The sequence below is a fragment of the Triticum urartu genome, chromosome 3 (genome assembly GCF_003073215.2).
Source record: "Triticum urartu cultivar G1812 chromosome 3, Tu2.1, whole genome shotgun sequence".
Taxonomy (NCBI): Eukaryota; Viridiplantae; Streptophyta; class Magnoliopsida; order Poales; family Poaceae; genus Triticum; species Triticum urartu.
The window spans coordinates 147953810-148025898 of NC_053024.1; the positions used below are offsets into that span (position 1 = coordinate 147953810).

The following is a 72089-nucleotide window of genomic DNA, read 5'->3' on the forward strand; positions in this document are numbered from 1 at the left end:
GTTCCTGTTTGTTGCATGTTTTTTGTTTCGCAGAAAATCCATATCAAACGGAGTCCAAACGGGATAAAAACGGACAGAGGATAATTTTGGAATATTTGTGAAATATGGGAATAAGAATCAACACGAGATGGTGCCCGAGGGGGCCACGAGGCAGGGGGCGCGCCTACCCCCCTGGGCGCGCCCACGAGGCAGGGTTGCTGCTCTTCTTTGGCCGCAAGAAAGCTAATTTTCGGAGAAAAATCAGGGCGAAGGTTTCAATCCAATCAGAGTTACGGATCTCCGGATATATAAGAAATGGTGAAAGGGCAGAATCCCAAGAACGCAGAAATAGAGAGAGACAGAAAGACATATCCAATCTCGGAGGGGCTCTCGCCACTCCCATGCCATGGAGATCAAGGACCAGAGGGGGAACCCTTCTCCCATCTAGGGAGAAGGTCAAGGAAGAAGAAGAAGGAGGGGGCTTTCTCCACCTCTCTCCCAGTGGCGCCAGAACGCCGCCAGGGCCATAATCGTATGACGGCGATCTACACCAACACCTCTGTCATCTTCACCAACATCTTCATCACCTTCCCCCATATATCTACAGCGGTCCACTCTCCCGCAACCCAATGTACCCTCTACTTGAACATGGTGCTTTATGCTTCATATTATTACCCAATGATGTGTTGCCATCCTATGATGTCTGAGTAGATTTTCGTTGTCCTATCCGTAATTGATGAATTACTATGATTGGTTTAATTTGCTTGTGGTTGTGTTGTTGTCCTCTGGTGCCCATCATATGAGCGCGCGCATGGATCACACCATAGGGTTAGTTGTATGTTGATAGGACTATGTATTGGAGGACAAGAGTGACAGAAGCTTCAACCTAGCATAGAAATTGATGCATACGAGATTGAAGGGGGACCAATATATCTTAATGCTATGGTTGGGTTTTACCTTAATGAATGTTATTAGTTGCGGACGCTTGCTAATAGTTCCAATAATAAGTGCATAGAATTCCAAGTCAGGGATGACATGCTAGCAGTGGCCTCTCCCACATAAAACTTGCTATCGGTCTAGTAAAGTAGTCAATTGCATAGGGACAATTTCGCAACTCCTACCACCACTATTCCACACTCGCTATACTAACTTTATTGCTTCTTTACCTAAAACAGCCCCTAGTTTTTATGTACGTACACTTTATATTCTTGCAAACCTATCCAAAAATACCTACAAAGTACTTCTAGTTTCATACTTGTTCTAGGTAAAGCGAATGTTAAGCATGTGTAGGGTTGTATCGGTGGTCGATAGAACTTGAGGGAATATTTGTTCTACCTTTAGCTCCTCGTTGGGTTCGACACTCTTAATTATCGAAAGAGGCTACAATTGATCCCCTATACTTGTGGGTTATCAGTGACCGTGAAGGGATTGACAACCCCTTTATCGTGTTGGTTGCGAGATTCTTGTTTGTGCAGGTACTATGTGACTTGCGTGTAGTCTCTTACTGGATTGATACCTTGGTTCTCAAAAACTGAGGGAAATACTTACACTACTTTGCTGCAGCACCCTTTCCTCTTCAAGGGAAAACCAACGCATGCTCAAGAGGTAGCAAGAAGGATTTCTGGCGCCGTTGCCAGGGAGATTTGCACGAAGTCAAGTCAAGATTTGATCTCCCGTCAACTAGCCATTTCTGGCGCCGTTGCCGGGGAGATCTATGCCAAGTCAAGACATACCAAGTACCCATCACAAACTCTTATCCCTCGCATTACATTATTTCCCAATTTGTCTCTCATTTTCCTCTCCCCCACTTCACCCTTGACATTTTATTTGCCTCTTTCCTGTTTGCCCTTCTTCCGTCCGTCTTCTTTTGCTTGCCTCTTGTGTGTCCGTGTGTTAGATCGTTTATTTTTCCCTCATGGCTAGTCCTCCTTCTCTTACTTTGTCTCCTGATTTTGAAGTTCTTCACTTCAAACAAAGACAAGGAGAAAACTTAAAAGATGCTTGGTACAGGATGATAGAATCCTATCGTAATTGCACTATAGGGGGGATTTCAAGATTTTGCTTCGCAATTTTTATGTTGGGCTAACCATGTCCCATTGAAAACTCTTGGACTTTTCCGCCAAAGGGAGTTTTATTGACGTTGATCCCAATATTGCATATGAGATTATAGAGTAAATAGTAGGAATACTACCCCCACAAAAGGGACTCCATCATACTCAAGAGGGAACCCAAGTTTTTGAGAAAATATGTGAAGTAACTAAAATTTTGCAAAAATCTCTCGAACCCCTTTAAAATGTTAGTGGGAACCTTCATCGCATGAATATGTTGATCACTCTTTGTAATAAGTGGGTGGATGCTCTAGATCTAAAGATCTACGAGTATGGAGGGAAACGTAAAGAACCTCCCGGATTCGAGAAAAACCCTATTAAAAAGACCAAAGTTGATAATGCTTAGATCTATTCTTGTTTTTATGCCTAGCTAGGGGCGTTAAACGATAGCGCTTGTTGGGAGGCAACCCAATTTTATTTTTGTTCCTGTTTAGTAATAAACAAATCATCTATACTCTGCTATGATTGTGTTTTTTATGTTTTAATTAGTGTTTGTGCCAAGTAAAGCCTTTAGGATCTTCTTGGATGATTGTTATTTGATCTTGCTGAAAAAAACAGAAAGTATGCGCTCACGAGAATAATTTCCATTTTTAACCAGAGAGCGATAAAATACTGATTCCAACAGAAGTTGGTCAATATAAAAATTATTTAGGATGTCCTAATTTCTCAGGATTTTTGGAGTTACAGAAGTATTCGAAACCTACAGATTACTACAGATTGTTCTGTTTTTGATAGATTCTGTTTTTCGTGTATTGTTTGCTTATTTTGATGAATCTATGGCTAGTATCGGGGGGTATGAACCATATAGAAGTTGGAATACAGTAGGTTTAACACCATTATAAATAAATAATGAGTTTATTACAGTACCTTAAAGTGGTGGTTTGTTTTCTTATACTAACGGAGCTCATGAGATTTTCTGTTGAGTTTTGTGTTGTGAAGTTTTCAAGTTTTTGAGTAAAGATTTGATGGATTTCGGAACAAGGAGTGGCAAGAGCCTAAGCTTGGGGATGCCCATGGCACCCCAAGGTAAAATTCAAGGACAACCAAAATCCTAAGCTTGGGGATGCCCCGGAAGGCATCCCCTCTTTCGTCTTCATCTATCGGTAACTTACTTGAGGCTATATTTTTATTCACCACATGATATGTGTTTTGCTTGGAGCGTCTTGTCTGATTCGAGTCTTTGCTTTTTAGTTTACCAAAATCATCCTTGCTGTACACACCCTTTGGGAGAGACACACATGAATCGGAATTTATTAGAATACTCTATGTGCTTCACTTATATCTTTTGAGCTAGATAATTTTGTTCTAGTGCTTCGCTTATATCTTTTTAGAGAACTGTGGTGGTTTTATTTTATAAAAATTATTGATCTCTCATGCTTCACTTATATTATTTTGAGAGTCTTTTAGAATAGCATGGCAATTTTCTTTGGTTATGAAATTAGTCCTAATATGATAGACATCCGGGATGGGTATAATAAAAACTTACATATAGAGTGCATTAAATGTTATGAGAAGTTCGATTCTTGATAGTTGTTTTGAGATATAAGGGTGGTAATATTAAAGTTGAGCTAGTTGAGAAATTATGGAATTGAGAAATACTTGTGTTTAAGTTGGCAAGTCCCATAGCATGCACACACGGTAAAGTTGTGTGACAAATTTGAAGCATGGGGTGTTCTTTGATTGCTTTCCTTATGAGTGGCGGTCGGGGACGAGCGATGGTCTTTTCCTACCAATCTATCCCCCTAGGAGCATGCGCGTAGTGCTTGGTTTTGATGACTTGTAGATTTTTGCAATAAGTATATGAGTTCTTTATGACTAATGTTGAGTCCATGGATTATACGCACTCTCACACTTCCATCATTGCTAGCCTCTTCGCTACCGTGCATTGCCCTTTCTCACCTCGAGAGTTGGTGCAAACTTCGCCGGTTCATCCAAACCACGTGATATGATATGCTCTATCACACATAAGCCTCCTTATATATTCCTCAAAACAGCCACCATACCTACCTATTATGGCATTCCCATAGCCATTCCGAGATATATTGCCATGCAACTTTCCACCGTTCCGTTTATTATGACACGCTCCATCATTGTTATATTGCCTTGCATGATCATGTAGTTGACATCGTATTTGTGGCAAAGACACCTTCATAATTCTTTCATACATGTCACTCTTGATTCATTGCATATCCCAGTACACCGCCGGAGGCATTCACATAGAGTCATATTTTGTTCTAAGTATCGAGTTGTAATTCTTGAGTTGTAAAGTAAATAAAAGTGTGATGATTTTCATTATTAGAGCATTGTCCCATGTGAGGAAAGTTCTTCGGAAAAAAAGAAAAAAAAATAGAAAGTCCATAAAAAAAGTGGCCCGAAAAAAATGAGAGAAAAAGAGAGAAGGGGCAATGTTACTATCCTTTTTCCACATATGTGGTTCAAAGTAGCACCATGATCTTCATGATAAAGAGTCTCTTATGTTGTCACTTTCATATACTAGTGGGAATTTTTCATTATAGAACTTGGCTTGTATATTCCAACAATGGGCTTCTTCAAATGCCCTAGGTCTTCATGAGCAAGCAAGTTGGATGCACACCCACTTAGTTACTTTTGTTGAGCTTTCATATATTCATAGCTCTAGTGCATCCATTGCATGGCAATCCCTACTCCTTGCATTGACATCAATTGATGGGCATCTCCATAACCCGTTGATTAGCCACGTCAACGTGAGACTTTCTCCCTTTTTGTCTTCTCACACAACCTCCATCATCATATTCTATTCCACCCATGGTGCTATATCCATGGCTCGCGCTCATATATTGCGTGAGAGTTGAAAGAGTTTGAAAAGACTAAGTATGACACAACTGCTTGGCTTGTCATCGGGGTTGTGCATGATGGGAGCATTTTGTGTGACGAAAATGAAGCATGGCCAAACTATATGACTTTGTAGGGATAAGCTTTCTTTGGCTATGTTATTTTGATAAGACATGATTGCTTGGTTAGAATTGCTTGAAGTATTATTATTTTTATGTCAATATTAAACTTATGTCTGGAATCTTTCGGATCTAAACATTCATGCCGCAATAAAGAGAAATACATTGAAAATTATGTTAGGTAGCATTCCACATCAAAAATTCTGTTTTTATCATTTACCTACTTGAGGACGAGCAGGAATTAAGCTTGGGGATGCTTGATACATCTCCAACGTATCTATAATTTTGATTGTTTCATGCTATTATATTATCTGTTTTGGATGTTTATGGGCTTTATTATGCACTTTTATATTATTTTTGGGACTAACCTAACCGAAAGACCAGTGCAAATTGCTGTTTTTTTGCCTATTTCAGTGTTTCGCAGAAAAGGAATATCAAACGGAATCCAAACGGAATGAAACCTTCGCGAGGATCTTTTTTGGAACAAATGTGATCCAGGGGACTTGGAGTGGACGTCAAGGAAGCAGCGAGGCGGCCACGAGGTAGGGCGGCGCGCCCAGGGGGGCAAGCGCGCCCCCACCCTCGTGGTCCCCTCGTAGCTCCACCGACCTACTTCTTTCGCCTATATATACTCTTATACCCTGAAAACATCTAGGGGAGCCACGAAACCACTTTTCCACCCCCGCAACCTTCTGTACCCGTGAGATCCCATCTGGGGACCTTTTTCGGTGATCTGCCGGAGGGGGATTCGATTACGGAGGGCTTCTACATCAACACCATAGCCTCTCTGATGATGTGTGAGTAGTTTACCACAAACCTTTTGGTCCATAGTTATTAGCTAGATGGTTTCTTCTCTCTCTTTGGATCTCAATACAAAGTTCTCCTTGATGTTGTTGGAGATCTATTCGATGTAATTCTTTTTGCGGTGTGTTTGCTGAGATCCAATGAATTGTGGGTTTATGATTAAGATTATCTATGAACAATATTTGATTCTTCTCTGAATTCTTATATGCATGATTTGATATCTTTGCAAATCTCTTCTAATTATCAGTTTGGTTTTGCCTACTAGATTGATCTTTCTTGCAATGGGAGAAGTGCTTAGCTTTGGGTTCAATCTTGCGGTGCTCGATCCCAGTGATAGAAAGGGAACCGACATGTATTGTATTGTTGCCATCGAGGATAAAAAGATGGGTATCATATTGCTTGAGTTTATCCCTCTACATCATGTCATCTTGCCTAATGCGTTACTCTGTTCTTATGAACTTAATACTCTAGATGCATGCTGGATAGCGATCGATGTGTGGAGTAATAGTAGTAGATGCAGAATCGTTTCGGTCTAATTGACACAGACGTGATGCCTATGTTCATGATCATGCCTAGATATCATCATAACCATGCGCTTTTCTATCAATTGCTCGGCAGTAATTTGTTCACCCACCGTAATATATGCTATCTTGAGAGAAGCCACTAGTGAAACCTATGGCCCCCGGGTCTACTTTACATCATATAAGTTTCCGATCTACAATTCTAGTTTATTATTTATTTTGCAATCTTTACTTTTCAATCTATACAACAAAAATACCAAAAATATTTATCTTATTATCTCTATCAGATCTCACTTTCGTAAGTGACCGTGAAGGGATTGACAACCCCTTTATCGTGTTGGTTGCGAGGTTCTTGTTTGTGCAGGTACTAGGTGACTTGCGTGTAGTCTCCTACTGGATTGATACCTTGGTTCTCAAAAACCGAGGGAAATACTTACGCTACATTGCTGCATCACCCTTTCCTCTTCAAGGGAAAACCAACGCATGCTCAAGAGGTAGCAGTATTCTCCGGCTTTATTGATGATGTGGTCAAGAAAGAATCCCACCAATTCCTCTTGAATTGCTTTGATGTGATCTTGTGGTAGGAGTTCATCCCGCATCTGCGACATCTAATTTGAAGAAGGGGGTCAATACATATATATGAATGAAACTTAACACAAATGATGGTAATAAAATGAAATTGTGAATATTATTGCTTACGCACATCAAATTGTCTTTTAGAGTAGCCCCGGTTTTTTTTTGCAAGTCGCATTGTAGATGAACTCGCAAACGTAGTATCCACAGTAATCATTCCCGGGTTCCTGCCACAAGCATTTTACGAGAAATAGAGGTCAATCAAACTGATAATGAAGCATTATAAATGGTATTGATGAAAGTAGCTAGAATCAACGGGATCGAGATGCGCGGAACTAGCTAGCTAGTACTACTTACTTTCGGGTATGTCTATCGTAGCTCCCCCGGCAGTCCCGGAGCTTATGCGGTGAATACTTTCTAAACCCTGCAAGACAAAGAAAACAATTACTTGATATCAGGAAATGAACAAAGTTTCCGATATGGTGCGATAATGATCGATTGAACTTACTTCTCGAGAATTTTAGTCATGTACGCATAGTCCTCGGGAGATTTTCGTCTCGAGTCTAAGACGGTTACTAGTCCCTGCTCAAGCTTAATCTCTAGGAGAATATAGTGGAACCTGCGCATGCATGCATAACTCATCAATTACATTACTATAACCTCGAGTAATAAGGGAAACCGAATATGCACAAGACAGTAACACTCACTTGAAGTTGTAAGGAAAGAGTATTTTATCTTTGTTTTGATTTTGAAGCAACGATTGTAGCAAGTTGGCCTCGGTTTATTTGGCATCAAATTTAACCGTATATTCATCTATGAGATTTGTGTTAATGAACCCAATATCATAGATTTCTTCTTTTCTGCATTCGACGATCTTCAATCTGCATAATATAGTGAGGATAATTATATATACATGCAATGAAAGAGTTGAGCTATATATATAGACACTTAATGACAGAAGTAGTACTTACAGGCAGTAGCAAGTGACCGTTAATTTATCGAGGCAAGGGCCTTTTGATTGAACAACCGAAAGAACTCCTCAAATGGAACAGACAATAGTTCAATTCCAACGAGGTCATGCTCCTCTTTAACTCTTAGCGTCAAAGTATCCTTCCCCCCAGACTCTCCGCATGTTTTCATGTACCAATCTTGGAATCTTCGCATCATCGTTGTCATAGGACTTCCATCTTTGATGAGAGGCTTCCCGTACTGGTATTTGTGTTTGTCCACCTCCATTGTATCATAATGTGCATCTTCGGGCAGGTAATCTCCAAGATTGGTACCGGGCAAAATCACTGGATGATTAGCGACGATATCGCTAGATACCTTGACCGGGGGGGACGATTGGTTCGCTTGTTCGCCGAGCTGGGCAATTTTTTTCCCAGATCATCATTCTGCTAACCTTTCATCACTGATAGTACTTCCCGACCGCTCCGCTTCGATATATGACCTTTCAATAATGCGCCCATAGTTGGTTTTCGGCGGAGACGGTGGTGGTTTCTTGAGGGCTTCGATAGTGCCCTTTGCTTTCACCGGATCTATCTTCTCCTCCGGAGGTGGATGTTGTTGGGGAATGTAGTAATTTCAAAAAAAATCCTACGTACATGCAAGATCATGGTGATGCACATCAACGAGAGGGGAGAGTGTCGTCCACATACCCTCGTAGAGCGTTAAGCGGAAGCGTCATAACAATGCGGTTGATGTAGTCGTACGTCTTCACGATCGACCTATCCTCAGCACCGAACGTATGGCACCTCCGCGTTCAGCACACGTTCAGCTCGGTGACGTCCCGCGAACTCACGATCCAGTAGAGCTCGGGGAAGAGTTTCATCAGCACGACAGCGTGGTGACGATGTTGATGAAGCTACCGATGCAGGGCTTCGCCTAAGCACCGCTACGATATAACCGAGGTGGATTATGGTGAAGGGGGGCACCACACATGACTAAGAGATCAACAGATCAATTCTTGTGTCCATGGGGTGCCCCCTGCCCCCGTATATAAAGGAGCTAGGGGGAGGCGGCCGGCCAAGGAGGAGGGCGCGCCAAGGGGGGAGTCTTACTCCCACTGGGAGTAGGACTCCCTCTTTTCCTAGTTGGAGTAGGAGAGGAGAAGGAAGGGAGAGAGGAAGAGAAGGAAAGGGGGCGCCGCCCCCCTCCTTATCCAATTCGGACTAGAGGGGGAGGGGGCGCGCGGCTGCCCTTGGCCGCCCCTCCTCTTCTCTCACTAAGGCCCATTAGGCCCAATATACTCCCCGGGGGGTTCCGGTAATCCCCCGATACTCCGGTTAATGTCCGAAACCTCCCGAAACACTTCTGGTGTCTGAACATAGTCATCCAATATATCGATCTTTACGTCTCGGCCATTTAGAGACTCCTCGTCATGTCCGTGATCATATCCGGGACTCCGAACTACATTCGGTACATCAAAACACAAAACTCATAATGCCGATCGTCACGGAACTTTAAGCGTGTGGACCCTACGGGTTGGAGAACTATGTAGACATGACCGATACATGTCTCCGGTCAATAACCAATAGCAGAACCTGGATGCTCGTATTGGTTCCTACATATTCTACGAAGATCTTTTATCGGTCAAACCGCATAACAACATACATTGTTCCGTTTGTCATCGGTATGTTAGTTGCCCGAGATTCGATCGTTGGTATCTTAATACCTAGTTCAATCTCGTTAAGTCTATTTATTCGTTCCGTAATGCAACATCCAGCAACTAACTCATTAGTCACATTGCTTGCAAGGCTTATAGTGATGTGCATTACCGAGAGGGCCCGGAGATACCTCCCCGACAAACGGAGTGACAAATCCTAATCTTGATCTATGCCAACTCAACAAGTACCATCGGAGACACCTGTAGAGCACCTTTATAATAACCCAGTTACGTTGTGATGTTTGGTAGCACACAAAGTGTTGCTCCGGTAATCGGGAGTTGCATAATCTCATAGTCATAGGAACATGTATAAGTCATGAAGAAAGCAATAGCAGTAAACTAAAACGATCAAGTGCTAAGCTAACGGAATGGGTCAAGTCAAAAACATCATTCTTCTAATGATGTGATCTCGTTTATCAAATGCCAACCCATGTCTATGGTTAGGAAACATAACCATCTTTGATCAACGATCTAGTCAAGTAGAGGCATACTAGTGACACTATGTTTGTCTATGTATTCACACATGTATTATGTTTCCGGTTAATACAATTCTAGCATGAATAATAAACATTTATCATGAAATAAGGAAATAAATAATAACTTTATTATTGCCTCTAGGGCATATTTCCTTCAGTCTCCCACTTGCATTAGAGTCAATAATCTAGATTACACAGTAATGATTCTAACACCGATGGAGCCTTGGTGCTGATCATGTTTTGCTCGTGAGAGAGGCTTAGTCAACGGGTCTGCAACATTCAGATCTGTATGTATCTTGCAAATCTCTATGTCTCCCACTTGGACTTGATCCCGAATGGAATTGAAGCGTCTCTTGATGTGCTTGGTTCTCTTGTGAAATCTGGATTCCTTTGCCAAGGCAATTGCACCAGTATTGTCACAAAAGATTTTCATTGGACCCGATGCACTAGGTATGACACCTAGATCGGATATGAACTCCTTCATCCAGACTCCTTCATTTGCTGCTTCTGAAGCAGCTATGTACTCCGCTTCACATGTAGATCCCGCCACGACGCTTTGTTTAGAACTGCACCAACTGACAGCTCCACCGTTCAATATAAACATGTATCCGGTTTGCGATTTAGAATCGCCCGGATGAGTGTCAAAGCTTGCATCGACGTAACCATTTACGACGAGCTCTTTGTCACCTCCATAAACGAGAAACATATCCTTAGTCCTCTTTAGGTACTTCGGGATGTTCTTGACCGCTATCCAGTGATCCACTCCTGGATTACTTTGGTACCTACCTGCTAAACTAATAGCAAGGCACACATCAGGTCTGGTACACAGCATTGCATACATGATAGAGCCTATGGCTGAAGCATAGGTAACACTTTTCATTTTCTCTCTATCTTCTGCAGTGGTCGGGCATTGAGTCTAACTCAACTTCACACCTTGTAACATAGGTAAGAACCCTTTCTTAGCTTGATCCATTTTGAACTTCTTCAAAACTTTATCAAGGTATGTTCTTTGTGAAAGTCCAATTAAGCGTCTTGATCTATCTCTATAGATCTTTATGCCCAATATATAAGCAGCTTCACCGAGGTCTTTCATTGAAAAACTCTTGTTCAAGTATCCTTTTATGCTATCCAGAAATTCTATATCATTTCCAACCAACAATATGTCATCTACATATAATATTACAAATGCTACAGAGCTCCCACTCACTTTCTTGTAAATGCAGGCTTCTCCATAAGTCTGTATAAAACCATATGCTTTGATCACACTATCAAAATGTTTATGCCAACTCCGAGAGGCTTGCACCAGTCCATAAATGGATCGCTGGAGCTTGCACACTTTGTTAGTACCCTTTGGATCGATAAAACCTTCAGGTTGCATCATATGCAACTCCTCTTCCAGAAATCCATTCAGGAATGCGGTCTTTACATCCATTTGCCAAATTTCATAATCATAAAATGCGACAATTGCTAACATGATTTGGACGGACTTAAGTATCGCTACGTGTGAGAAGGTCTCATCGTAGTCAACTCCTTGAACTTGTCGAAAACCTTTCGCGACAAGTCGAGCTTTGTAGACAGTAACGTTACCGTCAGCGTCAGTCTTCTTCTTGAAGATCCATTTATTCTCGATGGCTTGCCGATCATCGAGCAAGTCAACCAAAGTCCATACTTTGTTCTCATACATGGATCCCATCTCAGATTTCATGGCTTCAAGCCATTTTGCGAAATCTGGGCTCATCATCGCTTCCTCATAGTTCGTAGGCTCGTCATGGTCAAGTAACATGACCTCCAGAACAGGATTACCGTACCACTCTGGTGCGGATCTTACTCTGGTTGACCTTCGAGGTTCAGTAGCAACTTGATCTGAAGTTTCATGATCATCATCATTAGCTTCCTCACTAATTGGTGTAGATGTCACAGGAACCGGTTTCTGTGATGAACTACTCTCCAATAAGGGAGCAGGTACAGTTACCTCATCAAGTTCTACTTTCCTCCCACTCACTTCTTTCGAGAGAAACTCCTTCTCTAGAAAGGATCTATTCTTAGCAACAAATGTCTTGCCTTCGGATCTGTGATAGAAGGTGTACCCAACAGTCTCCTTTGGGTATCCTATGAAGACACATTTCTCCGATTTGGGTTCGAGCTTATCAGGTTGAAGCTTTTTCACATAAGCATCGCAGCCCCAAACTTTAAGAAATGACAACTTTGGTTTCTTGCCAAACCACAGTTCATAAGGCGTCGTCTCAATGGATTTCGATGGTGCCCTATTTAATGTGAATGCATCCGTCTGTAAAGCATAACCTCAAAATGATAGCGGTAAATCAGTAAGAGACATCATAGATTGCACCATATCTAGTAAAGTACGATTATGACGTTCGGACACACCATTACGCTGTGGTGTTACAGGTGGCGTGAGTTGTGAAACTATTCCACATTGTTTCAAATGTAGACCAAACTTGTAACTCAAATATTCTCCTCCACGATCAGACCGTAGAAACTTTATTTTCTTGTTACGATGATTTTCCACTTCACTCTGAAATTCTTTGAACTTTTCAAATGTTTCAGACTTATGTTTTATTAAGTAGATATACCCATATCTGCTCAAATCATCTGTGAAGGTGAGAAAATAACGATACCCGCCACGAACCTCAATATTCATTGGACCACATACATCAGTATGTATGATTTCCAAAAAATCTGTTGCTCGCTCCATTGTTCCGGAGAATGGCGTTTTAGTCATCTTGCCCATGAGGCATGGTTCGCAAGTACCAAGTGATTCATAATCAAGTGATTCCAGAAGTCCATCAGTATGGAGTTTCTTCATGCGCTTTACACCAATATGACCCAAACGGCAGTGCCACAAATAAGTTGCACTATCATTATCAACTCTACATCTTTTGGCTTCAACGTTATGAATATGTGTATCACTACTATCGAGATTCAATACAAATAGACCACTCTTCAAGGGTGCATGACTATAAAAGATGTTACTCATAGAAATAGAACAACCATTATACTCAGATTTAAATGAATAACCGACTCGCATCAAACAAGATCCAGATATAATGTTCATGCTTAACACTGGCACCAAATAACAATTATTTAGGTCTAAAACTAATCCCGAAGGTAGATGTAGAGGTAGCGTGCCGACGGCGATCACATCAACTTTGGAACCATTTCCCACGCGCATCGTCACCTCGTCCTTAGCCAGTCTTCTCTTAATCTGTAGTCCCTGTTTCGAGTTGCAAATATTAGCAACAGAACCAGTATCAAATACCCAGGTGCTACTGCGAGCTCTAGTAAGTTACACATCAATAACATGTATATCACATATACCTTTGTTCACCTTGCCATCCTTCTCATCCGCCAAATACTTGGGGCAGTTCCGCTTCCAGTGACCAGTCCCTTTGCAGTAGAAGCACTCAGTCTCAGGCTTAGGTCCAGACTTGGGTTTCTTCTCTTGAGTAGCAACTTGTTTGCCGTTCTTCTTGAAGTTCCCTTTCTTTTTCCCTTTACCCTTTTTCTTGAAACTGGTGGTCTTGTTGACCATCAACACTTGATGCTCCTTCTTGATTTCTACCTCCACAGCCTTTAGCATTGCGAAGAGCTCGGGGATCGTCTTATCCATCCCTTGCATATTATAGTTCATCATGAAGCTCTTGTAGCTTGGTGGCAGTGATTGAAGAACTCTGTCAATGAAACTATCAACCGGAAGATTAACTCCCAGAGGAGTCAAGTGATTATGGTACCCAGAGATTCTGAGTATATGTTCACTGACAGAACTATTCTCCTCCATCTTGCAGCTGTAGAACTTATTGGAGACTTCATATCTCTCAATCCGGGCATTTGCTTGAAATATTAACTTCAACTCCTGGAACATCTCATATGCTCCATGACGTTCAAAAAGTCGTTGAAGTCCCGGTTCTAAACCGTAAAGCATGGCACGCTGAACTATTGAGTAGTCATCAGCTTTGATCTGCCAGATGTTCATAACATCTGGCGTTGCACCTGCAGCGGGTTTGGCACCTAGCGGTGCTTCCAGGACGTAATTCTTCTGTGCGGCAATGAGGATAATCCTCAAGTTATGGACCCAATCCATGCAATTGCTACCATCATCTTTCAACTTTGCTTTCTCAAGTACGCATTAAAATTCAACGAAACAACAGCATGGGCCATCTATCTATAATAACATAGACACGCAAAATACTATCAGGTACTAAGTTCATGATAATTTAAGTTCAACTAATCATATTACTTGAGAACTCCTACTTAGATAGACATCCCTCTAATCATCTAAGTGATCACGTGATCCATATAAACTAAACCATAACCGATCATCACGTGAAATGGAGTAGTTTTCAATGGTGAACATCACTATGTTGATCATATCTACTATATGATTCACGCTCGACCTTTTGGTCTCAGTGTTCCGAGGCCATATCTGCATATGCTAGGCTTGTCAAGTTTAACACGAGTATTCTGCGTGTGTAAAACTGTCTTGCACCCGTTGTAGATGAACGTTGAGCTTATCACACCCGATCATCATGTGGTGTCTCGGCACGACGAACTTTGGCAACGGTGCATACTCAGGGAGAACACTTTTACCTTGAAATTTAGTGAGATATCATCTTATAATGTTATTGTCAAACAAAGCAGAATAAGATGCATAAAGGATAAACATCACATGCAATCAATATAAGTGATATGATATGGCCATCATCATCTTGTGCCTTTGATCTCCATCTCCAAAGCACCGTCATGATCACCATCGTCACCGGTGCGACACCTTGATCTCCATCGTAGCATCATTTTCGTCTCGCCATCTATTGCTTCTACGACTATCGCTACCGCTTAGTGATAAAGTAAAGCAATTACAGGGCGATTTCATTGCATACAATAAAGCGACAACCATATGGCTCCTGCCAGTTGCCGATTACTCCGTTACAAAACATGATCATCTCATATAATAAATATAGCATCATGTCTTGACCATATCACATCACAACATGCCCTGCAAAAACAAGTTAGACGTCCTCTACTTTGTTGTTGCAAGTTTTACGTGGCTGCTACGGGCTGAGCAAGAACCGTTCTTACCTACGCATCAAAACCACAACGATAGTTCGTCAAGTTAGTGTTGTTTTAACCTTCTCAAGGACCGGGCGTAGCCACACTTGGTTCAACTAAAGTTGGAGAAACTGACACCCGCCAGCCACCTGTGTGCAAAGCACGTCGGTAGAACCAGTATCGCGTAAGCATACGCGTAATGTCGGTCCGGGCCACTTCATCCAACAATACCGCCGAACCAAAGTATGACATGCTGGTAAGCAGTATGACTTGTATCGCCCACAACTGTTTGTGTTCTACTCGTGCATATAACATCTACGCATAAACCTGGCTCTGATACCACTGTTGGGGAACGTAGTAATTTCAAAAAAATTCCTACGTAGATGCAATATCATGGTGATGCATAGCAACGAGAGGGGAGAGTGTCGTCCACGTACCCTCGTAGACCGTTAAGCGGAAGCATTATAAAAACACGGTTGATGTAGTCATACGTCTTCACGATTGACCGATCCTCAGCACCGAACATACAGCACCTCCGCGTTCAGCACACGTTCAGCTCGGTGACGTCCCGTGAACTCACGATCCAGTAGAGCTCAGGGAAGAGTTTCATCAGCACGACGACGTGGTGACGATGTTGATGAAGCTACTGACGCAGGGCTTCGCCTAAGCACCGCTACGATATAACTGACGTGGATTATGGTGGAGGGGGGCACCGCACATGGCTAAGAGATCAGCAGATCAATTTTTGTGTCCATGGGGTGCCCCTGCCCCCGTATATAAAGGAGCTAGGGGGAGGCAGCCGGCCAAGGAGGAGGGCGCGCCAAGGGGGGAGTCCTACTCCCACCGGGAGTAGGACTCCCTCTTTTCCTAGTTGGAGTAGGAGAGGAGAAGGAAGGGAGAGAGGAAGATAAGTAAGGGGGCGCCGCCCCCCTCCTTGTCCAATTCGGACTAGAGGGGGAGGGGGCGTGTGGCTGCCCTTGGCCGCCCCTCCTCTTCTCTCACCAAGGCCCATTAGGCCCAATATACTCCCCGGGGGGTTCCGGTAATCCCCCGGTACTCTGGTAAATGTCCAAAACCTTCCGAAACACTTCCGGTATTTGAACATAGTCATCCAATATATCGATCTTTACGTATCGACCATTTCGAGACTCTTCATCATGTTAGTGATCATATCCAGGACTCCGAACTACCTTTGGTACATCAAAACACAAAACTCATAATACCGATCGTCACAGAACTTTAAGCGTGCAGACCCTACGGGTTCAAGAACTATGTAGACATGACCGAGACATGTCTCCGGTCAATAACCAATAGCGGAACCTGGATGCTCATATTTGTTCCTACATATTCTACGAAGATCTTTATCGGTTAAACCACATAACAACATACGTTGTTCCCTTTGTCATTGGTATGTTACTTGCCCGAGATTCGATCGTCGGTATCTTAATACCTAGTTCAATCTCGTTACCGGCAAGTCTCTTTATTCATTTCGTAATGCAACATCCAGCAACTAACTCATTAGTCACATTGCTTGCAAGGCTTATAGTGATGTGCATTACCGAGAGGGCCGAGAGATACCTCTCCGACAAACGGAGTGACAAATCCTAATCTTGATCTATGCCAACTCAACAAGTACCATCGGAGACACCTGTAGAGCACCTTTATAATCACCCAGTTACGTTGTGACGTTTGGTAGCACACAAAGTGTTCCTCCGGTAACGGGAGTTGCATAATCTCATAGTCATAGGAACGTGTATAAGTCATGAAGAAAGCAACAACAGTAAACTAAAACGATCAAGTGCTAAGCTAACGGAATGGGTCAAGTCAATCACATCATTCTTCTAATGATGTGATCCCGTTTATCAAATGACAACTCATATCTATTGTTAGGAAACATAACCATCTTTGATCAACGAGCTAGTCAAGTAGAGGCATACTAGTGACATTATGTTTGTCTATGTATTCACACATGTATTATGTTTCCGGTTAATACAATTCTAGCATGAATAATAAACATTTATCATGAAATAAGGAAATAAATAATAACTTTATTATTGCCTCTAGGGCATATTTTCTTCAGATGTTTCTTAGATCTTTGCGTTTCGAAGAACTTCCTCACTTGGGCTTGACATATCTCCGCGTTTTCCTCCACGGTCCTCTCGTATGGTAACTTCTCTAGAGGCTTTAGAGATGGGCTGAATTTGAATTGCCTCCCGCCTCTGGATGTACTACTAGACGCCGGAGTAGACGGAGGGGTTGCGGCTGTCTTCTTTCCTTGCTTACGAGGCGGAGCAGCCAGAGCGGCGGCGGCTCTCTTCCGCCCTTGCTGACGAGGCGGACAAGGAGGCGGGCTGCTCGGGCATGCCGACGCAGGCGAAGAAGGAGGCGGAGTGCCGCCATGCGCCAGAGAAGGAGGTGGAGTGCCCGCCTGATCACTCACCGAAGGAGGAGGCGGAGGAGGAGGTGGAGGCATCCAGTTCGGAAGGTTGATGAGCTCCTTCCGCCATAGACATGGAGTCTCCGGAGCAGAACCCAGCCGAGTCTTCCCTTCACCGGTAGGGTGGTCAAGCTCGAGCTCCTCAAATCCCTCCGTTATTTCATCCACCATCACCCTAGCATATCCTTCTGGAATTGGCCAGCAGTGAAAAGTTGCGCCGGGTTCAGGAGGTGCAACAGAGCCGAGAGCCGCCTTGACTTTGAAGTTCTGCCATTGTTTCATAAGGTGGCAATGTTGAGACTCCATGATAGCATCCATGGGGTAGCTAGCAGGAGCCGTGAAGACAGGCACCTGAAGCAGCTCGATGGAAGCCATGCTGCTTTTTTGCTAAGATGGTGGGGTAGCTTCGGCAAGTCGCTTGCTGTGAACTGCTTCTTGTTCCTCTAGCGCTTTTGCCCTTGCGTGCAGCGCCTGCAGTTGGGTCTGCTCCACTGCCCTCCTCCTCTCCTGGCATTTGTAACCGCCTGTGTCCGGAAACCCAGCCTTCCACGGAACGGAGCCTAGCGTGCCTCGTGTCCGTCCAGGGTGCTCAGGATTCCCGAAGGCCATTGTGAGCTCGTCGTTTTCTCTGTCGGGAACGAACGTCCCTTCCTGCGCTGTGGCGATATACTCCTGAATCTTCGTGACGGGTATTCGCAGTTGCTTGTTCATCCAAACACACTTCCCTGTTTCAGGGTCCAAGGTTCCTCCAACCCCGAAGAACCAAGTCCTTGAATGGTCTGGCCAGTTCAATGTCTATGGTTCGACCCCTTTATCGAGCAAGTCATTCTCAGCCTTTTCCCACAACGGTCGGGCTTTGAGGTAGCCACCTGACCCCGTGCGATGGTGATGCTCCTTCTTCGCAGACTTTATCTTGTTTTTCACTGACATCTTCTTACTCTTGTCTGATGTCTTGTGGGCCACAAATGCGTCCCGGTGATCTCTGATCTTCTCAAACCGCCCGGTGAATTCTGGTGTCTTTTCTTTGTCGACAAACTTTGTTTTCAGCTCATTCTTCCACCTCCTGAACAGATCTGCCATCTTCTTAAGAGCATGAGACTTGACCAATGGCTCTATAGCTGGCTTCTCCGGATCCTCCTCTGGCGGTAGGGTGAAATTTGCCTTTAGCGCGGTCTAAAGATCATCTTTCTGCCTATCGTTGACATAAGACACCTCAGGGTCTTCATTCTTAGGCTTATACCATTGATGGATGCTGATCGGGATCATGTCCCTAACAAGAACCCTGCACTGAGCAGAAAATGCTTCCTTGGTCCGGATGGGTTCAATCGGTTGGCCATCGCGCACGATTGCTATGATCGTGAACCTTTCATCCTGGCGCAACTTTTTCTTCGGGCCTCGTCTTGTTACCGGAGAGTTGCTCTATCCGGAGGGCTAAAAAAGAAGAAAGAAGAGAGTTAATATGTGTACATACCAAAACAATTAATGCATCAATTATCTATAGTCAGCACATGCTTAATTAATATATATATATATACCTGGTCAGACTCCATTCGTCACCGGAGCCGTCCTCACAGTGTCCTTCTTCCACCGGCATTCGGTCACCGGAGCCATCATAATCATGTCCTTCCTCCTCCATTCTTCGATAACCGTAGCCTGCTTCTTCACCCTGTCCTTCCAGACCATCGGTGTCATTGAGATACGACAAGACATCAGCTCCGGCTGCAATTATGTCCCCCAACACCTGTTCTGCTTCCTCGTCTCGGCCGTGCTCCATAGTTTTTGCAAATATTACAACATGGCAATTATTATACAAACATGATAGATGGATATATTAGTGGCAAATGTAGACCTAGCTAGCTAATCACAACAAGGAATCATATTAGTGGCCTCGACGCTTCTCTAGGGTTTGGGGTGGCCTCGGCAACGCTTCGAGGGTTCGGGGTGGACTCAGCGACAACACTCTTTTAACTTGGTAAATTTGGGTGGCCTCGGCGGCGCTTCTAGGGTTTGGATCAACTTGTGCACATCCATAATGGGGGCATTCTTGATAAATCTGGACCCTCGACCCTCGACCGCTTGGCGATCCACGACCCTCTACCCTATTTCCCGACCCTCTACCCCCTCATGTCATGTTTGTCTAGTGTCAAAGGATTCGACAAAACCATGTCTTCATCATTAGGCGAAAGTAACAGGCGCATGATGGTACGAAGTTCTGCAAAGTTGTTCTCGAACGGAGTCCCGGATAGGATAATTCGCTTTTTCGTACAAAGTTCAGCAAGAGCCTTCCGAATATCGCTATTTGGAAGGCCTTTGCATAACTTAGTACAAAAAGGCGAATTATCCTATCCGGGACTCCGTTCCAAAATAACTTTACACAACTTCATACCATCATGCCCTGGTTACTTCCGGCTAATGATGAAGCCAAGGATTTCTTCAATACTTTGACACTAGGCAACCTCTCGACCCCTCGGCGATCCTCGACCTTCGACCGCGGACGGTCCACGACCCTCTACCCTATTTCCCGACCCTCGAACCCTAGGCCCCTCGACGACCCTCGAACCCTCGATGATCCTCGAACCTCTACCCTAGTTCCCGACCCTCGCCCCTCGAACCCTCGGCAACCCCCCCCCCTCATGTAGAAGTTATTGGGGAGGGGGTATATCGACCCCCCCCCCTCATGTAAGAAGAGGAAAAAAGATCGAAGAAGAAAAAAGAGGAGAAGAAGAAAGGAATAGAGGAGAAGATCGAAGAAAAAAAGAAGAAGATTCTTCTTTTTTTCTCTTCTTATTTATTTCTCCTCTTCTTCCTCTCCTCTTATTCTCCTTTCTTCTCCTCCTTCTTCCTCTTCTTATTTTCCTTTTTCCTCTCCTTCTTTTTCTTTTTCTTCTTCTTCCTTCTTCCTTCTTCCTCTTTTCTTCCTTTTCCTTATTTTACTTTTTCCTCTACACTAACCTAAAATGCACTAATCTAAAATCGATATCTACTAATTAAAAACCTAAATAAAAATACATATATGAAAAAAAACATCATATGAAAAAACATCATATGCACAAAAAAACATCATGGACATCATATGACCCAAAAAATATCATATGATCATCAAATATGAACAAAAAAACATCAGAAGCCCGCCGGACCGTGGGCGGCGCGGTGACGGCATCGGGGCAGGGGTGGCGCGGGGCGGCGACGGCGTCCGGGTGACGCGGGGAAGTGACGGCGACGGCGTCAGGGTGGTGACGACGCGGGGTGGCACGCGGCGACGGCGTCGGGGTGGCGCGGGGCGCGGGCAGCGACAGGGTAGGGCACGGCGACGGGGGCGGCGACAGCGACGAGGAGCGGGCGGCGTCGGGACTGCAATGAAACTGAAAAATTTCACAAGTGTTGCTTATATAGACAGAGCATTGGTCTTGGTTCGTGGCACCAACCGGGACCAATGCCCCCCTTTAGTCCCGGTTGGTGCCACCAACCGGGACCAAAGGTCTTTTTTCAGCAGCCCAAAGGGCGGGAAGCAGAGGCATTTGGTCCCGGTTGGTGGCACCAACCGGGACTAAAGGGTGGCATTGGCTCCCGGTTGGTGCCACCAACCGGGACCTAAGGCCTTGTGATGCCCGCGTCAAAAGTTTAGTCCCACCTCGCTAGCTGAGAGAGCTCGAGAGTGGTTTATAAGCGCTGCTGCGCCCACCCTCTCAAGCTCCTCTCAATTGTAGGCTTTCGGGCCTAACCTGTCACTATGTGCCTGTGGGCCTATTGGGCCTGTTGCGGGCCTGAATCCTGGCCCATGATTGGATTTCTAGTCATATTCAGGCCGTGGTGGTCCAGTATGTGGCACTTTTTTGTTTTCTTTGTTGCTTTATTTATTTTGTTTTGTTTCTATTTACAACAAAATACTTACTGTTGCTATTTTATTTTATTTTATTTTGTTTCTACTTATTTATTAAAGTTTATTTTGTTTCTACTTATTTATTTTATTTTGTTTCTACTTATTTATTTTATTTTATTTCTACTTATTCATTAAAGTTTATTTATTTTCTACTTATTTATTTTATTTTGTTTCTACTTATTTATTTTATTTTGTTTCTATTTATTTATTTTATTTTATTTTTGCTTATAATGTTTTGAACAGAAAATACTTTGATAATTTTAGTTGCATAAATTTTATATAATTTTAGTTTCAATAATACTAGAGGTTTATAAAACTTTTTAGTTGATTCCTTTTGCTATTAGAGTTTCATTAAAGTTTTCTAGTTTATTCTTTTTTCTATTAGAGTTTCATTAAAGTTTTCTAGTTCATTCTTTTTTCTATTAGAGTTTCATTAAAGTTTTCAAGTTCATTCTTTTTTCTATTAGAGTTTCATTAAAGTTTTCTAGTTCATTCGTTTAGTTTATTATTTTTGCTATTAGAGTTTCATAAAAGTTTTCCAGATTATTCTTTTTTATATTAGTTCATACTTTGAGCTAAATGACCCTAAAATTGAAAAACACTTCAAATGAACTCTGAAGAGGTTGAAAATTGGCATGGTATCATCATTTCACCCACATAGCATGTGCTAAAAAGTTGAGAGGGTCACAGCAAAAACTAGATGCACTTCGTGTACAAAATGGACAATCTATTTCGAAGTATCAGGGTTTCGGACAAAAGCTCATCTGTTACAAAGGGATTTCATTTTTTGAACTTATTTGAACTCTAGACTTTGTGTGTGTTCAAAATGCACCATTCAAAGCCACATCATTAATTTTCAACCCTTTCTGACTTCATTTGTTATTTTTAATGCATTTACTGATTTTTGAGCTATATGACCCTGAAAATGAAAAGCACTACAAATGAACTCTGAAAAGGTTGAAAGTTGGCATGGTATCATCATTTTACCCACATAGCATGTGCTAAAAAGTTGAGAGGGTTACGGCAAAAACTGGATGCACTTCGTGTACAAAACAGACAATCTCTTTCGAAGTATCAAGGTTTCATACAGAAACTCGTCTGTTACATGGATTTTCTAGATCAAAGGCATCATCATAATAGTTGTGGAGAGAAAAGTCTTCACTTTTTTTCGCTTGTATCCTTTGCTTATTGCGCCGTAACCATGGATAATCTTCATCGTTTAACAGGGTGCTTGGGTCAGCCTTGACTTTGAAGGGAGGAATTTCATGAAACTTTTCATAATCTTCGGACATGTCTGTCTGGCCCTCCACTCCCACGATGTCTCTTTTTCCTGAAATAACTATGTGGCGCTTTGGCTCATCGTATGATGTGTTCGCTTCCTTATCTTTTTTTCTCTCGGTTTGGTAGACATGTCCTTCACATAGAAAACCTGCACCACATCATTGGCTAGGACGAATGGTTCGTCTGTGTACCCAAGATTGTTCAGATCCACTATTTTCATTCCGTACTATGGGTCTACCTGTACCCCGCCTCCTGACAGATTTAACCATTTGGACTTAAACAAAGGGATCTTAAAATCATGTACGTAGCCAAGTTCCCATATGTCCACTATGTAACCATAATATGTGTCCTTTCCCCTCTTGGTTGCTGCATCAAAGCGGACACCGCTATTTTGGTTGGTGCTCTTTTGATCTTGGGCGATCATGTAAAATGTATTCCCATTTATCTCATATCCATTGTAAGTCAATACAGTCAAAGATGGTCCCCTGGACAACGAGTACAACTCATCGAAAACAGTGTTGTCACCTCTAAGACGTGTTTCCAACCAACTGCCGAAAGTCCTGATGTGTTCACATGTAATCCAGTCGTCACACTGCTCCGGGTGTTTGGAGCGCAGACTGTTCTTGTGTTCATCGACATACGGGGTCACCAAGGTAGAGTTCTGTAGAACTGTGTAGTGTGCTTGAGACCAAGAATGCCCGTCCCAGCATATTATTGAGTCCCCTCCTAGTGTGCCTTTTCCAGTCAGTCTCCCCTCATACCGTGATTTAGGGAGACCAATCTTCTTAAGGCCAGGAATGAAGTCAACACAAAACCAAATGACATCCTCTGTTTGATGGCCCATGGAGATGCTTCCTTCTGGCCTAGCGCGGTTACGTACATATTTATTTAGGACTCCCATGAACCTCTCAAAGGGGAACATATTGTGTAGAAATACGGGACCCAGAACGACAATCTCGTCGACTAGATGAACTAGGACGTGTGTCATGATATTGAAGAAGGATGGTGGGAACACCAGCTCGAAACTGACAAAACATTGCGCCACATAACTCCTTAGCATTGGTATTATTTCTGGATCGATCACCTTCTAAGAGATTGCATTGAGGAATGCACATAGCTTCACAATGGCTAATCGGACATTTTCCGGTAGAAGCCCCCCTCAATGCAACCAGAAGCAATTGCGTCATAATCATGTGGCAGTCATGAGACTTTAGGTTCTGAAACTTTTTCTCGGCCATATTTATTATTCCCTTTATATTCGACGAGAAGCCAGACGGGACCTTCATACTGAGCAGGCATTCAAAGAAGATTTCCTTATCTTCTTTGGTAAGAGTGTAGCTGGCAGGACCTTCATACTGCTTTGGAGGCATGCCGTCTTTTTCGTGCAAATGTTGCAGGTCCTCCCGTGCCTTCGATGTATCTTTTGTCTTCCCATACACGCCCAAGAAGCCTAGCAGGTTCACAAGGTTCTTTGTCACGTGCATCACGTCGATTGAAGAGCGGACTTCTACATCTTTCCAATAGGGTAGGTCCCAATATATATATTTCTTCTTCCACATGGGTGCGTGTCCCTCGGCGTCATTCGGAACAGATAGTCCTCCAGGACCCTTTCTAAAGATTACGTGTAAATCATTGATCATAGCAAGTACGTGGTCACCGGTACGCATGGCGGGCTTCTCCTGGTGATCTGCCTCGCCTTTGAAATGCTTGCCTTTCTTTCGACATTGATGGTTGGTCGGAAGAAATCGACGATGGCCCAGGTACACATTCTTCCTACATTTGTCCAGGTATATACTTTCGGTGTCAGCTAAACAGTGTGTGCATGCGTGGTAACCCTTGTTTGTCTGTCCTGAAAGGTTACTGAGAGCGGACCAATCGTTGATGGTTACAAACAGCAATGCATGCAGGTTGAATTCCTCATGTTTGTGCTCATCCCACACACGTACACCGTTTTCATTCCACAACTGTAAAAGTTCTTCAACTAATGGCCTTAGGTACATATCAATGTCGTTGCCAGGTTGCTTAGGGCCTTGGATGAGAACTGGCATCATAATGAACTTCCGCTTCATGCACATCCAAGGAGGAAGGTTATACATACATAGAGTCACGGGCCAGGTGTTGTGATTGCTGCTCTGCTCCCCGAAAGGATTAATGCCATCCGCGCTTAAACCAAACCATACGTTCCTTGGGTCACCTACAAACTCGGTCCAGTACTTTCTCTCGATTTTCTCCACTGCGACCCGTCAGCGGGTGCTCTCAACTTCCCGTCTTTCTTATGGTCCTCTCTGTGCCATCGCATCAACTTGGCATACTCTTCATTTCTGAACAGACGTTTCAACCGTGGTATTAAAGGAGCATACCACATCACCTTCGCAGGAACCCTCTTCCTGGGGGGCTCGCCGTCAACATCACCAGGGTCATCTCGTTTGATCTTATACCGCAATGCACCGCATACCGAGCATGTGTTAAAATCCTCGTATGCACCGCGGTAGAGGATGCAGTCATTAGGGCATGCATGTATCTTCAGCACCTCCAATCCTAGAGAGCATACGACCTTCTTTGTTGCGTACATACTGTCGGGCAATTCGTTATCCTTTGGAAACTTCTTCTTCAATATTTTCAGTAGCTTATCGAATCATTTGTCAGGCACAACATTCTCTGCCTTCCATTGCTGCAATTTCAGTACGGTACCAAGTTTTGTGTTGCCATCTTCGCAATTGGGGTGCAACCCTTTTTGTGATCCTCTAACATGCGATCGAACTTCAGCTTCTCCTTTTGACTTTCGCACTGTGTCCTTGCATCAACAATGACCCGGCGGAGATCATCATCATTGGGCACATCGTCTGGTTCTTCTTGATCTTCAGCAGCTTCCCCCGTTGCAGCATCACCGTATTCAGGGGGCACATAGTTCTCATCGTCCTATTCTTCTTTGTTGTCTTCCATCATAACCCCTAATTCTCCGTGATTGATCCAAACATTATAGTGTGGCATGAAACCCTTATAAAGCAGGTGGGTGTGAAGGATTTTCCGGTCAGAGTAAGACTTCGTATTCCCACATATAGGGCATGGACAACACATAAAACCATTCTGCTTGTTTTCCTCAGGCACTTCCAGAAAATTATGCAGGCCCTTAATGTACTCGGAGGTGTGTATGTCATCGTACATCCATTGACGGTTCATCTGTGTGCATTATATATAATTATGTGTGTCAAAAACCATTACAGATTCACATGGATAGATAAGTGACCAAATTAATAGAAGTTCATCATCACATTAAAACCAAAGTACATACATAGTTCTCATTGAACAACATATAGCTCTCCAGAGCATCTAATTAAACCATACATTGAAACTATGTAAAACCTTTCAATGCAACAACAAATGTGATCATAATCACAACCAAGGTAACAATTGATCCAATGGCATAATAATACCAAGCATCGGTATGAATGGTATATTTTCTAATCTTTCTAATCTTCAACCGCACTGCATCCATCTTGATCTTGTGATCATCGACGACATCCGCAACATGCAGCTCCAATATCATCTTCTCCTTCTCAATTTTTTATATTTTTTCTTTCAAGTAATTGTTTTCGTCAACTAAATTTAACCTCTCGTCAAAAAGGGTCGGTTGGAATTTCCTGTTCAACTACCTCCTAGATAAATAAAATCTATGCCACGTTGGTCGGCATAATTGTCATAAACAATAAATGAACCAAATAGTTATAAAAGATCATATATACCACATCCGAGTCATAGCCAGGACGAGGGCCGACGGGGGCGGATACCAAAACCATCGCACTATATAATAACAAGCAATAATAAAAGTAAGAAAATTAGACAAGTATCTATCTAAAGTAAAAAAAAATCTTTCAGAAATAAGATAAGAACAAGAGGCTCACCACGATGGTGTCGGCGACGAGATCAGCGCGGGCGATCGACGACGGTGAAGACAGGGACGAGGCGTGACGGACCGCTAAACCTAGACAAATCTCGGGGAAAATGGAGTTTGGAGGTCGAGCTTCGAGAGGAGAAAACTTAACTAGTGTGGCTCGGACATTTTATCGAATACCTCATGTGCATAGGAGGTAAGCTAGAGCACCACAAAGCTCTCCCCTCGCCGGCCAGAAAAAACAAAGCACTGTGGAGTGCTTTGCCGCGGTGATGGGGTATATATAGCCACCTCATTGGTCCCGGTTCATGGCTGGAACCGGGACTAAAGGCCCCCCTTTTGTCCCGGTTCTAGACACGGACCGGGACAAGCGGATCCACACGAACCGGGACAAATGCCTCCCGAGGCCCGGCCGGGCACCTGGGCGTGTGTCCCGGTTCGTGACTGAACCGAGACTAATGGGCTGGTCAGACCCCAACCAAAGGCATGTTTTCTACTAGTGGGGTAGCCTTCAAAATATACAAGGTTCTGCTCTCTATAATCTAAAAATTCACTCAAAAATTAGCTCACAACAATTCTACGTGATGAGAGAGTCTGTTTACACAGACAACATTTTGTTTGCTCTGGAAAAGGCAACCGGCCCGAAAGTGACAGAGAACAATCCTTTGGTACTACTGGTCGGGTCCAAAATTTGAATGGTCGAAATTTAGAAAGGAAACACATGCTCCCGAAAGTAGCAATATGCCGCGGAGATGAACATAGAAACTTATCTGTAATTACCATCTCAAGGGATTAATGCTCATGAGTATAAAAAGACATAGCATTTGACAGCAAATTAAGAAATGTGTAACTAAAGGATGATATGTAGCATAGTAAAAAGTACATTATCTTCAGTTAGACATGATCGATTCATCTCTTTGGCATTGTCAAGAGAAGATAAACACTCATCTCATTTTCTCTCTTCATACATGAATAGAAGGTTGTCCTGTTGTCATGATATCTATGGCAAATAATTAGCGGAAGAAATCGTCTGTCACAAGTATTGCAAAAATAAACTATGAGGACATCTTGCTATGAAGTTATGCACAGATTACAATAGTTTCTGAACCAAGGCAAAGCCCTATCAGGAAAACACATGTGAGCAACTCCTACAGAAAAAGCAACTGAAAGCACGAGCTGTGCCAATGATGTACAGACTACAGCTAAATCTCCACGACAGGGCAAGAACCTCTCCTACTTCCCATCTTTCTCTGGTCAGTTTACCAGCATTTCCAAAGCAACCTCCTCGATGAGCAAGGACAGAACGCCCTCCCCGGCGTCCCTTACCCAGCACTCTGTTTCCTCCATGCAGATCCAGTCCTGCCACCCCATGTCCCACGCGCTGTTGATCGACGGGTCCGTGCATCCGAGATCCCTCTCCAGCTTCATGGACATGCTGTCTTTGGTGCCAGTGTCATGGCCGTCTTTGTCGTCGGTATAGCTCTTCAGCTTCTGAGTCCCATCGCTGATATCACCTAGCAATGCCTCCAGGGAGAAGTACGGTGTTGCTCCGCATTTCTGGGTCTTGAATCCAGTGTAATACAGGCTATTCTGCTGACGGTGTTTTCGTTCCAGTTGCTCCATTGCTATGTCTGTGTAGAGTTCACGGTCTCCCATTTCAGCCTTTCCGGTATCCTTGTATTGCTCGATCAAATGGTCATAATTGTATGCGTCAATGCCTATGAGCTGTGCTGCTTGGTTAACGAAAGACTTGTTGCTTAGGAGAAGCAAACTCATCTCATCTTTTATTTCAACTTCCTTTTTTGGTATTCTGTTTATTGGTGGGCTGCTTTGGCTGGAAATTAGTGAAGCTTCACTGGATCCGCTAAAATCTTCATGAGCGTCTGCCATGAAAAGGAATTGTTAGTGCCAGAACTTTTTTTTTTTTGCAAGGGAGAGCAATTAATTCCTCTCATCAGGAAATATTAATATGTAACCCACAAACAAAATCATGGTAATCCTTTTTAATAAATGGCTGTGTGCATCTGAATGATGCATAGGCCAGGGGTAATCCTCCTTTCTAAAAAAACATGGTACCCCCTTTGTCGCTAAATATAGGCCATCGTAGAAACCGTGCAGTCAAATATTCTTAAATTTGACCATAAAATTGTAAGATTGTCTACTTGAATTCAATATCACCAAATTCGCTAATTGCTATGTGAAACTTATTCTCAAAACAGTACAACAGTATAAATCAGCAGTCGATGTAGCGCTTTGTGTGAACCATTTCATTGTAAACCCGAACCAAGGCACCTGGAAGTAAACTGTAATTCCTTTCTGGCCAGTTCATTCACATATCAGCAGTAGATTGGAGTTAACTATTGGATGTCATTCCTACTTTTGGCCTTCTGATAACAGTGATATAAACAGAACCGATGAAAATGCTTTTAGAAGAACAAAAGGTTTGGTGATTATTACCATCGATGGAAGGTTCTGTGTCCCAATCAGCACTCCGGCAGCTTTCATCGCTAGGTGTCGCACTATGTTCTGTGGATGGACAATCAGTTTTGATGAACTCTCTGTGCACCTCATATGCCTGCATTGTGAGCAAAAAAGGTCTGAGGAAAAAACTGTTTGAACCAACCAGTTCATTCAAGGTACATCTGATTTAACTGAAACGCCTAAAATCTAATATTTTAATAGCTTTCAAACAATACTTATTTTATGAATCTGAAGATTTCGATTTCAAAAGGTTCTCGCTTTGTGGTCATTCTTTTACCAGCTTGAAAATAGTTTCGTGTCTCAGATAGCATGAAAGATTTTCAGGCTATGCTATATAGTGAAGGATGCTTACCACAATGTCATCAATAGTTGAGTTGTTAACATTTCTACTTGACACTATCTTCTCTCTGGAACTGCCATGTGTTCTTCGTAAGATTGGCTTCACTGTACGGCATGTTGAAGGATTGCTACTTGATGCAACCGATTTCTTATCAGTTTTTCTCACTAGTTTAGCATTACTGTGAGATGCTGATGCTGCCGTAGCCTTCACATCCTTCCTCCTTTCTCCCTTCCTATCAGGCAAATGATATTTCTGTTTATTGCTGCTTCTACTGCTGATCTCAGTTTTTTGTTCTATGCGCTGCTTTCGAGTTATATGAGATACAACCTTCACATCCTTGGGGGATTTGGTTTGAGCTTGGCCCATCCTTTGTTCTCTTTGGATTGATTTCGCTGAACCAACTTTAGTAGCCGCAGAGGTATCTTGCGAAGGAAGGGTGTCCTCATGAAAATAAGGAAAATTCATCTGAACATTGCACTGCTGGACCTTGTGCTCATCAGAATTCATGGTATTTAAAAGCCTCTTGACTTGAATTGTCTTCATCATCTCTTGCCCTGCCTTCCCCTTACGTTGCGAGTCCTTTCCTAACGATTGTCTTGGTAGCTTTTCTGCTGGTGATGGTTTTGACTTAGGCATGTCAATATCAAACTGTGCCCTTGGTGAACTTACTGTCTTGAGTGTCTCGTCTTTCTTGGTGGTATTTCCCTTGTGTGGGGGCAAACCTTCAAGGCCCATGAGCCTTGCTACCAAACTCGGGGTTTTATTTGTTGGTACCAAACTTGGGGTTTTGGACTTGTCAGGTTGCACAGGTGGACAGGATGATGATCTTGGCACCACCTTCTTCTCCTTAGTAGACTTGGATACGGCGGTACTGTTTGGTGTGCTCCGTGATGACTGACTCAAGGAGGCCAGCTGCTCACCATTGGAGGCCACTGACAAGAGTTTCGCCCTGTAAAGGCTGTCCTTGATCACTCTCTTCAGCTCGTCGGTAGAATTCCTTAGTTGCCCATCAAATCTACTGCTGACACTTCCAGGGACCAGCTTCTTGGCGATTGATGCTTCGAAGAGTGCTTCACGGATTCCAGTGACGTCCAATGATTCCTCTCCGTTCCCTGGCCTTCTCTGCTTAGTCGATTGCCGCATGCTCTGTGACACTGTTTGGAACTTCTCAAGCATGACAAGGGAGTCCTGGAGGTCCATAGCGCCTCTCAGGAGGTCCTCGGCAAAATGCCTCGAGAGTGTGGAACCCATCACATAATCTCTTTGTGACAAGATGGACCTCTCCTCCCGGTTACTTTGCGAGGGGCGCCAATCCTGGCTTTGGCAGCTTCGGCAGACTGTGGGTCGTAGTGTAACAACATAAGGGGCATCACACTGAGTCCTTTCAGGATAGCCGCCATCTTTGCTCCTGGAGCTGGAGGGGTGACTCTTTGAAAGGGACCTGCAAACCACTGATCTGAAACTGTCTTGAGGCATTCTGTTTTTCTGAAAGAAACAAACAAAGGAACGAATAAGCACCACACTAAAATGGTCAGACGATATATCATACACAAATTCAAGTGAGCAAACATAATTTCCTGGTCAAAACAAAGAAAGAAAGCTACTTACATTATCTTGACTCTTCCCTATAACATATGAAACATATACCAATTTACGAACTTATTTCCTTTAGGACTCGATGCCTGTCTTGACTGTGGACTGGAGATCCTGGATAGGAACAAAGAGGAACCTATGAATCAGTACAACTCAGAAGAAAGAAACATATAAAAATTATGAGCTTTTGGCTGTATATATATACTACGATATCTTCCAAGTTTCTCGCTTTGCGAGGAATAGCGACTGCTGACTAATTAAATATGCAAGGACAAGCAGTTGAAGAAATTGGTTACAGAAGAAAGCTATGGGTGGCTTTTCTCTATTTTGCCCACGGAAAATCTGCGGCTTGACCAGCCAGCTAGCCTTCACCGGTGCTCAAATTTCACAGGCATCATGTCAGCAACAGGTAATTCATCACAAGCAGTGCCCTGCTTTCCACCCACATGAAAGTAAATAAAAAGGAAAAAGGAGATGGAGGTGGCCAGGGGGTGGTAGTTGGAATAAAAAGGTCATTTTGATAACTGCCCTGAGGTCAAAGTGAACAGATCGAAAACCCTAGTAAATAAACAGTCAAAATAAGCCAGCCCAAAACGCACCGAATTAGCCTATAATATATTCTCAACTGCACGGAAATACTCTAGCAAACAATACAGAAAAAACGGCCTAAGAAATCGCAACCAAGCAACCACACATTCTTCTCGGCCTCGCCCCAACTGAACAACCTCAGAGCCTAGAGCCGCCAGGAGAAAGGATTTACCAGAACACTTTGAAGGGGGGGAGCGGAAATGAAGGACCGGGAACCCTAGAGTTCTTGGGGCGCCATCCTCGGCATTCTAGAGCAAAACGAGAGAGAGAGAGAGAGAGAGAGAGAGAGAGAGAGGAAACAAATGGGCACCTCGAGGTGTTTGCAAGGCGGGGGGGCTCCTTCTCGGCGTGCTGCCGCCCTCCGAGGTTTGGCGCGAGTACGAGTGGTGCGTGGAGGATCCCCAAGATCTGTACTGCCCGAAGCAATAAAGGTGCGGGACTACGACTACTGCGTCGCCACTACTGCGGCGGCATGTGAGCCCCTGCAGCGACGCAGTTTACTAGTGGCATCCCTCCCTCCCTCCTTCCCATGAGAAAAGCTCAGCCATTTGTCCTGTCTTTTGATGTGGGAACGCGGAGAAGGAGAGGAGAGGGGGGCAGGTGGCCGCAGAGTGGTGGCCTCATTTACTTTGACCGGGAAACTGCCGAGCCGACGATGACGATGCCATCGCCATCGCTCGCCGCCTCAATCAGCGTCCGTGGGACCGCCCTGTCAGACGACCACAAAATACACTGCTCCAGTATAATTAACTTTGCAATCGCATTATGATTTGGTATCCGTCCCGTGAGCGAATGAATAAAACACGGCCATCACCCAACTAAATGGAATGTCGCATCAGTTGGATACTTGTCCACATTGCAGGACCATTTCTTGTCTTCATGTGGTAATGCGAGCAAAGACGATGAATACGTATACGTACGAACTATAAACACCGCAAGGACGCAACTGCGCCGATCGCATGCACTTGTAGCGACGCAGATCCGAGACTTGTCCGAGGCCTAGCCGCTCTCTAAATTCTCTTCGGTGGCACACGATTGTGCACTCATAACTGGACTCGGCGAGCTTCAGTAGTTTCCCAATAAGATTGGGACTCCACTGCACAACAGAACGTCAGATTTTTTCTGATCATGACAAATTAAAAGTTTTTTTATGACAAATTATGTTTTTTAAAATGGGAAGTTTAACTTGCCAGTACGGCAAATTCGTATCAGTTTATTTTTCTGTCAGAAAATTGTCATGGTTAGGACATCTCCAACGCCAGCCCTTAAGCTTCCCCATCCGCCCGGACCGCCGAAGTCATCCAACGCGGTCATGTATCGTTTGGCTGCGTGGCCCGAACATATTTTCTCCCGCGGAGACAAATGTGTGGAGGTTTGCGGGTGTGCGGACCGCTGTCACCCTCGTTTCTGATCGCCCTGACCCACCAAAAACCTGCCCCCCTCCTCGTCCGCGTGTGCTTCCCGCTCGTCGCCCAGTTGCCGCATTCATGCCGCTGTAGAGCACGTCGCTTCACATTGAAGGCGGCTCGCGGCGGAGACGACCTCTCACTGTTTTTGTCACTGAAGCGGCACGCCGGCCGAGAGTGCTGCCCGTTGCACGCCCAGCTGAACACGTCTCCTCACTGCATTCAAACGCCTTCATTAAACCCGCGTGCAATCCGAGAAACAAACCTACTCCGGCCGCGCGTCCGTTCATAATTGGGTCGGCATTAAACGCAACACCGAAAAGGCTCTTTCAGTCCGCCCTTTATTTAAACAAGGTCAGACGCCGGGCAAGAGTCACACCACTCCGATGTTCCCCATCTCCTTCTTTCACCATTTGTATCCCATGAAGGCCACCGCTGGTGCGTCGCCTGCTTGCGCAGCTGGTGACATGTCCGGTCTTTATCTCAGACCATCCTGGATACACCCGTCTGGACTCCATGGAAGCACCTTCCCCTCCGGCCGAAGCACCCTCTTTGCCACTCCAATGAGCGGCGTAGCCGGACATAGAGAAGATATGGGGGGAAGAATATGCCTTCGGGATTCCTAACAGTGGTTAGCGTACTGCCGGACATGGGAAAGACAAGGGGTCCACCGCGGCCAGCCGTAGACTAGTGTAGTGTATCCGTGTCGTGGGGGTGGAGCTCCGCGAGACTATATGTGCACATAGTTTTACCCTTTTAGTTAAAATATGTTCAAAGTGTAACTGTTTTCGTCTGCTTTGTATGAAATTTGTCATGTTTGTATGAAATCTGACCGTGTTTGCGTAAATTTAACCTGGTTTGTTGAAAAAGAGTTTTCAATGTATGCAGGTAGCCTCGGATGGTAACCTCCTGCATCCATGTTTGTGGACTGGTCCCCTTTATCCTGAACGGATGCGGGAGAAAAATCGGTCATGGGCACCATTGGAGATGCCCTTACACACTAAATTTGTTATTATCATGCCAATATAAATTGTCATGAAAAACATCTGATTTGTCATGCCTAAGAATCTGACTTTAGATTTTTAGTGTTTCCATAAGATTTGTCACTTGTATCATGTCACCTGGATTATGATAGTTGGTCAGTTACTAGGTGCATGAGTGACGTGACAATGAATTAAGAACACGATATTTTCCTCCATAAAATATATGAATCCATATATCAAATGCACATGAATTATACTCTACTAGTAGCACTTCGTAAACCCACACCCCCGTAGGTCTGTTATGTGCCAGGACAAATCTCTTTTGGGAAGACCATCACAAAATAATCGGAGCATTACCTACTGTTAATAAGGGCATGCACAATAATGACATATGGATGCATATGCCTCATGACAAAAAGTAATTTGAGGCATCTACATTAATTTTTTCTCTTCAATGCAAGCTATCACTAGTGGGCCTCATTAAAAAATAGAAAATAAAGATTCTAATACACATGCATCTTTACTTTTCACTCTAACTTTTTCAGCTTTTGTCACCGGACCACACTTTTTCTCTTCAAGCACCCACCTTCTGGAAAGGATCCCGCTTCCCTATCTAAACCTACTTTATGTCATATCCGATCTTACATGGCATGCGGGACATCACTTTGAGGCTATGCATTATACATGCCCTAACACAAACTCAGCACAGTCCTGGGGTAGGAGACGACCGACGGCCAGGCCAGCACATCGCGTCGAGACGAGACAAGAACACAATCATTCGATGCGAGAGGCGCACACGTTCGTCGTGGTTTCCTTTTTTCTCCTTGCCAACAGCACGCCCAGGCGTCACTCGCCGTGGTCAAACGGAGACCCGAGGAATGCATGTGCACGCCGCTACATTTAAATAATAGAACAAGAAAGGAAAACAAATGCATGTGCGTCCCAAACATACTCCACTCCAGTAGGCAGGAGCGAGCTCGGAAGGATGGAGGCTCCGGCTACGCATATGCGCCGTCTCATTCTCGTCTGTCGTGGTTTCTTGACTTGACTTGGATGCGCGGCCGGCGCGGTGGGCAGCGCAGGTCCGCACGTGTGTCTTGCGCTGCGTTGCCGACTCGGTCGGTGCGTGCGGCGTGCCACTTGCCACGGCTCTGCTGCTGTGCTGATCGATCGCCTGCGTGTACGCCTGTACGCTCTGTATGGAGGCGCCGCTCCTTGTCTGTCCCTCATTGTGGATTCAGTTTATTTATTTGCTGTAAGCTGTGGCACTGGCTGCACCATCAACTGCGCGTAGTACTCCTGCCAAAAAAAGGTTAAATATAGGCATTAGTACTGACCAAGTGTTTAATTTGGTTGCGCTGGTGAAGTGGAGCAGTAGTGCTCATAGTTTTGTGCAGGGAAACACTCGGACGTTAAAAGAACACGTGATCCCTTTCCTTCTTCTTTTTGAACAGAAAAGTGTGTTAAGGGGCAAATCATCAAGGTAACGACACATGTTCATCGTTGCTAAGCCCCATAAATAAAGGCCAGAAAAAAAAGTTTTCACCTCGGGATTGAAGCAGTGCCCCAATCACCTCCCTAATAATCTTTGAAAGCCGCGTCAGCTAGTACGCCACGCCAGGTCAAATGGCGCTAGTGTATGGGTGGGGCGTCATCCCATCTTAGATCGCTGCCCGGGCCATCGAAGTTGGCTGCGAGTCCACACCGACACAAACCCACCTACGACCACCACAACAGCCTCGAGACTATTGCCCCGATGTCCTTGGTGTGAACTAGCTTGACATATGTCATCGTGTCGGAAAACCGACAAGGAGGCACCGCTGCGCCCATGACCCATCGGCACTTGACGCTACCACATGTAACCTCTTTGTGCACAGGCTACTGCACGCACACCAGATGGCAGACGTCCGTCCTCAGCAACCGACGACTATCATTGCGTAGCATGAAGATTTGCCACCGTTGGCATCCCAACATGTGACAATCAGATCAGGATCCGTGTGGTTGGCGGCCCATTCCATCTGTGTGATGGGATGCTGCTCATCGGTGAGGTGGCCCAACGCGTCGATCCAGCCCTCCCGAGTATCCCAAGTGATGACGAGTTGGGGCCTGGGGTGGGTGTGAAGGTGTGCGAGGAGGAAATCGACGGAGACGCCTCGCACCTTCGTACCAGACCGCGTCCTCTTGGAAGCCAACTTGGTCTCCTAAGTGCATGCCCATACCGCTGGCGAGGGAGAGGTTCATCTTGCGCATGTCACCCTCGAAACCCTTGTGGTGACGCAAGTTCTTGGAGTAGTGGTCGCGTACCATGGATGCCAACACCTCGATGCTGATGGACTCGAACTCTAGTTCCGATAATGAATGTTGTGTCCTTTGGGAGGCATCGAGGAACTATAGGGCGACCTTCTGTAGCACGACCAAGAGGTTTTCCTGGATCAGGTCACTGTCGCCATGGTCGTGTGGGTGGTGAAGAGCGCAACCGAGTGGCTCCTCTGAGAAGAAGGATGGGTTTTTTTATCATGTTTTTTTAAAAGCTAAAATATCCCACATGATTGCCAATTTTGCAATGCATAAGCTTCAATGTTGTGATTCCTATGGATATGATACACTTGTATCTAGTGCGGAGCAAGACCATAATTGGCCAAGGGAGGGGCCGAAAGACAAATCATGAGTGTTTGGCGGGGGATAATAAAAAAACCAATCTAAGCCCTCCCCCTCCCCCACAAATCTTCCGACTTGATCCAAAGGCTGGGGACACCCTCCCCTCTTGACCTCTACATAGTCCAGCTCTGCTTGTATCAATTTCGGATATGTTATTATACATAAATCTGAAAGCATGCTTTTGATTTCCCAGTGCCCTAGATCCAGCCTAGGATATCCTATTGTTGCAGCCTTTGCAAGTGTAAGATTGTCTGTTAGCACAACTGCTTCATGTATATGCAACTTCTATAGCACAATAGCTCCAAGTTTATTGCGTGGGATTTTGCTGATACCACCGAAGTGACTTGCATACCAATTACTGCAATTTTGGCTTGGAATTTCATATCAGTGTGCTTCACTCGCACAAAAACTCCTACTACTGTTTTGATCTTCCCACTCTACGAGTGAGGTCATGTTCTTGTCATGCTGCAAAATTTTGTTTTCTGTTGGCACCTAGAGATGTCAACTATACTTCCCAAAATGAGCTTGCCACTTTCCTGTAAGTATGTATGTTGAGCATGCATTTGTGACTCAATATCGTTGTTGGATTCTGATACGTCTCCAACGTATCTATAATTTATAAAGTATTCATGCTGTTATTTTATCATTCTTGGATGTTTTACAATCATTTTATAGCAATTTTATATCATTTTTTGGGACTAACTATTGACCCAGCGCCAGTTGCTGTTTTTTGCTTGTTTTTTACATCGCAGAAAATCAATATCAAACGGACTCCAAACACCGTGAAACTTTTTGTGGATTTTCTATGGGCCATAAGGAACCCAATGGGCCAGAGCTGCACCTGAGGGGTGCCCCGAGGGGGGCACAACCCACCAGGGCGTGCCAGGCCCCCTGGCGCACCCAGGTGGGTTGTGCCCACCTCGGTGGCCTCCCGTACCCCTTCTTTGCACTATAAATTCCCAAAATTTCGAAACCCCTCGGGGTTAACCTAGATCAGAAGTTCCGCCGCCGCAGGGCTCTGTAGCCACCGAAAACCAATCTAGACACGTTCCGGCACCCTGCCGGAGTGGGGAATCATCTCTGGTGGCCATCTTCATCATCTCGGCAGCCACCACGATGAGGAGGGAGTAGTCCACCCTCGGGGTTGAGGGTTTGTACCAGTAGCTATGTATTTAATCTCTCTCTCTCTCATATTCTTGAGATGTCATGATCTTGATGTATCGCGGGCTTTGTTAATATAGTCGGATCATATGGTGTTTTCCCCTCTTTTATCTTGTTGTGATGAATTGAGTTTTTCCCTTTGAGATCTCATTGTCATCGGATTGAATACTTTTATGGATTTGAGAACACTTGATATATATCTTGCAATTGAATACTCGTGGTGACAATGGGGTATCGTATTGATTCACTTGATATATGTTTTGGCACTCAACTTGCGGATTCCCGCAGTGACATTGGGGTAATCTATGCATAGGGGTTGATGCACGTTCTTGTCCTTGTTTCTCCGATAGAAATATTGGGGCACTCTTGTAGTTCTTTGTGTGGATTGAGTATTATGAATATGAATATGCTTTGGTGTTATTCTAGTATGAACTCTAGGATAGATCGAATGGAAAAAAATAGCTTTGTGCTATTTTAGTATGAACTCTCGAATAGATCGAACGGAAAGTATAGTTTTGAGGTGGTTTAGTACCCTACAAACAATTCCTATCTTTTGTTCTCCGCTAATAGGAACTCAGGAGCGATTCTTCGTTACACTTTGAGGGATAATCATATGTTCCAACTATGTTAGCATTGTTGAGAGATTGCACTAGCGAAAGTACGGACCCTAGGCCTTGTTTTTAAGCATTGAAACACCATTTTTGTGCCCGTTTACTATTTTCTACCTTGATGTTTTTATTTATTCAGATTATAAAAATATATTTCTACCATCCATATTACACTTTTATCACCATCTCTTCGCTGAACTAGTGCACCTATACAATTTGCCATTGTATTGGGTGTGTTGGGGACACAAGAGATTTCTTGTATTTGGTTGCAGGGTCATTTGAGAGAGACCATCTTCATCCTACACCTCTCACGGATTGATAAACCTTAGGTCATCCGCTTGAGGGGAAATTGCTACTATCCTACAAAACTCTGCGCTTGGAGGCCCAACACGTGTCTACAAGAATAAAGTTGCGTAGTAGACATCAAGCTCTTTTCTAGCGCCGTTGCCGGGGAGGTGAGTGCTTGAAGGTATACTTTAGATCTTGCAATTTAATCTTTTAGTTTCTTGTTTTATCACTAGTTTGGTTTATAAAAGAAAACTACAAAAAATGGAATTGAGGTTGCATCATATTATTGGTCATCTTTATAGTATCTTTCTTGAAAATGATGGATCGGAAAATTGTGCTCAATTGTTAGAAGAAGAAGTCAATAAAATGTTTGGCACAAAATATTTGAATGATGAGCATGCTTGCAATATTGTTAGTATAAATTCTTTGAATATCCAAAATGCTAATCATGATTGCATAAGTCATGACAAAAATGTTTCTTATAAGCATGTCACTTTTTGCGGAGTGAATTGGGAGTGCCTTTGCACACCAAAAAGGGAAGATAGATTTTGTAAGAAGCATAAATATTTAGAAACAAAAAGGTTGCAAGAGAGACTAGATGATTGGGCTGAAAGATGTATTTTTTTGCCATCCTTGTGAACTTTGCAATGAACATGGTCATTTAAATCTCCAATACAAATTCTTTCATGATCAAATCATGTCCAAAAATTGTGATAACTTAATTACCCTTGAGCATCATAAAGATCTCAGACTTCTTTTGGGGTATGAAGAAATGAAACATATAACTAAGGATTTTCCAAATCCCAAGAGATTTCTTGAATTTGATCTAGAGGAAATTTATATGTTTTGTGCGGTAAATTGCATTGAGAATCCTTATATTGCCAACTACCTAAAGACAAGAAAACAAATGGAATGTGAAGAGAGTACTAATGAAAGGGAAAATATTTCCCAATACCCTCCTAGTGTTTATTATGATGAATCAGGTAATGAGGATGAACTTCCTATCCAATCGGTCTCTTCAACAAGGAGCTCAAAAAAATTAATTGAACCCACACATGATGTGGTGAAGAAGAATAAAAGAAGAAAGAGTAGAGGTAAAAAGGTATCTCTCCCAAATAATGTTGCTCCTATTATTGTTGTGCCCCATGAAAATGAATCAAAAATTATTGTGGAAGATGATGAACTTGATGATGATTTTGTTATGCCTATTGCTTGTTGTGATGATTATGATTGGGAAGATAATGATACTTCTTATAATCTTGGAAATCTTTTTGGCACTTGCTTGGAAGAATATGATAATAATGTTTGCTATACTATTGGTGCCATTCATGCTATTGATAAGAATGATTGTGATGATATGCAAAACCACAAGCTTGGGGATGCTATGTTTGATGAGTATGATATGTTTGAAGATTTATTTGCTGGAAATAATGCTTGTCCTAAGCTTGGTGATGCTTTCGATAAGAAAATTTATTATGATGATGGCATGCCTCCGATTTATGATGGTTACATTGATGAAAGTGGGTTTGGAAGAGTGTCAACTCTAGGTAGTAGTGATCCCACTATTTTGGAGGGTGTTGAATCTTATTAAAATATTGATGAAAGTAGATTTGGAGAGGTCATGGCTTTATTTAGTGATACATCCACTATTTTGGAAGAGGTTTCAATTGACTATGACAATGAAGTTGCTATCTATGATGATTATTATGATGACATCTATGCCATAAAGAGTGATAAATCTTCTATGCTTGTGCATCATGAAAAGAGTTTTTTATGTGATAGTTATATTGTTGAATCCATTCATGATGTTTCTGAAAATTATTATGAGGAAGGAACTTATGCTCTTACAAATCTCAATAATATCATATTTCTTCTCTATGTGTTGATTGTTTTGAATTTGCACTTGTTTTGCCTTCCTATGCTAGTTGATTCTTGTTCCCATAAGTTGTTTGCTCACAAAATCTCTATGCATAGTAAGTGGGTTAGACCTAAATGTGCTAGTCATATGCTTCATGATGCTCTCTTTGTGTTTCAATTCTTATCTTTTATGCGAGCATCATCGAAATCATCATGCCTAGCTTAAAAGGCATAAAAGAAAAACGCTTGTTGGGAGACAACCCAACACTTTTACCTACTGTTTTTGTGTGTTCAAATGATTAGGCTACTGTAGTAATCATGTTTTATTGTTTTTTTCAATAAAGTGCCAAGTAAAGCCTTTAGGATCTTGTTGGGTGTTAGTTGTTTTGATCTTGCTGAAAAACAGAAACTTATGCGCTCACGAAAATAATTCTAGTTTTCAACATAAGCGTGATAAAATGCTGATTATTTTTGGATAAGATTAATATAAAAATTGCTCAGGTGGTCCTAATTTTTCAGAATTTCTGGAGTAGCATAAGTATGGTTGGAGTACAGATCATTACAGACTGTTCTGTTTTTGACAGAATCTGTTTTCAATGCATAGTTTGCTTGTTTTCTAGTTTCCATGGCTTATATTGCTCAATATAAATTATGTAAATGATATGATACAGTAGGCATTGTGTGGAAAAAATTATGAATCTTGTATTTGGCAATACCAAAAGTGGAATGGTTTGCTCTTTATCATACTAACCTATCTCACAAAGTTCCGTTAAGTTTTATGTGATTGAAGTTTTCAAGTTTTGGGTGAGATATCGATATGAGGAGAATAAGGAATGAAAAGAACCTAAGCTTGGGGATTCCCAAGGCACCCCAAGTAAATACTCAAGGAAGATCCAATCAACTAAGCTTGGATGCCCCGGAAGGCATCCCCTCTTTCGTTTCCAACATTATCGGTAACCTCACTTGGAGCTATGTTTTCATTCGTCACATGATATGTGTTTTGCTTGGAGTGTCATTTTATTTTGTTAGGATTTGTTTGCTGTTATTTATAATAATGTTTTGTATCTTTTATTTCAATAAAAGTGGCATTGATAGCCTTTTCCATGCTTATTTTTGCAAGTATACATGTTGCTATTTGAAAACAGAAAGTTTACCGCTGTTGCAAAAATTCCCTAGAAAAGTCAGAATGTGATAAAATGTTGAAACTTTTTTGCAAAAAGAGCTATGATAAATTTTCTATAGTTTGATAACTTTTCATAATTTTTGGAGTTAGGGAAGTATTGATACTCTTGCATTCTTTACAGTCTGTACTGTTTTGGCAGATTGCTGTTATGTTTGCATTGTTTGCATATGTTTGCTTGTTTAATGATTCTATTTGAGGATAGGAGTATTAAATATACAGAGGCATTTAGTATGCAATGTTGAATATATTTTTTAGTGATTTTCTATAGTAGAGAATGATAAGGTTTTTGCATTGGTTTATACTAACTTATCTCACGAGTTCTTGTTGAGTTTTGTGTGGATGAAGTTTTTGAGATTTAGGAAAACCGTGATATGAGAAGAATTAAGGAGACACAAAAGCTCAAGCTTGGGGATTCCCAAGGCATCCCAAGATAATATTTCAAGAAGTCTCAAGCATCTAAGCTTGGGGATGCCCAGGTAGGCATCCCACCTTTTTTCTTCAACAATTATCGGTTAGCATCGGTTGAGCCTAAATTTTTGCTTCTTCACATGATGTGTGCTATATTTGGATTGTCATTTTATTTTTTTGTGCTTGCTGTTTTAATAATGTACTTAGATCTGAAAGTTTTTAAATAAAATAGAGTCCTCAAATAATTGCTAGGGAGGATAAGTAAGCGGCATTCATATCCCGTCAATGAAGCTCTTTTCTATATTATTTACTCTTGTGCTTCACTTATATCCTATGAGTAAATTGTTGAATAAATTGAATATCATGAAGTTGAAATCATATCATGCCTAGTGGTAGCTTCACATTGGGTTTAGAAAGTGAAATCTTTTGAGACTTGACAATCACAATATTGGTCATACAAGCAATTCATGAATAATTAGTATAAGGAAGAGAACTTTCAGATATAAATACACTATCATGGAAATCTTTTGTGATTGTGAGCCCCCATAAAAATATTATATGCCAAAATTGTTGACGCTGGACAAGGAAGACAACGTAATGGTTTATGTTTGTTCATATTCACATAGAAGTTATATTGTCATAGATCCTTCAACATGTGGTGCTTGCCCCCATCTTTGCTAGCCAAAAATTCCGCACCAAGTAAAGATACTACTTGTGCATACAAAAACCCTTAAACCCAAATCTCATTTTCAAGAGTCCACCATACCTACCTATATGCGGTATTCTTTTACCGTTCTAAGCAAATTTGTATGTGCCATCTCTAATTTTTCAAAATAAATTTCTCTTTTGTGTGCTCGTGTCGGCGTTCTAGGAACGGGGGTCCCCAGACTTGCCTGCCTGCGGCCTGTGGCGTGGCTCAAAGGGGGGCCCAGCACGGCCCATCTTCACCAACACAAACTCAAGACCCTCGCAAGGGGCGAAGCCTCCGGGGCGGACGACACGGAGCTTCCTCAGGCACGGCCTCGTCAGGCTGGCTCACGAGGAGGTGGAGAGATCAAGGCGGGGTACCTCGCGAGGTGCCCGTGACGCAAGCCATGACGACTCAGGGCGCCAGGCGGGTGCCAGCCCGTGCAGCATCCTCCTTTCCTCTTTGGTGCAAAGGGGGCAAGCGCAGCCACGGAGTACCGAGGCATCAGGCAAAGGTTGCCATTTCAGTGCAACGAGACCAAGACCAGGAGGACTACGAGACGGAGGTCACCGTGGAGCCCAATATGGCGTCATCACCAGAGCCTTGCGCAGGCAAAGACTACTTTTGTCAGGATAGTTGATACTTACTGTCCCCCTTCAAATTAGCCCGCCATTGTTGGCTCCCTTCTCGCTCAATATTTGGGGAGAGGACCAGGGCCACTATAAATAGGACCGGCCACCCGCGTAGCAAGGGTTCGGCTGAGTCTCCTCCAAGGGCTCGACAAGTAGAGAGGTGGTAGAGAGAGAGAGAGAGAGAGAAAGGTGGCTGAACTCCCCCCAGCAGTTCATTGCCCCAGCCAAGAACAGACCCTCGCGAGGCTGTTCTTCCTTGTACTGTCCATCATCATCAGCCCAAGAGGCAATCCACCACACCACACACTGGAGTAGGGTATTACACCACAACGATGGCCCGAACCAGTATAAACCCTGTGTCCCTTGTGTTGTTCTTTTCATAGCTTTGATCCTAGCGTGGCGGAGGGGTGCAGGAAGGTAGGAGGCGAAATCTCCGTGCGCACCCCAGTGTTCGAACCTCAAGGGTCTGCCGGAACCCGAAATCCGACATTTGGCGCGCCAGGTACGGGGTGCGCCGGAATTCGTCTTCCACCGCTCCATTCTCCTCCGACCATCGCGCCCATGTCTGACGCACGTCGGGCCCGTGCGGAGCGTCGGGCCGCCCTTGCTTCCCACGTCGCCCAGACGGCCCCTGTCGGCGGGCGCCCTCGCCGTTCCCCATCACCTGCCGTCAACGCCGCCACCGGCCCGACGGGGGACGAGCGGCAAGCATCGTCTCGGCATCTGTCCGTGCGGCAAGACGGCCGCACCACAACTCACTCGCTCACCCCAGCTGGTTCTTCGTCCCGCGTGCTTCGCGCGCCCACGGAGCCCCGCAACCTCTTCCCCGCCTATCACGCTGCACCAGCACCCCCAGTCGTCGCGGCCCTCTTGGGCGGCTCGCAGGCGCCGCCTACAAGTTACCACGCCAAGCCGTTCATCCGCCGGGTCAGTGCCGCTTCCACACGGCAGGGGGCTCCCCTGGATCGTGCGGCGCCCGAGACTGGCCTGAGCTTCAGCCCGGAGGACCACCCCTCCAACTCGGCCGGCTCGGGCACGCTCCCCATGCTATGCACCCCCACCATCTGCCAGGTGGCCGTCACCAGAACTCTTATCGATGACGGGGCGGGCCTCCGCGTGCTCTCAGTCGAGGCCTTCAACCTCCTCTGCATATCCCTGGAACGGTTGCAGCCCAGCCGGCCCTTCTCAGGCGTTGGGGGCAGGTCGTCCAGCTCCTTGGGGCAGATCTGGCTCCCGGTGACCTTCGGCACCTACGACAACTTCCGCACGGAGCTGGTCGACTTCGACATCGCCCCCATCGGCCTCCCCTACAACGCCATCCTCAGCTACCCAGCGCTGGCCCAGTTCATGACCGCGACGCACCCGGCGTACAACCTCATGAAGATGCCCGGGAGCAGCGGTGACCTCACCGTGCACGGGGATACTGGTGACGCTCTACGGGTGCTCAAGCTCGTCTTCAGGACAGCAGCGTCAGCACAGCCTGCTGACTCGGGGCCCCCCGAGCCCAAGGGGGCTGCGCCCGCCAAGAAGAAGCAGTTGTTCACCCAAGACAAGGCAGAAACCAAGAAGGTGCCCGTCGATGAGGACGGGTCCACCAACGCCACTTTCACCATAGGCGCCCACCTCAAACCCGAGCAGGAGGAGGCCCTGGTCGCGTTCCTGCGCGCAAACAAGAAGGTATTCGCTTGGGAGCCGGACCAGTTGGCAGGGATCCCCAGGAGCGTAATCGAGCATCACCTCAACGTGTGCCCCAACGTGCACCCTGTGAAGCAGAAGGCCAGGCGGCAGTCCATAGAAAAGCAGGCCTTCATCGTCCAAGAGACCCGCAAATTAGAGGCCGCTGGGGTCATTCGCGAGGTCCGATACCCAGATTGGTTGGCCAACCCTGTCGTTATGCTGAAGAAGGGAGGGAAGGAACGCATGTGTGTCGACTTCACCAACCTCAACAAAGCGTGCCCGCAAGATCCGTTCCCGCTCCCCCGCATCGACCAGATCGTTGATTCCACTGCGGAATGCGACCTGTTGTGCTTCCTGGATGCCTTCTCCGGTATCACCAGATCAAGATGGCGATGGAAGACGTCGAGAAGACGGCCTTCCTAACCCTGTGCGGGGTGTACTGCTACACCTGCATGCCATTCGGGCTGCGTAACGCAGGGGCGACCTTTTGGCGGCTGATGCATATCACCTTGGGCCCGCAGCTCTGGAAGAATGTTGAAGCTTACGTCGATGACATCGTGGTAAAATCTCGGGAGGCCAGGACCTTGATACAAGACCTGGAGGAAACCTTCGCGAGCCTCAACGCAGTGAACCTACGGCTCAACCCAGAGAAGTGTGTGTTCGGAGTCCCCTCGGGCAAGCTCTTGGGTTTCCTCGTGTCCCACTGAGGCATCAAGGCTAACCCGGAGAAGGTCAAGGCGGTGGAAGACATGAGCCCGCCAAAGACCCTCAGAGAAATGCAGAAGCTCACGGGGCGCGTGACCGCGCTAGGGCGCTTCATCTCCAAGTTGGGGGAACAAGCCCTGCCCTTCTTCCAGCTAATGAAGAAAAAGGGGCCCTTCGAGTGGACTGAAGAGGCCGACAAGGCGTTCCAAGATCTCAAGAGATACCTGACCAGCCCACCGGTCATGGTGGCCCCACGCCCTCAGGAGCCCCTGGTGCTCTACCTCGCCGCCACTCCCTACTCCGCCAGCGCAGCCTTGGTAGCAGTTAGAGAGGAGCGCCGGATCAAAACCACGGCAGCAGCCCGGGATAAGGCAGAACAGGGACAAGGAAGACCCACAGAAACCACCATCACGGCTGAGGAGGATCAGCCGCGGCAGAGGGACGCACCAGAGGCGGAAGAGGCCCCTCTTCCAGACGGCCAGTCTCAGGAGGCCCCATTGCCCCAAGAGGCGCCACGGTCTCCGAAGGGAGCCACCTGCACTGACGCACTCCACCTTGTTGAGCACCCGGTGTACTTCGTCAGCACAGTGCTGCGGGATGCAAGAGCACGGTGCCCCATGCCTCAAAAACTCCTCCTCGCGTTACTGGTGGCTTCGTGCAAACTGCGGCACTATTTTCAGGGTCATCCCATCAAGTTCGTCTCGTCATACCCCCTGGAGAGGGTGCTCAGGAGCCCCAATTCAGCTGGGAGGGTCGCTGAGTGGAACATAGAGCTGCAAGCGTTTCAGCTCGAATTCAGCACGACCAGAGTCATCAAGGGAGCAGCGTTGGCAGATTTTATGGCAGAATGGACGGAGGCGCCAGGCCTCAAGGCCGGCGAGGATTGGTCCCTATCCCCGGGAAGCGAGGCGCCAGAAGGCTGGGTTATGTACTTCGATGGGGCATTCTCCAGACACGGCGCAGGGGCTGGGGCGGTGCTTATATCGCCCACCCAGGACAAGCTCTATTACGCCGTGCAGCTTTGTTTCCAGCAAGGCGAAAAGGTCTCCAACAACATAGCGGAATATGAAGGCTTAATAGCAGGCATGAAGGCCGTAGCTGCCCTGGGGTGAAACGCCTCACCATCAAGGGCGATTCGCAGCTCCTTGTCAATTTCTCCAACAAGGTGTATGAGCCGAAGGATGAGCACATGGAGGCCTACCTTGCAGAGGTCCGCAGGATGGAGAAGCAGTTCTGGGGGTTGGAGTTGCAGCATGTGCCCCGTGGCACCAATCAGGAAGCCGATGACATCGCCAAACGCGCGTCCAGGCGGTTACCTCAGGAGCCTGGCATTTTCGAGGAGCGGCTCTTCAAGCCTTCAGCCTTACCGTCATTATCAAGCACGGCTCAGCCCAGGGAGGAGCTCCCTCAGCCACCTGCCTCAGGAGCTCCGGCTTGTGGCCCGGCCTCGGGAGGACGCCTGCTCCTGACGATGGAACCTCAGGAGGGATGTTGGATCACGGAGCTCTGGAGCTACCTAACGCAAGGGACCCTGCCGGAGAAGGAGGAGAAAGCAGAGCGAGTGGCGCGCCAGGCCACGACATACTGCATCAAAGATGGAGAGCTCTACCGGAAGCGACCAAACAATGTATCCCTGCGCTGCATCTCCAGGGGCAAGGGAAGGAACTACTGGAAGATATACACGGCGGAGACTGCGGACATCATTCGTCATCGCGGACCCTCGTTGGCAAGGCATTCCGCAGTGGGTTTTACTGGCCCACTGCGCTCAATGACGCCGTTGAACTAGTGAAGGCTTGTGAGGCCTGCCAGTTCCACGCCAAGCAGATGCATCAGCCGGCAGGGGGCTTGCAGACTATCCCCCTTTCGTGGCCATTTGTAGTCTGGGGGCTCGACATCTTGGGTCCGTTTCCTCGGGCGCCAGGGGGCTACCGCTAGCTTTATGTTGCCGTGGACAAATTCACCAAGTGGGCTGAAGTGGAGGCTGTCCGCACCATTCCTGCGGGTTCTGCAGTCAAGTTCATCAAGGGCATCGTGAGCCGGTTCGGGGTGCCGAATCGCATCATCACGGACAACGGTTCGCAGTTCACCAGTAACCTCTTCAAAACATACTGTGCTAACCTTGGAACGCAGATATGCTACGCTTCAGTGGCCCACCCCCGGAGCAACGGCCAGGCCGAGCGAGCCAACGCGGAGGTCCTGAGGGGCCTCAAGACCAGGACGTTCAAGAAGAAGCTGGAGGCTTGCGGCAGAGGTTGGTACGACGAACTGCAGTCCGTGTTGTGGTCCATCCGCACCATCGCGACCAAGCCGACTGGAGAGACCTCATTCTTCCTGGTCTACGGAGCAGAAGCAGTCCTCCCTCACGAGGTCAGACGTTGCTCCGCGCGGGTCCTGGCGTTCGACGAGGCACAGCAGGACGCCATGCGGGGGACGGACCTCGTGCTGGGGGAGGAGCGTCGCCGGGAAGCCGCGCTGCGAGCGGCGAGGTACCAACAAGCACTGCGGCGATATCACTGCCGCAACATCCGCCCTAGGACTCTTGAGGTAGGAGACCTCGTGCTCAGGCGGGTTCTCTCCAGGGAGGGATTGCACAAGCTCTCTCCCATGTGGGAGGGCCCGTTCAAGGTTGTTCATGTTTCCAGGCCCGGCTCCGCGCGCTTGGAGACTCAAGAGGGAGTGCCGGTCCAGAATGCATGGAACATCCAGCACCTCCGGAGGTTCTATCCCTGAAAAGGCCCGGAGCCTGTGAAGCAAGGCGAGTGCCTGTGAAGCTATCGCATTTTGGAAAAGGCCCGGAGCCTGTGAAGCAAGGCGAGTGCCTGTGAAGCTATCGCGTTTTGGAAAAGGCCCGGAGCCTGTGAAGCAAGGCGAGTGCCTGTGAAGCTATCGCGTTTTGGAAAAAGCCCGGAGCCTGTGAAGCAAGGCGAGTGCCTGTGAAACTATCGCGTTTTGGAAAAGGCCCGGAGCCTGTGAAGAAGGCCAACGCCTGTGAAGCTCGCCGCCCGTGACACTCTCACGTAATAATGAGTTGGGGCTGTACATGCCCCGGAGTCTCAGGAGCGCCGGCCTCAGGTCCTGGGGCTCCCTCCCACGCCTAGTGGCAGCACTTAGCTCCGCGCTGGTGAGAAGACGTCGAAGACTAGACTAGGTGCCGGACGCGGCTTTTCATTTGCTTTCCGCAGTTGGCTTGTTCCTCTTCGTTTGGAGTTTTATTAAAGTTGTTGCCGTCTTTGGCTTGCGATTCTTCGGCTTTTCGCTCTCCTGCCTCGGTTTCTCTTGCGCAAGGCCTCGCGAGGGGGAGAGCCGGGCGCCCTCGCGAGTGTTCCTATCCTAGTCACTCAAAGAGTTCGCGACCTGGGCCCCTTACAGGAGCACCCCTCCAGTCCGTGCCCCACGGGCACCGCGACACAAACAAAGGGCCTGGGTCGGTCGCCCCCCACGGCCGGGGCCAGGAACTATCCACGCTCGGGCACATAGCCGGAAGGTACGGTAACGAAAGCAAAACGATGATTAACAAGCAATAACCCAAACACGCCCCCGCGGGGCTTCGCACTATTGTCTTTGTTACGCAGGAAAAAGGGAAAAGGAAGAACAAATCCGGCGCGGCTCGCCTCACACCGGCCCGCAGGGAAGGCCCGAGCTGCCTCCGGAGCTCAGGCGGACTCCCTCTCGCGCTTCACCAGGGCGTGGCGGCGGGCGGACACGTTACCACCCCCAAGCAGATACGACAGCGTGGAGGCTGATCGCGGCCACCGCTAGAGGAGTCGCTACCTGAAGAAGAACCGGAGAAGCTTGGGGAACCCCAAACGCCGCCAGCCGTGCGAGCGCTGCTCTCTCCACCATCACCGGAGTTGGGTTCCCAGCCGCGGTCGTCACCCTCGGGGCAACACCCTGCGCGGCGACCATCTTCCCCAAACACCCTCACGTAGAGGGTGGCGTCTCCGTCGAACTTGAAGTGTAGGGTGCACCGACGGCTCAGGACACACGCGCGGGCAAACGTCTGCCAACCGCGGGCCAGGGACAGGCTCCCGGCCGCGGAGGCCTCCAGAGAGACCCATGAGGCCCGGCTGCAGCAGTCGTCGGCCTGGAGCCAGAGGCCGCCCGGGGCGCCGGCCGGGAGCTCGCCGAGGAGGAAGCGAGGAAGCGGAAGCCGGGTGCTAGCCGGCTCCACCGACCACACGATGAACTTCGGCAGCACTTCAGCAGCACGAACGCGCGGCCTGGGGGACGCGCAGCCGGAGCGCGCCCCCTGGCTGCAGCAATCCGCCCGTCGCCGCGCTGAAGATCGCCTCCACAGCCGCGGGGAGCCACCATGGTGGCCACAGGATGCTTGCGAGGGCGCCCTCGGCTGCGCTTGGGTGGGGGAGAGGCGGGCTCAACCCGACAAGCCTTCCCCTTCTCGACGGCTGAGAACCTCCTCGACGGGGCCATGAAGAAAAAGGAGAAGTAAGGGGGGATGAACTGGAAGGGCGTGCGCCGGTCCATACTTATGGCTGGCGATGGCCAACCAACGGCCCCCACGATCGCAGGTAATTATGACCCGCTCTGCATGCAAGGACTTGTCCAATCCGTGCAGTTGCCGAGGCGCCGTGGGGAAGTGGAGACGCCCACGTCCAATCAACCGCCACGCGGCGCCCAAGGCCGCAGGCTGTTAGGGCCCGCGGCGCTTCGCTCTTGCCCTTCCGCCTCCCTGCACGGCCAAGTCCGGGCGCGCCTTGGGCCCGGGGGCTACTGTCGGCATTCTGGGAACGGGGGTCCCCAGACTTGCCTGCCTGTGGCCTGCGGCATGGCTCAAAGGGGGGCCCAGCACGGCCCATCTTCACCAACACAAACTCAAGACCCTCGCGAGGGGCTAAGCCTCGCAGGGCGGACGACACGGAGCTTCCTCAGGCACGGCCTCGTCAGGCTGGCTCACGAGGAGGCGGAGAGATCAAGGCGGGGTACCTCGCGAGGTGCCCGTGACGCAAGCCATGACGACTCAGGGCGCCAGGCGGGTGCCAGCCCGCGCAGCGTCCTCCTTTCCTCTTTGGTGCAAAGGGGGCAAGCGCAGCCGCGGAGTACCGAGACATCAGGCAAAGGTTGTTGTTTTGGTGCAACGAGACGAAGACCAGGAGGACTACGAGACGGAGGTCACCGTGGAGCCCAAGACGGCGTCATCACCAGAGCTTGGCGCAGGCGAAGACTACTTTTGTCAGGATAGTTGATACTTACTGTCCCCCTTCAAATTAGCCCGCCATTGTTGGCTCCCTTCCCGCTCAATATTTGGGGAGAGGACCAGGGCCACTATAAATAGGACCGGCCACCCACGTAGCAAGGGTTCGACTGAGTCTCCTCCAAGGGCTCGACAAGTAGAGAGGTGGTAAAGAGAGAGAGATAGAGAAAGATGGCTGAACTCCCCCAGCAGTTCATCGCCCTAGCCAAGAACAGACCCTCGTGAGGCTGTTCTTCCTTGTACTGTCCATCATCATCAGCCCAAGAGGCAATCCACCACACCACACACTGGAGTAGGGTATTACACCACAATGGTGGTTCGAACCAGTATAAACCCTGTGTCCCTTGTGTTGTTCTTTTCATAGCTTTGATCCTAGCGTGACGGAGGGGTGCAGGAAGGTAGGAGGCGAAATCTCCGTGCGCACCCCAGTGTTCGAACCTCAAGGGTCTGCCGGAACCCGAAATCCGACAGCTCGTACCGCTCGCGAGGCGGTGAGGGGTGGCAATATTTTCCATGCTAGATGTGTTATTCTCACGATGAGTGTTTATTCACTTGTTATTGCACGAGAGCAAGGCAAAGGTATTAAGGATGCCCAGTCCCGAAATGAAAAATGAATTTACTTTATGTTATCAAATAATAAATTCCTTGGAAAGTGTTGGTATGGAGGGCACCCGTGGATACGGTTAGCCATGGAAACTGAAAGTATGGTGGAAAAAGGAATAAACTTTTTTTGGGAACCGCCTATGATATATCTAGCATGGAAAGTGCTGGGAGCTCTAAGTCGTTTTCATTGGTGGGAAAAGTATGCCTCTCAAAATGTTTCTATCTCTCAATTTTTGCTTTGAGCTCTGGCACCTCTACAAATCCCTACTTCCCTCTACAAAGGGTCTATCTTTTACTTTTATGTATTTACTTTTATGCAAAGAGTCAAAGTTCTTCTCTCTATTCCTTTTTATTTTTCTCTTTTGGCAAGCATTATGTGGTGAGGAAAGATCTAGGCACATATGCCCAGTTGAATATGGGTAGCATGAGTTATTATTGTTGACATCACCCTTGAGGTGAATACGTTGGGAGGCGAAATTATAAGCCCCTATCTTTCTATGTGTCTGATTGAAATGTTTTGCTCATGTGTACAAGGTGAGTGTTAGAAATCATACAAGACCATATGATGGTTGAGTATGTGGAGCTCTTACTTGAACTCTGTTGAATAATTTGAATTGCAATTGCTTGGTGACCGAGAACATAGTTTGTTGGGTTTCAAGAGAATTCACTATTTGAACCTTAACATGTGAATTGGTTGCTACTATAACATGAGAAGTTTTATAAGAAAGAATTGCTATTATGATGCTAGAAAAAGTGATTGAAATTGTCATTGACCAAACTTGTGCACTTTGCTAGCATTCACACTTCATAAATTATTTCATTTATCATTTACCTACTCGAGAACGAGTAGGAATTAAGCTTGGGGATGCTGATACGTCTCCAACGTATCTATAATTTATGAATTATTCATGATGTTATTTTATCATTCTTGGATGTTTTACAATCATTTTATAGCAACTTTATATCATTTTTGGGGACTAACCTATTGACCTAGTGCCTAGTGCCAGTTGCTGTTTTTTGCTTGTTTTTTACACCGCAAAAAATCAACATCGAACGGAGTCGAAACACTGCGAAACTTTTTGTGGATTTTTTATGGGATAGAAGGAACCCAATGGGCCAGAGCTGCACCTGGGGGGTGCCTCGAGGGGGGCACAACCCACCAGGGCATGCTAGGGCCCCCTGGCGTGCCCAGGTGGGTTGTGCCCACCTCGGTGGCCTCCCATACCCCTTCTTTGCACTATAAATTCCCAAATATTCCGAAACCCCTCGGGGTTAACCTAGATCAGAAGTTCCACCGTCGTAGGGCTCTGTAGCCACCAAAAACCAATCTAGACACGTTCCGGTACCCTGCCGGAGGTGGGAATCATCTCTGGTGGCCATCTTCATCATCCCAGTGGCCACCATGATGAGGAGGGAGTAGTCCACTGATACGTCCATTTTGCATCATGCTTTTATATCGATATTTATTGCATTATGGGCTGTCTCTCTTATTTTTCAAGGTTTGCATGAAGAGGGAGAATGCCGACAGCTGGAATTCTAGGCTGGAAAAGGAGCAAATATTAGAGACCTATTCTGCACAACTCCAAAAGTCCTGAAACTCCACGAAAGTCAGTTTTGGAATATATTAAAAATATTGGGTGAAGAAAGCACCAGAGGGGAGCCAGCCATCGTCCATGAGGGTGGGGGCGCGCCCTACCCCCTCGGCGTTCCCCCTGCCTCATGGGCCAACTGGCAAGCCCCCGTTGTCCATCTTCTGGTATAAGGTGTCTTTTGCCCTGAAAAAATAAGAAGGAAGCTTTCGGGATGAAGCGCCACTGTCTCGAGGCGGAACCTTGGCGAAACCAATCTAGGGCTCCGGCGGAGCTGTTCTGCCAGGGAAACATCCCTCCGGGAGGGGGAAATCGTCACCATCATCATCACCATTGATGCTCTCATCGGGAGGGGGTCAATCTCCATCAAAATCTTCACCATCACCATCTCCTCTCAAACCCTAGTTCATCTCTTGTATCCGATCTTGTCTCAAAACTTCAGATTGGTACCTGTGGGTTGCTAGTAGTGTTGATTACTCCTTGTAGTTGATGCTAGTTGGTTTATTCGATGGAAAATTATATGTTCAGGTCCTTTATGCATATTAATACCCCTCTGATTTTGAACATGAATATGATTTGTGAGTAGCTATGTTTGTTCCTCACGACATGGGAGAAGTCTTGCTATAAGTAGTCATGTGAATTTGGCATTCGTTCGATATTTTGATGAGATGCATGTTGTCACTCCTCTAGTGGTGTCATGTGAACGTCTGCTACCTCTTGAGCACTACGTTGGTTTTCCCTTGAAGAGGAAAGGTGATGCAGCAGAGTAGCGTAAGTATTTCCCTCAGTTTTGAGAACCAAGGTATCAATGCAGTAGGAGGCCGCACACGAGTCCCTCGCACCTACACAAACAAATAAATCCTCGCAACCAACGCGATAAGGGGTTGTCAATCCCTACACGGTCACTTACGAGAGTGAGATCTGATAGATATGATAGGATAATATTTTTGGTATTTTTATGATAAAGAGAAATAAAATATGCAAGTAAAATAAATGGCAAAGGAAATAACTAAGTATTGGAAGATTAATATGATGGAAGATAGACCCGGGGGACATAAGTTTCACTAGTGGCTTCTCTCAAGAGCATAAGTATTTACGGTGGGTGAACAAATTACTGTTGAGCAATTGATAGAATTGAGCATAGTTATGAGAATATCTAGGTATGATCATGTATATAGGCATCACGTCCGAGACAAGTAGACCGACTCCTGCCTGCATCTACTACTATTACTCCACACATCGACCGCTATCCAGCATGCATCTAGAGTATTAAGTTCAAGAGAACAGAGTAACGCTTTAAGAAAGATGACATGATGTAGAGGGATAAACTCATGCAATATGATATAAACCCCATCTTGTTATCCTCAATGGCAATAATACAATACGTGCCTTGCTGCCCCTACTGTCATTGGGAAAGGAGACCGCAAGATTGAACCCAAAGCTAAGCACTTCTCCCATTGCAAGAAAGATCAATCTAGTAGGCCAAACCAAACTGATAATTCGAAGAGACTTGCAAAGATAACCAATCATACATAAAAGAATTCAGAGAAGATTCAAATATTGTTCATAGATAAACTTGATCATAAACCCACAATTCATCGGTCTCAGCAAACACACCGCAAAAGAAGATTACATCGAATAGATCTCCACAAGAGAGGGGGGGTGACGGTGTCCTGGACTAGGGGGTACTCACCACGTCGTCTCCCGATCTATTAGATTGGGCCGAGGCCCCCCATGGCCGTATACTCATGGGCCAGTTCGGACAGCTGCCGCATACAAGGAAGATTCCACAAAGACTTGGCAATCAAGGCAAGGACTCCACCCCACCGGCGTATTCGGCTAGGACTCTTGTTATCCTAGGCCTCTGGTGCATTATATAAACCGAGGCCAGGCTAGTCGATAAATCAACTCCATATACAACAATCATACCATAGGCTAGCTCTAGGGTTTAGCCACCTTGATCTCGTGGTAGATCTACTCTTGTACTACCCATATCATCAATATTAATCAAGCAGGACGTAGGGTTTTACCTCCATCGAGAGGGCCCGAACCTGGGTAAAACATCATGTTCCCTGCCTCCTGTTACCATCCGGCCTAGACGCACAGTTCGGGACCCCCTACCCGAGATCCGCCGGTTTTGACACCGACATGGTGCTTTCATTGAGAGTTCCGCTGTGTGATCGACAAAAGGATCGATGGCTCGCCTGCAGATCAACTGCGACTTCGGCATCTTCGTCACCAGCTCGACTGGTCACCTTGGTTCGACCAAGAATTGCGCCCCGTGTTCGGATCACCATGTACAGAAGGGCCTTCATCAAACATCAACTCCGATCTCTATCAAGATCACGGAGGAATCATCTATGGAGCTCGGGGGCTCAACGTCAACATTGCCCTCAAGCGACCGTGTTGTTTTTCTGGACAACGAACTCGTATCTGCCACCACCACCTCCTCGAGTATCGCTTTGACGATCTCTTTGGTGGAATTGTGCGGAATTGAGTCTACAACAAGCCTGGAAAATTTCGTCGAGTTCCGATGGAGGAATCTCTGGCAATCCACGATATACCGGAGCCCTGTAAAATCTGGACGGGAATTTGGATGAGTTTAGGGCGTGGTGTCCAGCTTCTAGCTCGGACGTCCTTTGGAAGATCCAACCGTTAATCGGCTGCGGAATTCCTATATCTACCACCTCTCAAAATTTCGGCTCGATCCGACCGTCCAAACTCCGGTAACCTTCTGATTAGTGCATCCCTTTTCGGATCTGTTTTTTGCGCGAAAACGAATCCGACCCAAGTTCATCTTTTTTATGAACGGGATTTCGGACATCCCTTTTGAAGGAAGTTTTGTATGGGGTATTGTGTTTTGTTCCCGAACACACCCCACTAACTTTAAGATCTTTTGAACATGATCTTCAACATCATGCTGGTGTCAAACCAGTCCGGCAATATTACTCCACGGCTACCGACCTGCGCTAGACACGTCGTCACTTTGTTGAGCCGAGCTCAATTCTTCGGATCATCATCTCGGCAAGCCAAACAAGAGCCCGGCATCGCGAAGGATAAATCATCACCAACATCGCCGCCCCACGGATTACACGGAGCGGGCATACCGGCATCGCCGCACGGTCGCTTCATCAAGCCGGCATCGACCACGTCACGACCTGCATCGACAGGGCCGCACTATTGCTTCTTCAAACTGGTGTCCATCACGCCGACCTACTTCGACTCATCGGCTGACATCGAGGCTTCGACATCTTGGCTGGACCAGGGGCTTCGCCATCTCTTCATCAACCTACTCCGGACACTTCGGCGTCACTAGCCGACCAGCTCCGTCATGTTAGCTGGGCCGAGGGCTTTGCCTCGGCAAGTCAACCTTTACCAGCATTGCCATGCCGTCGTTTTATCGCCCATCAAGCAATGGGTGTGCGGAGCGGGTCCCAATTTTAGGAATCACCTTCCTTCGGATTGCTACAACAAATAAACCAGGTGCCATTAATCCCAGTATTTTTTGCTTGTTTGGGTTCATTTTTCCCAAGGAATTATTACTCTGCTTTGTCCGTCATATGTACACAGGTCTATCAAATGGTGGCCGCATTAACGACAGTCGCATGGTGATTTGGTCAGTTTCCGTACATAGTCCGGCGAACGCCGCACTCGGAGCTCAGACCGACCTGCGAATTCAGGCTTTGCCACGCCTTTACCGCATCACGCCGACGCCCTGCATCGACATTGACTTCGGCGCCAGGCCATATTTCTTTTATTACTCACTTTGCATAAATTATTTATCATGCAACGATTTTTTTAATTATCATTATTACTATTATCTCCGGTTTGCACTATTTTTTGTGCACAGGAAAATGATCCAGGGACTTCGGCGTCACTCTACCGGTCTGCATTGATCGTGCTATGTCACCACTTCGGCGTGTCAAGCTCTCCGCTCCGCCACCTCGGGACCGGCTTGAGGGATGGAACCTTGCCCCGCATCAAGCTCGGACCGCGTCATCAATGCCGAACACATTAACCAGCTAAGTCGCTTTCATGCTCAAAGCTTTAATTTCTAACTTGCGTTCGGTTCGACCAAGCATTATACTTTTTTGGAAAAAAGTTGCTTCTAAAAAATTTTCCTTGTCCAAACTTTGTTTGTGACGCATAAATTCAAATACCCCGTTTACTTGGGGGCTTCCTTTATGAAGCTTTTCCTGTTGCATATGATTATACTTGTATGGCTTCGTTCCTTGTTCGTGTATTACGCCACAATATGCACCATATTGACTTAAGCGATTTGCAAGCTGGGTTGCCTCGCTCCTGTGTTTACCCCTACGTTCCCGATTGTTCGGCTAGGGAGTAAAGGGAGCACCTCTGCGATTGTCACGATCGGGTCACCCGAGCCGGACCTTAGACTGGGTGAAGCCGAAAGCTAGCGCTCTTATAGTTATTCAATGATGGTCGGCACACAACGGAACTCATGAGTAAAAAAAATCTATTGCACAAGTCTCATAATAACAATGAGCACTGAAGAAAGGTATCGGTGGGGGTACTATTTTCTTCGAAGATGCTTCTTACTCTTCGCAGTAATAGAGCATAAGTTCCCTGAGCGCGCTTTGTCTGTTACAGCCTTATGGCTTGATTGCCTGGTTATTGGAAACACCATCGATATTCTCGACCGATGGAGTACATAACACTTTTCGGTCCTTAACCGAAGAGGGAGAAGCCGACGGTCGGTTAAGACGCGTTTAAAGTTCGGTTGAACATAGATATGATATAAGTACTTCGGTACATGCAATCATTCTTCTACCCAAGTCACTTGGGGGCTCTTAAGTTTATTTGAGCCATTTTATAATAAGTGTTCTTCTTCTCAGTCGTTGCAAAGTTCTATTATTATTATTTATCACTCCTTTTTTCGACGCGAGTGTGCGGTCACTAGCCGGGGAGCCTAATTTCTCTCTCAAAGCCGCTAGAGTTTAGTTTGCTAAACTGGCCTAATGAGAAGTACTCCGCCCTCGGGATAGGAGGTTGAAGCCGTAGGCTGACTCGCTCGAAGTCTTGAGATAGGATGTGTCATGTTAAAGGATGACAGAAACACTTCTTTTTTCTAAGACCAATTTTCGGATTGGCACCGAACACTTGATCTTGTTCGGACGTCATGTTTTTACCGACGTTTCTTGGTTTTCCAAGCTTTTTGGCACTTTTAAACTATTTGTGCTTTTCCAGCATTAGTCTCGCAGTGCAACGCCGGACACCTTTAGGGATTCGGCAAAAACGTTCTCAGATATTGCTATACATGCATCGGTTTCGAATTGTGTCTTCGGTCAATAGTTGGGTTGCCCGGCTCCTGCACTTGCTTCCTATGTTCCGTTTTGTTCGGCTAGGCGTGCAAAGGGAGAACCACTGTGATTGTGCTTCCAGCTCACATGATTAAGCACCTTAGTGGAGAAAGCCAAAAACTGACTGTCACAATAAGCGTAAACTAGTCAGCGATCCGATGACTATGACGGGCCATTCATAACATTGGCCGAAGTGTTTACGGCTTGACCTCGACTGTCGCCGAACACTACCGGGGGCTATTAACTGGCCTCCCAAACTAAATCCTCGATATTTTGCTCTTACATTCGAGCTGAGGTTTCATGATCATGCTTAGCATGACAACCCAAAGAAAGGAACCGATAGCGGGACTATTTTCTTTGGAATACATTTCTTCTGTTAAACAGTAATATAACATATCTCTCTGCATACCTTTGTTTATAAAACCGTGTGGCTAGATTGCCTTGTTTGTCGTAAATCTTTGCCCTCATAAAGGCTTTATAAAGTAGGACAAACACTCCTCGGCTACTAGCCAAGGAGGTGGAAGCCGATGGTCGGTCAACAAAGTTTTGTACAATGCGGATCCGAGCATTAATGACGTAAAGTACTTGGATACATAGAGTCATTACACATAATCTGTGATTTTACTATGGATATTGATCCTTAATTCGGCCACCCGTGCCCGCATTAAGGCTCGGGGGCTACTGGGCTTCAGGTTTATTATTTAAAAATATTAAAGGGGCACATCGATCCCCTGATCTGGTGTTGCCACCCGACCAGTGTCTCGGGGGCTACTGCATTGCTTGTCCAATGCAGAAAATTTTATGTGCAATATAGTTTCCGAGGAGATTTTGATCCTCAGGTTGGTCGGCCGCACCCAACCTGAGTCTTGAGGACTGAGCACGCCGCTTTTGTGTCCCGAAGTATTCTGCCGAGCTAGGACTTGATCCTCAGGCCGATTTTGCAAATCAACCTGAGTCTCAGCGGCTACTGGGATCAGCGGTCTTATGTCATCCTTCATGTGCATCTCGGGTTTTAGACCGATACACACCTTGAGGGCTACTAGCTATATATCTCGGCAAAGAATAAATTGCACCAATAAAAAATATTGACAAAAAATCGGCCCATAGTCGGGGTGGTGCACCACCTCGGAAGCAGTCCGGCATAAAGCTCGAGCGCTAGTGGCTGGCTCCATAGAGGGCATTTCCGGCATTAAGCTCGACTAAACTCCTTCAACTTTTTTGAACCAAGGTGATATGACACCTCGGATATAGTCCGGCATTGGAGCCTGGACACAGTCCGGCGTTGGAGCTCGGATATATTTCGGTGTTGGAGCTCGGATATACAGTCCGACGTTGGAGCTCGGATACATAGTCCGGCGTTGGAGCTCGGATACATTCCGGCGCTAGAGCTGGGAAGCGGTCCGGCGTTGGTGCTCGGCTGCAAAAGATACCTCGAATGCAATCCGACGTTGGAGCTCGGACGCAAGAGGACCCTGCCTCCCGGGAACAACTTCAAACCTGAGGTGTGGCATAAAAATAAACAAGGCATTGATAAAGGCCGGAAACTTAAAGGGGCTCCTCTGATACCCGGCGTATAAACTCGTCGAATGCATTTCGGCGATCCTCAAGATCGAAGATAAAGAAGATTTGTTGAACCAGTTTTCAAGACCGACGACCGAAGATGAAGAACAGTTCGGAAGAATCGAGGAGCGTCCCTAACTTGAAGACCGGTTCAGGGGGCTACTGACGGTGTCCTGGACTAGGGGGTACTCACCACGTCGTCTCCCGATCTATTAGATTGGGCCGTGGCCCCCCATGGCCGTATACTCATGGGCCAGTTCGGACAGCTGCCGCATACAAGGAAGATTCCACAAAGACTTGGCAATCAAGGCAAGGACTCCACCCCACCGGCGTATTCGGCTAGGACTCTTGTTATCCTAGGCCTCTGGTGCATTATATAAACCGAGGCCAGGCTAGTCGATAAATCAACTCCATATACAACAATCATACCATAGGCTAGCTTCTAGGGTTTAGCCACCTTGATCTTGTGGTAGATCTACTCTTGTACTACCCATATCATCAATATTAATCAAGCAGGACGTAGGGTTTTACCTCCATCGAGAGGGCCCGAACCTGGGTAAAACATCGTGTTCCCTGCCTCCTGTTACCATCCGGCCTAGACGCACAGTTCGGGACCCCCTACCCAAGATCCGCCGGTTTTGACACCGACAGGGGGGACTTTGTATTGAGATCCAAAAAGAGAGAAGAAGCCATCTAGCTAATAACTATGGACCTCTAGGTCTGAAGTAAACTACTCACACTTCATCGGAGAGGCTATGGTGTTGATGTAGAAGCCCTGCGTGATCGATGCCCCCTCCGGCGGAGCTCCGGAAAAGGCCCCAAGATGGGATCTCATGGATACAGAAAGTTACTGCGGTGGAATTAGGGTTTTGGCTCCGTATGTAGTAGTTTGGGGGTACGTAGGTATATATATGAGGAAGGAGTACATCGATGGAGCAACAGGGGGCCCACGAGGGTGGAGGGCGTGCCTGGGGGGGGGGGTAGGCGCCCCCTACCTCGTGCCTTCCTCGTTGATTGCTTGACGTAGGGTCCAAGTCCTCTGGATCATGTTCGTTCCGAAAATCACGTTCCTGAAGGTTTCATTACGTTTGTACTCTGTTTGATATTCTTTTTCTGCGAAACCCTAAAATAGGCAAAAAAACAGCAATTCTGGGCTGGGCCTCCGGTTAATAGGTTAGTCCCAAAAATAATATAAAAGTGTATAATAAATCCCAATAATGTCCAAAATAGAATATAATATAGCATGGAACAATAAAAAATTATAGATACGTTGGAGACGTATCAGCATCCCCAAGCTTAATTCCTACTCGTCCTCGAGTAGGTAAATGATAAAAACAGAATTTTTGATGTGGAATGCTACTTGGCATAATTTCAATGTAATTCTTATTAATTGTGGTATGAATATTTAGATCCGAAAGATTCAAGACAAAAGTTCAATATTGACATAGAAATAATAATACTTCAAGCATACTAACTAAGCGATTATGTCTCTTCAAAATAACATGGCCAAAGAAAGTTATCCCTACAAAATCATATAGTCTGGCTATGCTCTATCTTCACCACACAAAGTATTTAAATCATGCACAACCCCGATGACAAGCCAAGCAATTGTTTCATACTTTTGGTGTTCTCAAACTTTTTCAATCTTCACGCAATACATGAGCGTGAGCCATGGACATAGCACTTTAGGTGGAATAGAATGGTGGTTGTGGAGGAGACAAAAAAGGGGGAAGATAGTCTCACATCAACTAGGCATATCAACGGGCTATGGAGATGCCCATCAATAGATATCACTGTGAGTGAGTAGGGATTGCCATGCAACGGATGCACTAGAGCTATAAGTATATGAAAGCTCAACAAAAGGAACTAAGTGGGTGTGCATCCAACTCGCTTGCTCACGAAGACCTAGGGCATTTTGAGGAAGCCCATCATTGGAATATAAAAGCCAAGTTCTATAATGAAAAATTCCCACTAGGATATGAAAGTGATAACATAGGAGACTCTCTATTATGAAGATCATGGTGCTACTTTGAAGCACAAGTGTGGTAAAAGGATAGTAGCATTGTCCCTTCTCTCTTTTTCTCTCATATTTTTGGGGGCCTTTTCTCTTCTTTTTTTTCGTCCGGAGTCTCATCCCGACTTATGGGGGAATCATAGTCTCCATCATCCTTTCCTCACTTGGGACAATGCTCTAAAAAATGATGATCATCACACTTTTATTTACTTACAACTCAACAATTACAACTCAATACTTAGAAAAAAATATGACTCTATGTGAATGCCTCCAGTGGTGTACCGGGATATGCAATGAATCAAGAGTGACATGTATGAAAGAATTATGAATGGTGGCTTTGCCACAAATACAATGTCAACTACATGATCATGCAAAGCAATATGACAATGATGGAGTGTGTCATAGTAAACGGAACGGTGGAAAGTTGCATGGCAATATATCTCGGAATGGCTATGGAAATGCCATGATAGGTAGGTATGGTGGCTGTTTTGAGGAAGGTATATGGTGGGTGTATGATACCGGCGAAAGGTGCGCGGTATTAGAGAGGCTAGCAATGGTGGAAGGAAGAAAAGTGCGTATGATCCATGGACTCAACCTTAGTCATAAAGAACTCATATACTTATTGCAAAAATGTACAAGTTATCAAAGCAGAGTATTACGCGCATGCTCCTAGGGGGATAGATTGGTAGGAAAAGACCATCGCTCGTCCCCGACCGCCACTCATAAGGAAGACAATCAATAAATAAATCATGCTCCGACTTTATCACATAACGGTTCACCATACGTGCATGCTACGGGAATCACAAACTTTAACACAAGTATTTCTCAAATTCACAACTACTCGACTAGCATGACTCTAATATTACCATCTCCATATCTCAAAACAATTATCAAGTATCAAACTTCTCATAGTATTCAACACACTCATAAGAATTTTTTATTCATCTTGAATGCCTAACATAATTAAAGCAAATTACCATGCTGTTTTGTAGGACTCTCAAAATAATAATCTAAGTAAAGCATGAGAGAACAATAGTTTCTATAAAACAAATCCACCGACGTGCTCTAAAAGATATAAGTGAAGCACTAGAGCAAAAACTATATAACTCAAAAGATATAAGTGAAGCACATAGAGTATTCTAGCAATTTCCGAATCATGTGTGTCTCTATCAAAAGGTGTGTACAGCAAGGATGATTGTGGAAAACTAAGAAATAAAGACTCAAATAATACAAGACGCTCCAAGCAAAACACATATCATGTGGTAAATAAAAATATAGCTCCAAGTAAAGTTACCGATGGAAGTAGACGAAAGAGGGGATGCCTTCTGGGGCATCCCCAAGCTTTGGCTTTTAGGTGTCCTTAGATTATCTTGGGGTTCCATGGGCATCCCCAATCTTAGGCTCTTTCCACTCCTTGTTCCATAATCCATCAAATCTTTTACCCAAAACTTGAAAACTTCACAACACAAAACTTAAAGTAGAAAATCTCGCGAGCTCTGTTAGCGAAAGAAAACAAAACACCACTTCAAGTTACTGTAATGAACTCATTCTTTATTTATATTGGTGTTAAACCTACTGTATTCCAACTTCTCTATGGTTTATAAACTATTTTACTAGTTATAGATTCATCAAAATAAGCAAACAACACACGAAAAACAGAATCTGTCAAAAACAGAATAGTCTGTAGTAGTCTGTAGCTAACGCAAGATCTGGAACCCCAAAAATTCTAAAATAAATTTCTGGACGTGATGAATTTATATATTAATCATCTGCAAAAATAATTAACTATATATAACTTTATAAATAAAAATGGTAGCAATTCTCGTGAGCGCTAAAGTTTCTGCTTTTTACAGCAAGATTAAAAAGACTTTCCCCAGGTCTTCCCAACGGTTCTACTTGGCACAAACACTAATTAAACACAAAAAATACAACCAAAATAGAGGATAGATAAATTACTTATTACTAAACAGGAGCAAAAAGCAAAGAATAAAAATAAAATTGGGTTGCCTCCCAACAAGCGCTATCGTTTAACGCCCCTAGCTAGGCATAAAAGCAAGGATAGATCTAGGCATTGCCATCTTTGGTAGGCAATCCATAAGTGGCTCTCATAATAGATTCATAAGGTAATTTAATTTTCTTTCTAGGGAAGTGTTCCATGCCTTTCCTTAACAGAAATTGGAATCTAATATTCCCTTCCTTCATATCAATAACTGCACTAATCGTTCTAAGGAAAGGTCTACCAAGAATAATAGGACATGAAGGATTGCAATCTATGTCAAGAACAATAAAATCTACGGGCACATAATTCATATTTGCAACAATAAGAACATCATTAATTCTTCCCATAGGTTTATTAATAGTGGAATCCGCAAGGTGCAAGTTTAAAGAGCAATCATCAAAATCACGGAAACCTAGCAAATCACGCAAAGTCTTTGGAATCGTGGAAACACTAGCACCCAAATCACACAAAGCATACCATTCATGATCTTTAATTTTAATTTTAATAGTAGGTTCCCACTCATCATAAAGTTTTCTAGGGATGGAAACTTCCAACTCAAGTTTTTCTTCATAAGATTGCATCAAAGCATCAACGATATGTTTAGTAAAAGCTTTATTTTGACTATAATCATGAGGAGAATTTAGCACGGATTGCAGCAAGGAAATACAATCTATCAAAGAGCAATTATCATAATCAAATTCCTTGAAATCCAAATAGTGGGTTCATTAATATTTAAAGTTTTGACTTCTTCAATCCCACTTTTAACAATTTTAGCATCAAGATCTAAAGACTCCGAATTTTTGGAACGCTGTCTAGGTAAAGGTGGATCATATTCAGTCCCATCATTATCAAGATTCATATTGCAAAACAAAGTTTAATAGGGGACACATCATTAACTTTTAAATCTTCATCTTTATCTTCCAAAAAAAATTCCGGCGTTGCGGCCATATTATTAACTAAGGTGGCTTGCTTATCCGAAACTTCAACTATTAACTTCTCAAGATGAGCAATCTGAGATTTCAAACCATCAAATTCTTTAGACATATCATCAAGCTCTTTATTCATATAACCCATAAAACTTTTTTGTTCTTTAAGCTCATTTCTAAACAAATTATTATGCTCAAATTGTAAAACCATAAAACTCCTGCCATTGCTTTCGATCTCTTCTAACCTTTTAAGATGAAGATCACCAAATCTAGGTAGAGCCATCGTGACAAGCAAGCAATCCAACACACAAGCAAACAAGAGACGGGCAAAAAGAGGCAAATAGAGAAAGAGAGGGAGGATGGAGAGAGAGGGCGAATAAAACGGCAAGGGTGAAGTGGGGGAGAGGAAAATGAGAGGCAAATGGCAAATAATGTAATGCGGGAGATAAGGGTTTGTGATGGGTACTTTGTATGTCTTGACTTGCAACGGCGCCACAAGTGACTCATTGTCGGGAGTCAAATCTTGACTTGTCTTGCGCGAACCTCCCCGGGAACGGCGCCAGAAATCCTTCTTGCTACCTCTTGAGCACTGCGTTGGTTTTCCCTTGAAGAGGAAAGGGTGATGCAGCAAAGTAGCGTAAGTATTTCCCTCAGTTTTTGAGAACCAAGGTATCAATCCAGTAGGAGGCCGCACACGAGTCCCTCGCACGTACACAAACAAATAAATCCTCGCAACCAACACGATAAGGGGTTGTCAATCCCTACACGGTCACTTACGAGAGTGAGATCTGATAGATATGATAGGATATTTTTTTGGTATTTTTATGATAAAGAGAAATAAAAGATGCAAGTAAAATAAATGATAAAGGAAATAACTAAAGTATTGGAAGATTAATATGATGGAAGATAGACCCGGGGGCCATAGGTTTCACTAGTGGCTTCTCTCAAGAGCATAAGTATTTACGGTGGGTGAACAAATTACTATGGAGCAATTGACAGAATTGAGCATAGTTATGAGAATATCTAGGTATGATCATGTATATAGGCATCACGTCCGAGACAAGTAGACCGACTCCTGCCTGCATCTACTACTATTACTCCATACATCGACCGTTATCCAGCATGCATCTAGAGTATTAAGTTCAAGAGAACAGAGTAACGTTTTAAGCAAGATGACATGATGTAGAGGGATACACTCATGCAATATGATATAAACCCCATCTTGTTATCCTCGATGGCAACAATACAATACATGCCTTGCTGCCCCTACTGTCACTGGGAAAGGACACCGCAAGACTGAACCCAAAGCTAAGCACTTCTCCCATTGCAAGAAAGATCAATCTAGTAGGCCAAACCAAACTGATAATTCGAAGAGACTTGCAAAGATAACTGATACGTCCATTTTGCATCATGATTTTATATCGATATTTATCGCATTATGGACTGTTATTTCACTTTATGTCACAATAATTATGGCTATTCTCTCTTATTTTACAAGGTTTACATAAGGAGGGAGAATGCTGGCAGCTGGAATTCTGGGCTGGAAAAGGAGCAAATATTAGAGACCTATTCTGCGCAACTCCAAAAGTCCTGAAACTCCACGGAACATCTTAAAATAAATAAAGAAAAATCCTCGCCAAAGATAAAGGCCAGGGGGCCCACACCCTGCTCATGAGGGTGGGGGGCGCGCCCCCCTACCTTGTGGGCCCCCTGGTGGCTCTCCAACGTCCATCTTCTCCTATATGAAGTCTTTCGATGAGAAAAAAAAATAAGAAGGAACTTTTCGGGACGAGACTCCGCCGCCACGAGGCGGAACCTTGGCGGATCCAATCTAGAGCTCCGGCAGAGCTGTTCTACCGGGGAAACTTCCCTCCGGGAGGGGGAAATCATCACCATCGTCATCACCAACGCTCCTCTCATCGGGAGAGGGCAATCTCCATCAACATATTCACCAGAACCATCTCATCTCCAAACCCTAGTTCATCTCTTGTATCCAATTCTTGTCTCAAAGTCCGGGATTGGTGCTAGTAGGTTGCTAGTAGTGTTGATTACTCCTTGTAGTTGATGCTAGTTGGTTTATTCGGTGGAAGATCATATGTTCAGATCCTATATGCATATTATTACCCCTCTGATTATGAACATGAATATGCTTTGTGAGTAATTACATTTGTTCCTGAGGACAAGGGAGAAGTCTTGCTATTAGTAGTCATGTGAATTTGGTATTCGTTTGATATTTTGATAAGATGTATGTTAGCCTCTAGTGGTGTTATGTGAACGTTGAATACATAACACTTCACCATTATTTGGGCCTAGAGGAAGGCATTGGGAAGTAATAAGTAGATGATGGGTTGCTAGAGTGACATAATCTTAAACCCTAGTTTATGCGTTGCTTCGTAAGGGGCTGATTTGGATCCACATGTTTCATGCTATGGTTAGGTTTACCTTAATACTTTTTCTGTAGTTGTGGATGCTTGCAATAGAGGTTAATCATAAGTGGGATGCTTGTTCAAGTAAGAATAGCACCCAAGCAGCGGTCCACCCACATATCAAATTATCAAAGTATCGAACACGAATCATATGAACGTGATGAAAACTAGCTTGACGATATTCCCATGTGTCCTCGGGAACGCTTTTCCTATTATAAGAGTTTGTTCCGGCTTGTCCTTTGCTACAAAAGGATTGGGCCACCTTGCTGCACTTTATTTACTTTTTTTACTTGTTGCTCGTTACAATCTATCCCGTCACAAAACTATCTGTTACCACTTATTTCAGTACTTGCAGAGAATACCTTGCTGAACACCGCTTATCATTTCCTTCTGCCCCTCGTTGGGTTCGACACTCTTACTTATCTAAAGGACTACGATAGATCCCCTATACTTGTGGGTCATCAAGACTCTTTTCTGGCGCCGTTGCCGGGGAGTGTAGCGCCTTTGGTAGGTGGAATTTGGTAAGGAAAAATTTATATAGTGTGCTGAAATTTACTGTCACTTGCTACTATGGAAAGTAATTCTCTGAGGGGCTTGTTCGGGGTATCTTCACCCCGTCCAGTAGAGCAAAGAGTTGCTCCTCAACCTACTGAACCTATTGAAAATGAAACTTCTTTTGAATTTCCTTCCGGTTTGATGGAAAAACTGCTAGCTAACCCTTTTACAGGAGATGGAACAAAGCATCCTGATGAGCACTTAATATATGTGGATGAAGTTTGTGGATTATTTAAGCTTGCAGGTATACCCGATGATGTTGCTAAGAAGAAGGTATTCCCTTTATCTTTGAAGGGAGACGCATTGATATGGTATAGGCTATGTGATGATATGAGATCATGGGACTATAAAAGATTGAAGCTGGAATTTCATCAAAAGTATTACCCTATGCATCTTGTTCATCGTGATCGCAATTATATATATAATTTCTAGCCTCGCAAAGGAGAAAGCATCGCTCAAGCTTGGGGGAGGCTTAAATCAATGTTATATTCATGCCCCAATCATGAGCTCTCAAGAGAAATGATTATTCAAAAATTTTATGCTCGGCTTTCTGAAAACAATCACACCATGCTTGATACTTCTTGTGCTGGCTCTTTTATGATGAAGACTATTGAATTCAGATGGAATTTATTGGATAGAATTAAACGCAACTCTGAAGATTGGGACCTCGACGAAGGTAAGGAGTCAGGTATGACACCTAAGTTTGATTGTGTTAAATCTTTTATGGACACCGGTATTTTCCGTAAGTTTAGCACTAAATATGGACTTGACTCTGAGATAGTAGCTTCTTTCTATGAATCTTTTGCTACTTATGTTGATCTCCCTAAGGAGAAGTGGTTTAAATATCATCCTCCCATAGAAGTAAAAGTAGTTGCACCTATTAAAGTTGAAGAAAAGACTGTCACTTATAATGATCCTATTGTTCCTACTTCTTATATTAAGAAGCCACCTTTCCCTGTTAGAATAAAGGATCATGCTAAAGCTTCAACTGTTGTTTGTAAAAGCAATATTAGAACTTATACACCCCCTGAGCAAGTTAAAGTAGAACCTAATATTGCTATTGTTAGATCTCTTGTCTAATAATATTGATGGGCATGTTATTCAGTTCGAAGGTGAAACTGCTAGAATTGCTAAACCTTGTGATAAAGATAAACATAGACCTGTGGTAGGCGTGCTTGTTATTTCTGTTAAAATAGGAGATCATTGTTATCATGGCTTATGTGATATGGGTGCTAGTGCTAGTGTTATACCGCATACTTTATACGAAGAAATTAAGAATGAAATTGCACCTGCTGAGTTAGAAGGTATTGATGTCACAATTAAACTTGCCAATAGAGATACTATTTCACCAATTGGAATTGTTAGAGATGTTGAAGTCTTGTGTGGGAAAACTAAATATCCTGCTGATTTTCTTGTTCTTACTTCTCCGCAAGATAGCTTTTGTCCCATTATATTTGGTAGACCCTTCTTAAATACTGTCAATGCTACCATAGATTGCACAAAGAATGTTGTTACTATTGGCTTGGATGATATGGTTCATGAGTTTAATTTCTCTAAATTTAGTAAACAACATCGTGAGGAAGAATTACCTAGTAAGGATGAAATTATTGGTCTTGCTTCTATTGCCGTACCTCCTAGTGATCCCTTAGAACATTATCTGCTAGACCATGAAAATGATATGTTCATGAATGAAAGAAGGGAAATAGATGAAGTATTCTTTAAACAGGAACCTATTCTGCAACATAATTTGTCTATTGAAATTTTAGGGGATCCTCCTCCACCCAAGGGTGATCCCGTGTTTGAGCTTAAACCTTTGCCTGATAATCTTAAATATGCTTATCTTGATGAAAAGAAGATATATCCTGTTATTATTAGTGCTAACCTTTCAGAGCATGAAGAAGAAAGATTATTGAAAACTCTGAAGAAGCACCGTGCTGCTATTGGATATACTCTTGATGATCTTAAGGGCATTAGTCCCACTCTATGTCAACATAAAATAAATTTGGAAGCAGATGCCAAACCAATTCGCGATCCTCAACGACGTCTGAATCCTAAAATGAAAGAAGTGGTAAGAAAAGAAATACTAAAGCTTCTGGAGGCAGGTATAATCTATCCCGTTGCTGATAGTGAGTGGGTAAGTCCTGTCCATTGTGTCCCTAAGAAGGGAGGTATTACTGTTGTTCCTAATGATAAAGATGAATTGATTCCACAAAGAATTATCACAGGTTATAGGATGGTAATTGATTTCCGCAAATTAAATAAAGCTACTAAGAAAGATCACTGCCCCTTACCTTTTATTGATCAAATGCTAGAAAGATTATGCAAACATACACACTATTGCTTTCTAGATGGTTATTTTGGTTTCTCTCAAATACCTGTGTCGGCTAGAGATCAATCAAAACTACTTTTACATGCCCTTTTGGTACTTTTGCTTATAGACGTATGCCTTTTGGTTTATGTAATGCACCTGCTACCTTTCAAAGATGCATGATGGCTATATTCTCTGACTTTTGTGAAAAGATTTGTGAGGTTTTCATGGACGATTTTTCCGTCTATGGTTCCTCTTTTGACGATTGCTTGAGCAATCTTGATCGAGTTTTGCAGAGATGTGAAGAAACTAATCTTGTCCTGAATTGGGAAAAGTGCCACTTTATGGTTAATGAAGGTATTGTCTTGGGGCACAAAGTTTCAGAAAGAGGTATTGAAGTTGATAAAGCCAAGGTTGATGCTATTGAAAAGATGCCATGTCCCAAGGACATCAAAGGTATAAGAAGTTTCCTTGGTCACGCCGGATTTTATAGGAGGTTCATTAAGGACTTCTCAAAAATTTCTCGGCCTCTGACTAATTTATTGCAAAAAGATATACCATTTGTCTTTGATGATGATTGTGTAGAAGCATTTGAAATACTTAAGAAAGCATTAGTCTCTGCACTTGTTGTTCAGCCACCTGATTGGAATTTACCCTTTGAAATTATGTGTGATGCTAGTGATTATGCTGTAGGTGCTGTTCTAGGGCAAAGAGTTGATAAGAAATTAAATGTTATTCATTATGCTAGTAAGACTCTAGACAATGCTCAAAGAAATTATGCTACTACTGAAAAAGAGCTTTTAGCAGTTGTATTTGCTTGTGATAAGTTCAGATCTTATATTGTTGATTCTAAAGTAACTATTCAAACTGATCATGCTGCTATTAAATATCTTATGGAAAAGAAAGATGCTAAACCTAGACTTATTAGATGGGTTCTCTTGCTACAAGAATTTGATTTGCATATTGTTGATAGAAAGGGAGCAGAGAACCCCGTTGCAGACAACTTGTCTAGGTTGGAGAATATTCTTGATGACCCACTACCTATTAATGATAGCTTTCCTGATGAACAATTAAATGTTATAAGTACTTCTTGTAGTACTCCATGGTATGCTGATCATGCTAATTATATAACAGCTAAGTTTATACCACCTAGCTTCACATACCAGCAAAAGAAAAAGTTCTTCTACGATTTAAGACATTACTTTTGGGATGACCCACATCTTTATAAAGAAGGAGTAGATGGTGTTATTAGACGTTGTGTACCTGAGCATGAACAGGAACAAATCCTACGCAAGTGTCACTCCGAGTCTTATGGAGGACACCACGCTGGAGATAGGACTGCACATAAGGTATTGCAATCTGGTTTTTATTGGCCTACTCTCTTTAAGGATGCCCGTAAGTTTGTCTTGTCTTGTGATGAATGTCAAAGAATTGGTAATATTAGTAGACGTCAAGAAATGCCTATGAATTATTCACTTGTTATTGAACCGTTTGATGTTTGGGGCTTTGATTATATGGGACCTTTTCCTGCCTCTAATGGATACACACATATTCTAGTTGCTGTTGATTACGTTACTAAGTGGGTAGAAGCTATTCCAACTAGTAGTGCTGATCATAACACTTCTATTAAAATGCTTAAGGAAGTTATTTTTCCGAGGTTTGGAGTCCCTAGATATTGAATGACTGATGGTGGTTCACACTTTATTCATG

At 44.9% G+C, this 72089-nt stretch overlaps 1 protein-coding gene across 2 annotated transcripts; it reads right to left on the minus strand.

The window, feature by feature from the left end:
* Positions 1–27596: 27596 nt before the first annotated feature.
* Positions 27597–32221, minus strand: LOC125543359. Of its 2 annotated transcripts, none has more exons than XM_048706679.1 (5): positions 31923–32221; positions 31040–31138; positions 29444–30916; positions 29068–29185; positions 27597–28493 (listed from the first exon to the last, which is right to left on the minus strand). In XM_048706679.1, exons 3-5 carry the CDS (start codon positions 30905–30907, stop codon positions 27865–27867), a joined length of 2211 nt encoding a protein of 736 aa, XP_048562636.1. In that variant the 5' UTR covers positions 30908–30916; positions 31040–31138; positions 31923–32221; the 3' UTR covers positions 27597–27864. The 2 variants fall into 2 exon arrangements, with proteins under 2 accessions (XP_048562636.1, XP_048562637.1); XM_048706680.1 differs by lacking the exon at positions 31923–32221 and adding an exon at positions 31785–31919.
* Between the last annotated feature and the right edge of the window lie 39868 nt (positions 32222–72089).

What these genes read in the sequence shown, in the direction of transcription:
- LOC125543359 (XM_048706679.1), bottom strand. Translation starts at nt 30,907, where the DNA reads ATGCCTCAAGACAGTTTCAGATCAGTGGTTTGCAGGTCCCTTTCAAAG. An exon ending in CAACTATTGATGACATTGTG is followed by an intron (nt 29,186 to 29,443) that starts GTAAGCATCCTT and finishes CTCACAATGCAG; the next exon opens with GCATATGAGGTGCACAGAGA. An exon ending in CACAGAACCTTCCATCGATG is followed by an intron (nt 28,494 to 29,067) that starts GTAATAATCACC and finishes TTTTCATGGCAG; the next exon opens with ACGCTCATGAAGATTTTAGC.